Raw genomic sequence first — 72089 nt, 5'->3', positions numbered from 1 at the left:
ATATGGCCAATTGTAAAAGGCTAAGTATGAAACTTGTGAGAATCCCAACAATAATATCATTGTAGTACAATGGTTAAATGCTGTGTCTCGAACACTTGAAGGCAGCGTTCAGCAGAAATGTGTTTTTAAGTTTTATAATGTTGCCCAGAGACGGTTTAATACATGTTCCATTCAGTTTTATAGTGTTGCAGTAAATTAAAGTGTTTCATGTTTAAAACGTGTTCAGTTCTGCAACGACAGTCTAATACAGGTCCCATCCTGTTTTATAATTGTAGAGGAGCAGCTGCATGCCTGTGCAGGAAATCCCACCCCCCTACCTCCTACATGTTGGATCCTGAGATCGTGCCATGTTTGACACCAGCAGTTGTGCCAATACCACAGCGAATATTCGACAGAAGGTACCCACTGAGAAAACCCTATCGAATGTATCCCCGAAGAGACGACAATCTGAGGGAGGAACTCCCTGAAGGAATATGAAAAGGAGCAAAGAGAGAAGCTAGTGACGTCACAAGAAACACATGTGACGTCACGATAATACTGGCTGAAGAGAATGCATGGATCATACAGAAACTGATGATGAAGTTAAAAATCAAGTAAACATTCGTATGCGAAAACAAGATTGCACGTGTGCAAAGTGCTGCAGAAAATCAACCGTTCAATAATTGAACAGACGCTGAAACACAAGTAGACTTGCATCATAGAAGCTGGCTATATGTTATGAAAAGACTGCAGGCGAAGTCACCATTGTATAGGAGCTAGACATCGGTGTCAGGAATTTAGTAAGCCAGGACCCATGGAGAGGAAAGGCCGAGAATTGTGTTTCAGCAAGAATAAGCTAAGATCATGGAAGCACCTGGCGAGGCTGTCTGGCCTGGTATCAAAACTGAAGCAGCCAAGGTCAGTTATCTATTCTTGAAAGCAGTGAATGTGCGAAGGATGAATCATCCCTTGTTAAGGTGCAAACAAAGAACACAAAGAGTGCCAAGTATTATTCATTTAAGACATTTAAATGCTGCAAAATGGACCAAATGGTGGTCTCCTGTCACGTGAGCACAAGGATGGAAATAGAGTTGAGCTTGGAGTCCTAGAACAACTATAGTGAGAGCATGCACTCCCATATAGTCCCACAGACAAGGATATTTTGCAAGGCTAAGTTCAAAGACAATCTTCATGGCAGAAGGCATGGTTGATGAGAGATGAGAGATGTTGGGCTAATTGGGTGGGGAGGTAAAGTCAAGTCCACCTCCTGGGTCTGAGCTCACGTGCTGCTAAATGAACCGATTGTTCCAGACATAGCACGAGCGTACCAACAAATTGTGGAGGGCCGTATGATGAAGGGCCTTATAGTTTCAAGACCAATGATAAACCGTGTACTTAATAGTGTTGAAGATAACATGTTTTAGATGTAGGCATAAGTTGTCCAGATGACAGTGGGCAGCCAAACACAATCCTAGTTCCTATAGAAAGTATACTTAGATGTTCCCCTTGAACCAATTGCAATGGGCCTGATTACGAGGTGGGCGCAAAGGGATACCGGGTACCGTTAAGGACATCGGTGCCGGTAATCCTTTTGCGTCCTATTCCGAGGTCCTTCAGTGGGTCCCTTCCTTAATGCCTGGTTTTACCAGGCGTTATGGATGGGGCCCGTTAAGGGACTTCAGAGCTAATAACGGTACCGCAATTTGCGGTACCGTTATTAGCGCCTTCCCCCTACCCATTGAGCCCTATGGGGGCTGAAATGGGAATGGGGTATGGCTTTTTCAATGGGGACTTATCGGTCCCGCAAAGGTCGGAATAGACCGGTAAGTCCCCATTGAATGAGGGCGGACTCGGTACCGGTATTGGAGGTAGTCATGGCGCTAATAGCGCCATGACTACCTCAAACCTCGTAATGAGGCCCAATATCTTGTACATTTTCCTATTTGCCACATAGTATGATGTAATTTCTGATGTATCGTTTGCAAATAAGGATGTTTTTAAGAGAAAACTGTTGAGAGCTTAGCGAACGTCCGTTGATGTCTGTTGTAAACTCCCTATTTTAGATAATTGTTAATAAAACAGACTCTTTGCCATCTTCCTGAGTTGGTTTAATTATTTGGACTCAGAATTATTCTGCAACCACACCCGTTGCATGCATGTTACTAAAGGGCTGTAAGCTCACGTGGTAGCAGCGTGGATGGTTGAAAGAGATCCAAACTAGTTTGTCTCCAGAGTTTCAGATGATCGGGCATCCTCCGCCATTAGCTGGAAGATTGCGGGGATTCCTGTCGAGAGCGGCCGATAGAAATAAACTTCCAAGAAGAACCGAGACAGTGGGCAGGTCCCACTTTGATGAAACCCCTGCTCTGTTTCCACAGGCGCTCTGCAGATTGAAGGAGAAGTGGTCGGATTGAAGTAGGAGCCAATCCTGAAGGCCTCAAGTTGATTAATGAATGCTGAGTAGACTAAGGGGAATGGAAAATAAAGGGGATGGGATTGTGATAATGTTTTGGGTAACAGGAAATATTGTGAAGAGAAAAGGTAGTGCCTAGGAGTCCTGACTCAAGGGAGCTTCATAAGGAGACGTCTCAAATCCCAGCTGGGGTACAGCACAAACATAAAATGCGTAATCAGGATGACGTGAGGTGGCATTTCAAACCCTGTATATGGTATAAAATAAAGGCGAGAGAGATAAGAGTGATCACAGTGTTTATAAATGTGTAATGTTTGACCAATCTGAATGTTGTTTGTTGAGTAAAAATATTGAAGAGCGATAGATGTTGTGAAAAAAGTGAAAAGGTTGAGCAGCAACAGTGTTCGAGATTGGCGACAATGAAGAAATTAGAGGCTTGATGGTGCGTGCTCATATTTGTTGTCTTAAAACGGTGAAAAGTGGTGATTTAAGAAAAAGTTTAAAGGTTATTTAACAGTCTGGTAAGTATTGACAGTCAAGTGACACTTGTCATTATGGGAGAAACTCCTCTGATGCACTTATGCAAAACATTACCAAAGCACATGCCTAAGCTAAAACAGTATAGTGCGGAATGGGTGCTAGTTAGGAAGAAAGAGGTTATATAATTTAAAGGAGTTGAAAGTGGTGACAGGGTATAGTAATCCGATATATGAACCCCCCGTTTACAGTAGTGACGATAACCCAGAGGAGAATAAGAGAAAAGAAAAGAGCCATAAAATCATCCAAGACAAATAAGAAAGGAGTGAGTGGTCGAATCTGTCGACAGAAATAGACAGGGAGATTAAGAGATAGAAAGTAGAGAAGGATAAAGATGATGAGATAGCGCTCATGTAGAACAAATGCACGGGAGGGCAGCTATTAGACTGAATCTGGATAAGGGTGAAGGGGATGATAGTCACACTAGTTGGGGAATAGACATGTCGGAGAAGGAAAGAGAGTCCAGTCTTGGGGTAGAAGGAGGGAGCGCCTGCACCTCTGAAGGAAGTCTGCAAATGGTAAAAGAAGTGAGATGGCCAGATCTGGAACAGCCTACAGATAGGACGCCAGATCCCATAGCATATTCAGAGCATCCCCGAGGACGATCGTATAGTGAAAAGGGAGAGTCACCGCCATATGTGAGCAGGATAAGGTCATTACGCATGAGGAGAGAGACAGGGACAATCGTCCCTGCCATGGATAGACCAACGATGGGATTTGACTCTGGGAGGGGGTTCACTCAGTTTCCCTTATTGGAAAAAGGGGGAGCAAGACCACAGTATATCACATGGCCACAGATGGGCAAGGATCATTTAAGGTGTAAGCTCCCAAGTTTGACTTGGGGCACTGGGAAATGGATATATGAATTAGAAAAAATGACAGGGGGAAACATGTTGGCCATAGGGGATAAAAAAAGTTCTCCTGGCAGCCATTCTTGGAGAAAGGGCTAATGACATATGGAGAAGAGCAGGATATTCAAGTGTGACAGCACAGAATACAGAGCATAATGGTGCACCATTAAATAATTGCAGAGCAGATGTTTGGAGGGCTCTCAGGGTACAATACCCAGATACATCAGATATGGATGCAATTATGACATGAAAGAAGAAGGAAGATGAAGACCCTACTGCTTACATTCAGGTTATTCCGGAGAGATGGTAGCTTGAAACTCACGAGCTGTGGGAAAAGACAGTGGCATTATTTTACCACATTTTATACCAGGGGTTGCCTGAGCCAGTACAAAGGCAGATGAAGAAACAAGTGCAGATGGAAGCGAAGCCATGGGCTGAGATACAGCTGACAATAGTACATCATTGTCGGTTATTACAAGAGAAAATTAAGAAGAAAGATGAGAATGGAAACATTGAGGAAGTCAAGTTAGTTTAGAGCAAATTGTCAGTTTGCCATAGAAGGGGCGGTATTGACAAGAAGAGAAGGATTGTGAATGCAGGAAGCAATGGGTGCATCTCAGGCGAGTAATCTGCGCCCATTGGATCACGGTGGATATGGTTTTTGCCACGAGGCAGAGGGTATATAGGATTCCAAAATAATCAAAGTGGGTTTCAAGGTACGCAGAATGAGAACCAGAATACTCAAGGAGGATATAACCAAGGAGGGCTTGTCAGACAGGCACCCCCAGTATGTTGGACTTGTTAGATGACAGGGCATATTGCGCGCATATGTGGGAGCCAAGGGAATGTACAGAATGGTCAATTTTCAAGAGGGGGGCAGCTTACCCTCCACCATATAGCACACATACTAGAGAGGACTTTGCCCAGGATCACACATGTTATCAGACACAAGCACTGCGAGTGCAGCAGGTACAACAGCAAGAATGAGTGCAAATGAATCCACCACAAGGGCAGTCGCAACAAGCCCCTATGCAGACACAGCAGTATGCAAACACAGGACAAGTAGTGACACCCAGGATAGGAGGTGTCACTATGGTAGGAAAGAATCCTTTCACAGAGACAGGATGAGCCTGTACCCACAATAGGACAGCTCACAGGGTGACTTGTTGTGTTCAGTACTATCAGTGATACCAGACCCCCCAAGAGGAACCAAGGGTCGATGTGACGCTAGGAGGCAAATCTTTTTCTTTTCTTGTAGACACTGGAGCAACTCGTTCATGTATACGAGAGAAAATATCCAATGTCGGGAATTGTCATGAATGCTCAAGGGTTCTCTGGAGCTGCAAGTCGAGTTCCTTTTACCAATGAATTAACAGTCTTTATAGGACAGTGTGACATGTTTGTTCCTTTGTTATATTCACAACAGACACCGGTTAACATTTTGGGAAGAGATTTAATGACAAAACTAAACAGGACAATTTCATTTACTGATCAAGAAATAGTGTGCTTCACTCCAGGAATACACTATTTAAACGTGGTAGAGTTTATACTAGCACTCACAGGGCAAGTGGCTCTGCGAGACATTCTGGTAGATCCAGATATTTTTGTATATGAAGTGAACATTTTATTGACATGACTACCTGGCTTGGTGGGAAAAATTGTGAGGATACCTGATGAGATTTTCTTTAGACCACAAATACCCATGGACGAAAAAGGGGGACAGACTATCCCTATAGAATTAGAAGCAGCTATAATACAAAGGGAAATGAAGGAGTAGATGATTATTACATTTGACATTACATTACATTATTTGTAATGCACACTATGGACCCTGAGGCATAAATGCGCAATTGACCAGTACAATGAACACACACATATATCTCTCGTTGAGTAAGTGCTCTACAGAGTAGATAACTGGGGGGGACCGAGCTGAAGCTAGGAGAACACAAACGTTTTTTAATTCTTTCTTAAATACCGACGAAGAACTTTGGTGCCTTAGTGCAGTCAGTAACTGATTCCAAGAGCTTTGGGGCAACTAAAGTGGAAGGCACCCTTCTCGGCTTTTGATGTTCTACTCCGAGGGAGGAAGGGGTAGCTCTGTCCACAAAACCTCAAAACCCTGCCTTTGACTTTGTCAGTGATGGAGTCCTGCAAGTAAAATTGCATTAGGAATAGCCTGCATTTAAATGTTATGACTAGTATATTGTGCTTAGTGTGTGCTTCTATTGGTAGCCAATGAAGTGATCGTCTAGCATCTGATACGTAATCTCGTCTGGTTAGACCCATCATTACTCTTACTGCCCTGTTTTGAACTGTCTGGAGCCTGTGAGTTTCCCGTTTGCAAAGTCCAACCAGGAGATTACCACAATAGTCAATCTTGGCCCCTATTATGGCTCTGGCAATATTTTCCGAGCTTTCCTGTGTAATGAGGGGTCTAAGATGATAAAGAAGTTTAAAGTAATATACTGAAGCAGAGACAACGCTGGTTACATGGGAGCTCATAGATAATGACTGATCAAGGATCACCCCCAGAATTTTAAGTTTGGGGACCAGAATAATGTTATTAGCCCCTAGCCTGAAGGAACTATATTTCCTGTCCAGATTAATAAGGGAAACTGAACTACCCACTATCATCAGTTCAGTTTTCCCTTTGTTTAGCACCAGATTGTTATTAAGCATCCAGTTCTCTATGAGATCAAATACTCTGTTTAATTCCAATTCGTCCTGAGAATGACAGCCTGAGAGCGGGATGACACATTGTGTAGCATCCGCATAGTTCGAGAACATGACCCCTCTGCCTCTAAATCAGCAAAGAAAGGGGCTGTGAATATATTGTACAGGCAAGGGGACTTGCTGGCTCCCTGTGGAACCCCAAAGAGAACAGGGATAGGCGAGGCCTCTGCTATTTCCGAACATACTCTACTTTGTCTGTTCTCCAGAAAGGAGGCAATCCAGGAAACCACCAAAGGTGAGAAATTGGCCACCTCAGACAGTCTAGACGTCAATATGGAATGTTCGACCAAATCAAACGCAGCTGACTGGTCATGTGATATTAATAAAGAAAGGGAACCTTTGAGGGTGAGGGTAGACCATGGAGAAAAGTATTAGCTCTCAAGGAAGGGTATAGATTGACTGACATAACTGATGACGACATGTTCAGGGAAGACCAAACAGACGATGAAGTGGTGTTCTTCATGAGCATTACATACTGGATAAGAATAGAGTGAAGGGAAGTCCCATAGCGACTGGTGATAATGCAGCAACGTCCAGTATTTTTTTAGGAAGACTTGAAAAAGGTGCCAAGTGCCATTTGGACCACAGGCCCTTATGACGTAGGTTTATTAAAGGGAATAGGGGAGGTTAAAATAAAGCTTAAGCCAGGAGCGATTGTACCTCAAGCAAAACAGTACCCCATGTTTCGAGATGCTGATGAAGGTATATTTCAGTCCATTTCAGCACTGATGAAACAAGGGATTCTGGTGCCATCAGAATAATTGTGTAATACCGCAGTGTATCCGATCAGAAACTCTAAAGGAGGGTTGTGGAGATTTATACAAGATATGAGACTGATTAACCAGATTGCAGATGCAGAGTTTCCTGTTGTTCTTAATCCGGTGATGATACTGTGCAGTATCCCGGTGGAGGCTCGATATTTTACGGTGATTGATTTGAAGAATGCATTTTTCTCAATCCCGTTGTGCAAGGACTCACAAGACAAACCCGACTGAAACATACTAGTTTGCCTCATGGGTACTCTGAGTCCCCTTCGATCTTTAATAGAGTCCAACATATGGATTCAGGCAATATTGATCTTAAGTGTATGGTAATACAGTACGTAGATGACATCTTAATTTGTAGCACCACAGAAGATGAGTGCAGACAAGATTCTGTTCAGTTGATGACTATTCTAGCAGACAAGGGATATAAGTTAGACAAGGAGAAGTTGCAATACTGTCAAGAAGAGGTGTTATACACAGGTCAATTGATTTCATATGAAGGAAAGAAAGTGACACCTGAAAGATCCAAGGCAATTATGAAAACCTCAAAACCAAATACAGTGAAACAAATGCAATGTTTTTGGGGTTATGCAACTATGTTAGAGCCTGGGTGTTTCATTATAGTACGTGCATAAGACCACTTCTGCAAGCTTTAAAGAAAGCACAAGTGGAAAAAATAAAAATAGAATGGACTGAAGAAATGGAACAAGGGTTTGAGGAGCTGAAAAAAAGCAATTTGCACGGCCACTGTTTTAGGAATTTCCAATTATGCTGAGGAATTTTATTTGTTTTTGCACACACATGGGATCTCTTTGTGGAACATGTTCTATTTACTATTTTAGAGATACCCAAAGGCACACTGACATCCCAAAGAGCTTCAGCTTATGAGGTAATGATTTCTAACCCAACGATTAAGATTATAGAATAGTGAATCCTGCCATGTTTATAGCTGAAGCAATAGAAGAAGGCGATCATGTGCATGACTGTGCTAATTATGTTGAATTTTATGATGATATACCCCGTGTGAAGGAAAATGCTTTAGTGGGAGGGGAGGTTCTCATTATTGATGGTTCTTCGAAAATTGATCAGATTAGTGGGCAAAAGGCATTCAGGCGCCACAGTAGTGAGACATAGATTAAATGGAGTATTTGAAGTTGTAGTGTGTGCAAGACTACCGTTGCACTTTCCAGTACAAGCAGCAGAATTGGTAGCGCTCATTGTCATGCTCAAGAAACACGAAGGACAGGAAGTGATGGTGTACAGTAACTCTGCCTACATGACGTCAACCGTAAACAGAGGGTTAGCACATTGGAAGAGGAAGGGCTACATCCGCGCAGAAGGCACTTTGGTGCAGCACGCATCCTTACTGGATAGGCTTATTAAGGCACTACATCTCCCAGTGGCCATAGCGGTCGTTAAATGCGCAGTGCATACTAAGCAAACAGATTTGATATCTTGTGGGAACGAAGCCGGAGTCGAAGAAGCCAAAAGGGTTGCATATTCCCCCAGATATTTCTAGTTTTGATACTGAGAGAATTAAAGAAAAAGTTGTCACAACCATGTTAGTGCGAGAAGGGTTTAATAAATTGTCAATAACCCAACTAATGGAGATTGAAGGGAGTGCACCACAGGAAGAGCATGAATTGTGGAAATGTAGGGGGTGTTCTTTATTCCCCACAGAAGCATTATGGTGACAAGACAGCACTGGAAAGCTGATGATGCCAGTTGTATTATTAAGGGGCGCTCTTGAACAGCTGCATTACACTGCGCATGCAACTAGAGTGAGTCTTGCAGCTACAATTGCAGAAGACTGGTTTATTCCTAATTTGTTGGAGCACGTTGCACTATTTATGGTGAACTGCATTGTGTGTCAAAGAATGATCAGAGGAGTAATACCTCGACTGAATAATTCATTTCAGTATTTATATATGAACTATGTTGATGTGCTGCCGGTATGTAATGGATTTAGGTATATATTAGTGGTGGTGTGTCCCTTCTCTAGGTGGATCGAGGCAGGTCTGTGTACACACCCTGACGCCACTTGCGCTACACAGTTTTCAGTGTGAAATGTTTTCCCGATGTGGGGTGTGTGTGAAGTGCTGAGATCCAATAATGAGCCCCATTTTGTTAATGAGCTATTCAAACAGATAGGGCTTCTATTGAGTATTAAGCATACGTTTTCTTCTGCTTGTCACCCACAAGTGAACAGGATATGTGAGAGACTTAATGGCCTCCTTAAAGAAAGGATTGCCAAGATAAAATGGACGTTGAAGAAGGGATGGCTGTATTGCCTACCCCTAGTCATATATGCCCTTCAGAATGAGCCAGGATCAGACCACCACCTCACCCCTCATGAACTAGTGACAGGGCATTGTATGGAATTCCCCTTACACCTCCATCTAGATGTAGAAGGGAGGCCCAGAGTGTAGCCAAAGCTTTAGGTGATGAGATGCACGACTATTTGACATGTATGACCTCTAGAATTTCTTTCATTTCAGATGTCAACAACCAACTCAATTGAACTAGTACCAGCACTTAAGTTATATGTTGGAGACCTAGTCCTCATTAAGAACTTTACTAGAAGGTGTCATGAGCCATGTTTCGATGGTCCCTTTTGTATTGAGAATATAACCTCTTCAGCTGTGAAGGTCCAAGGGAGACGAGCTTGGCATCACCTGGGTGATGTGAAGGCCTATAAAGGTGAGTAGCTGATCCAGAAGCAAGACAAGAAGAAGGAAATTAAGCAACCAATGGTTAATACAGATTTTGTATTAGATTGGGATTCAGTGGACACTCCTTATAGATATTGCAGCAGAGAGTGCAAAGACTTGCAGAGAATTACAGGAATTTAGAAATGAGCTTTAGAGATACATTGAAGCATCAGAGTTATGCCTAAACATCAGTTCTTGATTGGAAATCGGGAATGAGATCAGTATCCAGATTCATTTCTTGGCGAATACCTGTTCTGAGCAGTTAAACATATGGCACTTACAGATAGTGACATTCACCGACTTGTGCTTGCTGTCTTTGTGTTTATACTTCAAGCTTACCCTGCTCTTGTGAGAAGAGATGTTGATGTTCATACTATCTTACAGGATCCTAAAAATGTCCCAGTGATAATTGTCATAATGTAGCAGATTTTACAGTTACAAGTTTAAAGAAATTTGATGATTGTATTAACAATGATTAAAGAGGAAAATGACACGGTTCTAAGTGAAGAACAAGTGCAACGAGTAGTAGGATGGCGCGAGAGATGGGTGTCCCTTTGTTCTTATGCATAATGTATGCCTGCATGATTGTTCTCTTTGTCTTTCTGTTCCTCACCTTTCACAGTCTTTATTATGTTAGAAGTCCCACTGTGGAAGAGGGCCCTATGGTTCTCCATACCATGGGAACTTCTTTTGATATACTTCATGGTACATGGCCTCTAAAAGACACAAGAGAGATGCGGAGAAAGATAATGAGGGGATAAATACCTATCTAGATAATGTGGCACACTTGGGGAATAACATGTAGTACCAGCACATGAAAAAAGTGGGGGAAAATACATCTCAGATGAGTTGCTACGTCTGCTTTCTTATCCCCTATGCCATGAATACAGTGCAAACTTTCATCACCAGAGAAATCCCAGAACACAATACAATGTGCCTGAGTCATCTTGCAGCATGTATGACTAGAGGACAATTTAAGGGAATTTGGGCCTCTTTACAATGGAGATGATCAAAAACGGTCATTTCCATATCAGGATGATTGTATCAAGACCACACAGATGGGAAAAGGAGCCTGGATGGAAGAGCAAGACGCTTGGGTATCCTGCAACAAGACAGGATGAGGTGGTAATGGAAGAGATGAATAAAATGAATTGCCCTGAAGTGACAGACATAGCTGGATCACCTGGATGTTGGGAGCAAACTCAATTCTTAGTGTATGGACGAGTGAAGTCCAAAAAGGGATGGGAAGATGCAATGATGTCCTGTGCAGCTTGTCTACTGAAGCCAGAATATGTAAAAGAGGTACAGAGGGTAAATGATGGGTGTTTGAAGTAATGGGCTAAACATTCCAAACTGATGACATGGGTAGAAGATGAATCACGTCCAATGGTTGTAATCCCATTGGCTAATGCAACATTGTGCTTCTGAAGAAACAGAAAGAATCACGTGGGAGATAACAAGGACTGCAGAACTACAGTTGATGTTTCTAGGATGGGAGAAGGGACAGCCATCCTCATGGATCGATATTGGGATTGTGAGTCTTGAGCCTACATGAAGTTGCCCAAGGATTGGGGTAGAGTATGCTCCTTGGTGCTCATCCATGTTCCAGCATTAGTGATTCCACAGAGTGACCTGAACATTGGAGAATTTCCAAAAGCAGATGCCCATTTGAGAAAAAGAAGATCGCTTGAACTTCTGAATTGGACAAGAAGAGGGAATTGCTTCTCAGCTAAATCAATAGAAGCATATGACTTAGTTCTTTATGAACATAGGTTGTGCAGCAAGACTGCCTCAATATTTACGACTATTTTCATGCCTGGAATCCAAACGATGGCCAACATCAAGTGATTGCAGATTATGAGATGGGAGCTTCTGCGGAAAATCAATACCACATTAAAGGGATTCAATGCTATCAAGGAAGATCTGAGGGCCATAGGACTAATGACCCTGCAGAACAGATATGTCCTTGACATGATTACAGTGATGGAAGGAGGAGTTTGCACCAAAATTGGCCTTGATGTTGCACTGCACGTTCATACCTTCTCATGATGATGAGAATGGGCCCTTGACAGAGGTCATAACGTTGTTAACAACCTGCATAACAAGATGGAAGACGATACCGAGGATATTGAGGATGACAGTTTATTTGCCTCCATATTCTCTTGGATTCTGCATTGGTTGGAAAACATATTCAAGATTCTGGGAGCAATATGGTTGATGGTGATGTTTGGATTCTGTGTGATCAGGATAACGATTGCCCAATGCAAGAAAACAGCTAAAAAGGTGGTAGGAATGAAGATCATGATTGATGTTGAATCTAGGTTTGGACCCAAGGAATTGATGGATAATGATGTCAGAAAACATATAGAGGCCTGCACCATAGCACCTGAAGGAACAAAGTTCCTGTATCCAAAGAATCATAAGAAGTACTTGGGATGATGGTCTATTGTAATCTGAATGGACAATGCAAATACATGACCTGGAGTGTAGATGAGCCTGTTAAATCAGCCGGCACCCTGAGGGGGATGATGAAGATCTGGACTCTAAAGATGCACTTCTTCAAGAGAAAATACCAGGCTGTGGAAACTATTGAAGAAGTGGTCGAGGACTCGACCAGAGGGGGGAATGTAGAGGAGCAGCTGCATGCCTCTGCAGGAATTTCCACCCCCCCTACCTCCTATGTGTTGGAGGCCTGAGATTGTGCCATGTTTGACACCAGCAGTTGTGCCAATACTGCAGTGAATATTCGAAAGAAGGTATCCACTGAGAAAACCCTATCGAATGTATCCCAGAAGAGAGGACAATCTGAGGGAGGAACTCTCTGAACGAATATGAAAAGGAGCAAAGAGAGAAGCTAGTGACGTCACAAGAAACATGCGTGACACCCTGAGAATAATGGCTGAAGGGAATGCATGGAACTTACAGAAATTGATAACGAAGTTAAGAATCGAGTAAACTTTCATATGCAAAAAGAAGAATGCATGTGTGCGAAGTGCTGCAGAAAACCAACCGTTTAATAATTGTACAGACGCAGAAACACAAGTAGACAAAGTCATCATAGAAGCTGTCTATATGTAGTGATTAGACTGCAGGCGTAGCCGCCATTGTATGGCAGCTGGTCATCGGTGTCATGAATTTAGTAAAACAGGATCCATGGAGAGGAAAGGCAGAGAACTGTGTCGCAGCAAGTATACACTGAGATTGTGGAAGTGCCTGGCGAGGCTGTCTGACCTGGTATCAAAACTGAAGCAGCGAAGGTCAGTTATCTATTCTTGAAAGCAGTGAATGTGCGAAGGGTGAATCATCCCTTATTAAGGTGCAAATAAAGAACACCAAGAGTGTCAAGTTTTATACGTTTAAGACATTTAAATGCTGCAAAATAGACCAAATCGTGGTCTCGTGTCATGTGAGCCAAGGATGGAAATAGAGTTGAGCTTGGAGTTCTTGAACAACAATAGTGAGTGCCTGCACTCCCATATATTCTCACAGACAAGGATACTTTGTAAGGCCAAGTTCAAAGACAGTCTTCATGACAGAAGGCATGGGTGATGAGAGATGTTGGGCTAATTGTGTGGGGAGGTAAAGTCAAGTCCACCTCCTGGCACCTTTGTCTGATCTTACGTGCTGCTAAGTGAACCGAATGTTCCAGGCATAACACAAGCATGCCAATCAATTGTAGAGGGCCATATAATGAAGGGTCAAATATTGTGAAGACCAATGATAAACTGTGTTCTTAATAGTGTTAAAGAGGACATGTTTTAGATGTAGGGTCTATAGAAAGTATACTAAGATGTTCCCCTTAGCAATCCCAACACTTGATAGGTTTTCTGTTATTTGCCACGTAGTATGATGTCACTTCTGATGTATTTTTTGCATATACGGATTATTTTTATGAGAAAATCATCGGGAGCTGAGCGAACGTCCGTTGATGACCATTGTAAACTCCCTGTTTTAGATCATTGTTAATAAAACAGACTCTTTGCCATCTTCCTGAGTTGGTTTGATTATTTGGCCTCAGAAGTACTCTGCGATCCCATCCATTGCACACACGTTACTAAAGGGCCATAAGCTCATTAGTGATGTCAGCAGTGATGTCATAAGTGAAGTCTTCAGTGTTGGCATCTGTGATGTCATCATTGTGGTCATATGCTGCCCAACAGTGGGCGAATAGTTAAGGTGGACTTTCTTGAAATGCGATTGCTGAATTTCAGGGGTTTTGTTGTATTCAATATGATCACCTTAACACTCACTTGACCAAGGTTTTTGTCACTGAATTTCTAAGGTTTTATTGCTATGTGTTTTTCAGGTTAAATCTTAGGTTTTTTCACTAGGCACCCTGCTATTGGCAGCTCTTTTTTGATTGATAAAAATGATGTGTTACATTTTTTCCATGTCTTTGCCTTCCTTTTTTCTGCCCTTTTATCTGCCCTTCATTTAGTTGTTAACATCATTTTCATTGAGCATCCTTAAACCCTAATGTGCAACACATGCATACCTACTTTTCAAGTTGAAATATGTCAAATACATAGCTATGCATGAGCAATTGCTCTTGGGGTCCTCTTGCAACATACTAGGTAAAGAGTAACCCATTCAAGCATGTCAAGTACTACATTTAATTATAAACCTAATAGTCATTCAACATTCTTAAACAGTTAAGCATGTCAACTAAGGAAAAAATAAAGCACATTTCCCAAGTGCGTAACTTGTTATTTGGTGAATTGCAAGTGCTTCATTGTATAACTTTTTCCAAAAATTAAATAGTTAAAGAAACTTGTGATTGCCAGAAGCTGACGCAGCTTCTGCTTCATTGTAGAACTTTTTTTCAGCAATGAAATAGTTAAAGAAATGTGTGATTGTCAGAAGCTGGCACAACTTCGGCTTCCCTGTATGACTGTTTTTCCAGCAATTAAATAGCTAAAGAAACTTGTGGTTGTCGCTTCTGCTTCATTGTATGACTTTTTGTACCAGCAATTAAATGGTTAAATAAACTTGTGATTGTCACACCTTCATGTGAAGTAAAACAGGAACAATGACAATGAGAAACCAACAGCAAGTAAAACCTCAGCACGTACAAATGTGCGCTAAATAATACTGCTAAGTTCAGGCAAAAAAGTGAAATGCAGGCAATCATCCCATCATCCGCACTACTCGCCCGATTCAGAGGTCCGTGTACAAATAGAAATGTGTTGTTCCACGCAGGAACAACACATTTCTTAAATGCACCACATTCTGACAGGGAAAGAATGTGGTGCAGGAACATGAAAGCCTTGGCTTCCACATGAGTCTGATTTACGGCTTGACAACAGCCATAGCAACCATGAGGAAGGCAGGGCAGCCACATGGAGGGGATTCTCCTCCCAGCAGCACTGATTTAGCACGTCAATAAAAGGAGTTAAAACACGACACCTCTGAGGTGCCGTTCAACTCCATTGCAAACTTTTTCCCTTTACAAACATCATTTCCTAGACTGCAGCACCACTTTACTAGCTTAATGAAAGATTAAGAATACTTTCTTAAATTAAAAAAGGGCAGTCTTTTTTTTTTTTTTTTTTGTATTTGGTTTATTGAAGTAAAAACCTTTACAAATCGATTTAACATAAGAATAAAAAAATACTAAGCACCAATAATTTAAGACATATCATAACACCTTGACAGTTAAAAGAAGAGAAGGCTTACCCTAACAAACAAACTTTGACGTCATTTTGAATAAGCAAGAAAAAGATAATACCGAATTTCCATTTGATTAATAAGACTAAAAAAATTAAGAAATACAATTTGAAAAAGAATAGAGACATAAACCCTATCGAAAGAGTTCTGAAACAACATCCAATTAATTTCCAATTAGCATTCAAGGAATAAGATTACAGTTCAGGACTTTATGTGATTACCTAAAGGTCATAATAATGCCGTTTGATATGATTATATTAAATGTTCATTCTCACCCATCTACCCGATCTAATAATAGGATTTACTCGTTTTTTTGTTTGGCCTACAAATCTTCTGCCAACTTCGATTCTATAAATGCCAGCAAGTTAGTTAGGCGGAGAGTAAGATTCTGACTGAAACCTTCCATACAGCGTTTCCATAAGAGTTCCTTTGTGGTTGCACAATTAGAGTAAAAGTACTCAAAAAATTGAATACGAAGGTCTTCAAAGAATGGACAGCTAATCACTAAGTGTTTAAGGGTTTCTAGTACTATGCAATTTCTACAGAAACGGCAACTAGTATCAGTGTTGCTATTTAAATAACCAGTCCAGTGTTTGAGTCGTTCGCGGGTATGAAATTGGTTGAATCGAAAACGCATATAAATATTTCTTGAGCGAGCTGAAGGGAACTGTATGAGATATTTTATTCGGGTTCCCCATCTACCGCGAACTTCATTGTATTCTTTGAAGGAGGTATATTTACCCATTTCATCCAGCATTATACACCAAAAAAATCTTTGAAATTTTAGTTTTTGGCTTGGTAACCGCATACTCATGGATAACGGCGTTTCATTAATAAGATGTAATATTTTAGTAAGTTTAAGCGAGTAAGTATTGAGTGATTTAATGTAAGATTCACTCATTAATTGATTCAGTTTAACATAAAGAGTATTTTTCGGTGGATTATAGATCTTAGTTAGATTGATAATTTTACGCCATGTATGTTTTACTGACAGTTGTAGTAAGTTTAATTCATGGCAGATCATCACGTTAGGAATCAACATTGATAGTCCCAGAACTGTTTTCCATAATTTCCCCTGTAAGGTATTTAGGTAGGCATCTAAATCATATGTACAGATGTCCAGGGAATATAGAATAATAGGTTCAACCTTCTGCAGATAAAATTGAATTAAAGGTATTAAGGAGAACATACAATATTTCTGATGAATAATTTTCATCTGAGATGTCAGCCCCCTAACTTTTTGGTTAAGATAGTTTTTCCACATTGTAATTGAATATTGATCAGCTAACGGATATCCCAAATAGCGAAGCATCGAAGAACATTCAATTTTGATATTGTTTATATGCCAAGAATAACGATTACATCCTAATTTTTTTTTGGAAAAAATCATTATAAAAGTTTTCGTTGGATTAGGCGTAAGATTATGATTGAATGCAAATTCCAAGAATAAGTCCAACTTTCGTTGGAGACCAAAGGGCGTTCGATCGAAAAATAGTAAATCATCAGCAAAGCCTAACCAATCTAAGTTCAGAGAACCAAACTTTACAGAATAGCATTCCCCCGCAGTCCATTTCTCGTCCAATCCTAACAAATACAAATTGAACAATATCGCTGCCATATTGCAGCCTTGTTTCACCCCGATCTCAGTAGGAATGGGGTCAGTCAGGGCTCCTTCCTTGGTGAGACGCATGCGATAATTTGTATTTTTGTGGAGAATTGCAATCAAAGCAACTAATTTAGTCGGAATACCAAGATGGATCATTTTTTTCCACAAGACTTCACGAATAACACAATCAAATGCTGCGGTCAAATCCAAACTAGCCATGTAAATTGGCCCTGAGTGACTAGCCAAGGAATGAGCCTGAAGATGAGCTAGAATTGTGGCATTTAGCTGACAACCAATGAGTTTTCTAAATCCTCCCTGATAAATAGACAACATATTTTTTTCATCCATGTAAGTTTGTAATTGTTGAATAAGTAAAATAGAAAATATTTTGGAAGAGGAGTCGGTTAAGGCAATCGGCCGATAATTGGAGGGACAATCCGGAGAGCCCTTTTTATAAATTGGAATAACTAACGCAGAAGACCATGTAGTGGGGATATGTCCTGTTTGTAAGATCAGATCAAATTTGATTTTAAGGATATGGGCCCAAAATACTGGGTTCGATTTATACACACAAGATGGAATACCATCGGGACCAGGTGCTTTAGAAGGCTTCAATCGACCGATGGCATCTATGATGTCTTCTATGGACCATAGTGAAGAAAAATCAAATTCCAAGCATGGTTCACTACCCTTTAGGAAGTGAAAACGCTCGGGCATGGTATATTTGAGTTTTACATACGATACCCAATTTTCGGCGGAAATAACAGAATCAAAATTAGTTGTGTTTTCCGAGGTGATAGAACGAAGAGTATTCCAGGTTTTCCTAGAGTCATGCTTTAGTAGATGGTAGAATAATTTTTGATTATCTGCATAGAGAAGATGTCTTTTTAGCCATTTTAATTTATTACGGAATCTTTGTCTGACTGCTTTAATCAATTTATCACGAGCAAAGTCAGAAAGAAAAGTTCTATTAATCTGACGAATTTCGTGATTTTTTTGCGATTTTAAATGAGCAACTTGACTATTAAATTTGTGCGCATGAACCTGGATAGCTTTTTCGTGATTATCCCTTGAGTGAAGCATAGCTTCTAGGTGGATTTGAATTCTAGTAGAATTTAGATGATCTAAATGAATAAGTGAAGGGCTCGATGGTGATTGATGTGAGAAGATACCGGGATCACATTCTAGATTCCGAATAAATATTGCACACACTTTAGGATTCCATCTCACTGTGTGGTGGGGCCGGTCAATTTCTACTAAAGAAAGAAAAGAATTATCTTTGAAACGAGCCAAAGGAATATTCATCTGCATGGAAATGATCATATGGTCTCCTAGAAATGGATCAATATTTTAAGAGCATCTATATTCGAATATAAACTCGAAGAAATGAAAAAATAATCAATGAGAGAATTGAGATTTGCTCTAGTCCATGTATAGGAATAATCGTCGAGAGCAAAGTAAGGAGTTTGAATATCCCATTCAAGGAAAAAAGAATTCCATATAGTACCGAGCTTATGGGAGGTAATTGAGTACTTTTCCCTAATTGCATTTTTATGAACACCTATTTCATAGCAGTAGCAATTGAAGTCACCACCTACGATAATTCTCGCCGTGGGATATGATATCAGTCCCTTTTCTAATACATCATGCATTTCCTCAATAATGGTCTCAATTGGTATGGACAATTTATTCCAATAAATACATACCAATAAAAGAATAATAGAGGGATCCAAATCATCTTTCATAATGATTGCTAAAATGGAATCTGAGCTGCTAATCTTTTCCAAAGAGCATTGAAGGGCAGTATTCACCAGTATGGCCAGGCCGCCAGAAGGACGACCTTCACTGCCTCGCTTTGCAGTCTGAATATATGCTGAGTATCCATCTATAAAGAAGGAGGATTGATTCATGGTCTCTTGAATAAAAATAAGATCAGGTCGATTAAGCTGATTTAAGTGATACCATTTTTTGAAGTTATTTATACCACAAGAATTCCACGAAATAATGTGGAGTCGCAGTGGGCTACGAGTGTTTCATTGCCTTTTGTTGGTTTGCTTGCGTGATGTTAATGGGGTCCCTCCAAGACATCTCCTTTAAAGCAGACATGAATGACATGAATTGTTTCATAGTATTAGCATCGATATTTACAGGAGTACCCTGGGTTAGATTATCAGTGACACTTTCGACGCTCAAGGGAGTAGTTTCTAGATAACTTTGTGCATCGTCAAAAGATGAAAAAAATGATGCAGTTAAACCAATAAATGCCAAGTCATCAGAGTGATCCCATAACATCTTCATAATAAAAGGAGACATAAATTTACAAATCATTCGATTGTTATTAATATCAGCCAATTTCACCCAATCTATGTCGTCAGATCTAATATTTCGTAGGGCAGGGATATCCTGAAAAACAGTCATCATAAAGGTGCGGTTCAAGCGAGCCTTTCCATAGCGGGCTTCATCGCTTTCCCAACCCATAATTATAGCAGATTTTAGGTCGCCATAATTATGGTTAGTCAGGGATTCCTGATTATCCGTAGTGGATTTCAGATTGGTCAATTTGGAGCGCTCATTGGCTTGTGGATGCTGCAAACTCAAGGTTGGTAACTTTGGGCTAGTATTTTGATGAACTAAGCTCTCAGTTTCATGAGTAATTAATTGTTTACGAGGGTCAACATTGTTATCTGAGGTTATTTCTTCCGGCTCGCTTGAACTTACACCCTCCAAATTTTTTTTTTGGGATTCAGTTGGATGATTAGGACAAGTAAGAATTTTATTTTCTCTTTGTCCATTGGCTTTACCCAAAATCACTTTCGCAGTTTTTTTAATTTTCAACATTGGATAATATTTGGAGAGGTCAGTTTGAACGCAGTGTGGGGGCCCAGCTATTGGGTTAGCCACCACCCCGAGGTCAATATGTCCTTTCTCCTCATTATCCTTTCCCTTGTTTACATTAAATCGTGATTTGTTAGATTCTTGCCAAGCTGGTTCATTAGTCAAGTCCTCGTTTTCTTTAATTTTTTTGTTTTTTAGTAGAGATTTGCAGGGGACTTTGGTAGTTACAGTATTCAAGTCTGGCTCTGGAAGATTCAACAGGGCCTTAGATTCCTCGCTCAACTGATTTAAGTCGATGATGTTATCTCCCACTGAAAGATTACAGATATCTTTAATATGTGTATTATGAGTATCATTTTTATCACGTGATTGGTTCTTTGTTTTTTTTTCCTGTTTTCCCTTTTGTAATTTGGCGAGAAGATTTCTCTTTTGAGCTCGTGCCAAAGCCCTTCTTTGTTTTCTAGTAAGGGCAATGGGAGGAGTTTGATCATGCACCTCCTCAATATCATGTATTTCTATTGCTTCCTGAGGGATATGATCTATTCCAGAGAGATCAATAAGATCAGTTAAAGCTGAAGGACTATCTGGAGGAACTCTTTCTTCTACAAAAGGGCAGTCTTTAAAGAAATGCTTGCAAAGTCACTGGAGCACATGTTTCCCGCACAATGTGTGATTTTAGCAGCTTTTGCTGCTGGAAAGCACAGCATCTCCCCTCCAATATTTCCACTGCCATCAGAATGATGGTGCTGGAAACTGGAGGCGAGAATATCGTATTGCCACACATATATTATCACAAGCCCTGAAAAAAGCCCTTAGCTTTTTAGAATGTCCCAAACATGTGAATATGCTTTCACTTTCCTATGGCTAACCAGTTTACTTTTACATGACACCCAATGCATGTACAACCCACTCCAATTTAGTTAAATTCTTAACTTATGAACATAACAATACCAATATAACTACATTCAATTTACTAACTTAGGTTGGCTATTATTCTCACTTTTAAAGTAACGTTTTATTTCACCACCAAAACTCCAGAACATGTATTGTTACTACCACTATGTTCTAATAGCCTTATAGACCTCACAAGGAGTCATCATCATTTGGGATAATGACCTTTCCCCACCTTATGGCCCTCGGCTTCACCTCGGCCATAACTTGGTGGCAGGCCATTATCCCATGATAATACCCATCCCTCAGTCTATACAGTAATATTATACCCCTCTTTCATCTTCTTCCAATCCTCCTGCTGTTATTCAGTCTGCGCTCATTTGCACCATAGACTGCATCATAACAGAATTTCTCTATCTCACGCGCCTCCTCTCTCAGCTTCTCCTCCGTTTTCTCATCGGTAATGACCCCCCCCGAAGCCGCAAACACATTTCCATCAAATGTGTATTTTTAGTTATTAGTACATGATATTTTAATAAGAAGCATTCACAGAGATACATACTGTATCCAGGACAATCCTGGGAGCAGGTGCCTTACAATAGATGTAAATAAATATTGGACCTAGAGCCAGGAGTTGAGAGGTGAATGAAGGATAAAGACAGGCAGATGAACAGAGAGCAATCTTTACAGGGAGAGGTCAGGGCATATACAATGAAGGTGAGAAAGAGTTGTAATTAAGGGGAGGCCATTGCTAGATAGGGATACAGTCCTTTAAGGTGTATGAGAGGGAGCTTGAGGGCTAAATTGAATGCATGAGCGTTGGTAAGATTTTTGATGTCAAGGGCTAGATCATGGCAGGGACCTAGCCAGCACTGCTTCCCCTTAATTCCAACTCTTTCTCACCTGCACTGTATATGCCCTGATCGCTCCCTGTTCTAGTAGTAAGAGGTGAGGAGGCACAATTAGCAGAAGTAAGAGTAAGCACATGTTGAGAGAGGGAGGACGAAGTAGAGGAGGGTGCGGGAACAGAGGGTGCATGTAGGAGGCTGGCAGGGAAATAGAGAGTTCAGATAGGTTGTGGCAAGTCCATGGATATATATAGACAAGCAAAGTAGAAGGAATTGGAAGGGATCCAGTTGTGCACGCAGCATGGCGATGCGAGAGAAGATATGGGGAGATTGTAAGGAGCGGTAGTGGTGAAGTAGAGAACGTATTCAAAGTGGACAAATAAATAAAGTAGAGGCCCAGGAAGTGGTTGATCCAGCTGAGTACCAGAGTGGAGGTAAGTGTTTTCATAGAGTAGTGTGAGGAGAGGGCTGAATGTTTCTTATGTTTAGCGGGTTGATGGTATCAGTGGTGGAAGAGTAGTGACGAAGTGATGAAGTTTGAGATCACTGTCAAAAAGGGCAACAGGGTTGCAAGCTTTGGACAAGGTGATAAGGGGTAGAGGGGAACATATTTGTGAGAATAGTAAGGGAGGGACATTATAGGCTTGAAGATAGATTACTTCTATCTACAAGGGGGTGACCATAAGAAAGCACAGTGCCTTTGAGTGTCAGATGGCAGAAAGACAGGCAGTGATCTTCCACAAGAGTTCAGAGCAGGTGTGTGGGCAAAAAAGAAGACGATGTGAGGGTTATCAGACCAAATGTGAGAGGATAATCTGAAGGTGTAGATGAGTTTGCAGAAGGAAATGTTGAAGAGGGTAAAGAAAAGCAGCACGTACAGTACTGTGCTTTGAGGGAATGCAACATGTAGAGGGGTGCGATCTGAGGTATCCATGTTCCAGGACATGGAGAAGGAAAGTTTTGAGAGTTAGGAAGCAATACAGGCAGGATTAGTCTACTAGAACAAGGGTAGAGATCGTCTGAAGGAGAGAGGGGTGGTCAATATTGTCAATGTCTGCAGTTGGGTCTGGAAGCCACGACTGGAGATGGTCAGCAATTTCAATACTCTCACAGTAGCTGCTGATCCTGTTGAATACTGCCCACTTGAGGATTTTAGAGTGAAAGGGAGAATGGAGACAAGCTGATAGTTGGCAGGGCTGTCAGAATGACAGTCATTCTTGTAGGACAAGGGAAAGGAGTGTGTGCACTTTGCAGCAGGTGGGAAAGAACCTGCTGAAGAAGGAAAGTTTAAAGAGAGATGAGAGATAGGATTAGGTTCGGGTGGATTTATGGAGCAAAGGGGTCCACTGTGCTACAGGAAGGGATGGTTTTCCAGAGAATGGGAGATAAATCAGTGGAAGAGGATTAATTGAAGGAGCAAAGGCAAAGGCAGGATGGAGTGAATGTGAGAGGTGGTGGAGAGAATGGTATATTAGGAGAGAGACAGAAGGAGGTTTGAGTGTGCCAATAATCTTCACAATCATACATGAAAAATAAAGAGCCAGGTCCTTTGCTGAGAGAGCAGAGGAAATTGCTTAAGGGTGAGGGGGCAGAATAGATTGAAGTGTAGAGGAGAGTTTGCAAGTGTGACGCCAGAGAGAGCCAATGAGGTTAGTGAACTAGTGGCTCTTGGTGGTGCTCACGGCTGTTAAGGGTATTTGGAGTAGATCCAAGTACATGTTGAGGAAGGGTGGGGTGTGGGATTCGTCCTATTAATGGAAACAGAGTCGCAGGACAATCTTTAGATGTAATCCAAGGCTGTTGGGCAAAGGTGCAACTAGAATACTGGCTTTCAAACGGGATTTTAAGGGACAAATAAAGCCACTGAAGTCCCCATTCAATAGAGGAGGCTGGAGAAAGGGGCAAAGTTTGGAGGGTAGCCCTGGCCTCAGCTAGGTAGGGAGAGAGAGAGTCTGGTTTGAACTTGTGCTTGGCGGTAGAAAATGTTGTGGGAAGGGATGAAGGAGGAGAGATAGCGAATATGTCATTAGAGTGTGGGTGGATTACCTTAAAGTAAGTTTAGCTGCATTAAGAGAGGAAGCTAGAAAGACTTGTTCAATAGATGTACTTTAATTCTGAGTAGGTTGCTTGTGCAGGGGGTCATTGTGTGGTCTGAAAGGGAAAAAGTTCAGTTTAAAGTTGTATGTGCAAGAGACTTTAGAGAGGTTGAAGTCATCCATTAGATTAATGGGGGCTTCAGTGGGGAACTTTTCTAGTAGGAGATCAAAATCGGAGAAGACGGGAAGAAGGAATTAGAGGGAGCCTGGGCATGTAGGCGGCGAGAATAGTGGGAATAGTTGGTGCAAGGAGATGGGGGGCAATGGGCCCCATTACGAGTTTACGAGATTACGAGCCAAACCCGTGATTTTACCGGCACCCGGGAATGAGGAATTACCGGGTCATGCCGAGTTAGGCGGACCCAGTAATTCCGTAATCCCTGGGTGTCGGTGCCTGTCAGTCCCCATTCCCATTTGAGCCCCATGGGGCTGAATGGGAATGGGGACATCGGATGCACCGCCCCGTTAACAACAGTGCCAGTGCATCCGACTTGCAGAGCTCGCGGGTGCCGCTCTGCCCGCCAGGTCAGACATGGCGGGCTGACAGGCACCCGCGAACACAGCTCAGAGTATGGCGGTACAGTAGCAACGTGCCGGTAGCTTACCGGCACCATTGTTACTGTACCGCCATACTCGTAATGAGGCCCAATGTGTTCAAAAGAGGGAGGAAGTCTGAAAGTTGGAGGGAGGAAAGGGGTTGTCACAGCTGATCATTAGACCTACCCTGCCTCCTTTCATTAACATCCAGCGGTCTTGGTAGGCTAGACAGGTTTCAGTGATCGCCGTGGTCTGAGAGAAAGTCATTTTTCTTGCAGAGGAGCTCAGTGTTTTCTGTACCACTAGTGAGGTTAGTAGAGGAGAAGGGGAGAAAGGCTGTGTTTGAGAGGACAGTCAAGGCAGGGAGATGAGATGAGAGTGTTTTGGATCACCAGGCAGTCATTTGTGTGTGATACAAAGGGCAGAGATGGGATATGATGGGTCAGGGCAGGTCAGGGCAAGGAGTAGTGGATGATGTATGCTATGGTTGGGGATGGGGCAAGATACGCATAGTGAGTAGGAGACCCAAGGAGAGGACACCATGTGGAAGGTGAGGTTAGTTCTGTATTCATGATCACTGGGATCTGCATCTGCTGTATAATTGCCGACCACCAGTGACCAAAACAGTGAACGCAGGCCCTCTAATAAGCAAAGTAGTACACGAACAACCAAAGACAGCATATTACATTAGGGGTCAAAAGGCTTTAATAGTGCTCCTGTGCTTGAACAGAAGTCTAATGTGGTGGTGAGCAGCTATCAGAGGAGCAGAGCGATTGGGGGGGGGCATCATGCCTGCATATCCTGCTTTCCCCAAAATTAATTAATTCAGCATAACATCGGAATTGGATAGCTAAGAAGAGAGAAGATGAGGATCTTCCAAAATATGGTTTGCCAAACACATATCCTCCCTTTCTTTATTTAGCTGCTCTCTCAACCCCAGCAGTAAGCTCACCCACCCCACGCCATCATCCATGTGGCTTCCAGCTTTGCTCAGTGAGGCACCATCTTTGTCTCATCCTGGCTTTTTGAGCATCCGTGCACTCAGGATCCAGAAAGAGCCTTTTTAGGCCCTAACAGGTATTACCGCAATCTTTTGAGATAGTCCAGGAGTCTACACATGTGATGAATTAGAATTTGGGGATACCTTCTTAGGAAGGTTAATTATACCCCTGTGGTCAGTAGGCATGTTATATTCTTAAGGAATTCCTATGTACAGATCCCAAGGTCCACTGATACAATCAGGAGCTCATTGTTTGAATAGATGCACCCAGCAATGGTATTGGAACTGTTGTGGTGCAGTTGAGTGAGCGGTGAAAGTAGCAGCAGTGGTCTTGATCAGCAGGCCACTGCTAGCCAGAGAGGCAGGGCTGCTGTCAATCAAATGGGAGTGTCCTGGTGTTGTCTCCTACATACCTTTATGCCTTTCATCTCAATAGCACAAGCCTACCACATGTTCCTGAGATGGCTAATAGTAATCAAATGTGTGAAACCTAAGTTATTGAGTTGGGTAATATCTCTGCAAGGAAAGCACTTTAATATGGTTCGCAAACCTGGAAGCACTGATGCCACTGCGGGTAGATGCCCCCCCACTTGATGTAGGTAGGGGAGGGTGCATACGGGAAATCCAGATGCCTCAAGTGACACTAGGGTTTAATCACTTTATCTAGGTATGTGTCTTATCTGCTATGTGGGAATGTGCCTGTTTCTCGATGCCTTACCCTCACATGTTCAATGAGGACATAGAATATTCATGCTAGTGGAATGCAGCAATGATAAACTGTACACATCAATTTCCACACGAGTCCACCAACATGAGTGCAGTTCCTTTAGTGCGGCCTCTGGACTCAGGGTTGAACCAGTCGTATGCACGCCCCTCCCCCTTCTAGGCTGGAGCTGCATATGCTTTCTTATCATGAAGGATGCACTGAATTTCTTCCAGTCACTCAATCTGAAATTACCCTACTACTATCCAAAACTCATCCTACTGCTTCCCCCACTGACCCCTTTGCTACCCCCTCATTCCTTAAATCTACCCCTTCCTCATACTCCATCTCAGCTCTTTCTTCAATACCTGCTTAATGTCTTCCACCTTTCCTACTCCTTTCAAGCATGCGACTATCACCCCCATACTCAAAAAACATTCTGCTAACCCCCACCTTGCTTCCAACGATCATCCTATCGCTCTCCTACCCTTTCTCTCTAAACTTCTCGAACGCATTGTGTATTCTCAACTTTCCTCCTTCATCTCCAATCACTCTCTCCTCCCCTCTACCCAATCTGGTTTCCGCCCTCTACACTCCACCGAAACTGCCTTTACCTCTGTTCTCAACTCTCTCCTTTCCTCACGCTACACTAAACATTCCTCTATTCTTATTCTTCTTGACCTCTCTGCTGCTTTTGAGACTGTTGACCATACTCTTCTCCTTAATTCTCTCTCCTCATTTGGCCTCAAAGACTTTGTCCTTCACTGGTTCTCCTCTTATCTCCCTAACCACACCTTTGCCGTCTCCTGGGGTGGCTCCACCTCTCCCACCCTTCCTCTCAACCACGGCATCCCCCAAGGTTCTGTCCTTGGACCCTTTCTCTTCTCGCTCTACACTTCCTTCTTAGCCCCCATCATTCCTCCTTCGGTGTCTCACATCATTTCTACGTGGATGATACCCAGCTCTTCCTCTCCTTCTCCTCCTTCTCTCCTGACATCCACCAGAAGCTTTCTTCTTGCCTCTCTGCTATTAAATCTTGGATGTCCTCTCACTTCCTTACTCTCAATGCCGACAAAACTGAAGACCTTTTCTTCCCTGCATGCACTCTCCCTCTCCTCTTCCTTTTATTCTCTTTCCCCCCTCCACACTCTCCTTCTCTCCTCACGCACGTAACCTTGGTCTTCACATTGACCCTGCTTCTCCCTATCTCACCATATTTCTCTTTCTGCCAGATACTGCCGTTTTCACCTTTACAACATCCGTAAAATTTGATCTTTCCTAACCTTTCATGCGACTAAACTCTTAATCTCCTCACTCATCTTCTCTAGACTTTTCTACTGCTCTACTCTTTTCTTTGGACTTCCCTCCTCTCATCTCTCCCCACTCAAATCTATCTACCACTCTGCCATCCACTCCATCTGCCTTCTCTGTCCTCATGACTCCATCTCCTCTTCGCTCACCTCTCTAGGTTGGCTCCCATTTCACTCCCAGCTTAAATTCAATTTCCTCTGTCTAGTCTTCAAATCCATCCATGGTCTTGACCCCCCTACCTTTCCTCCCTCCTCACATTCTACACTCCTTCTCGTTCTCTCCGCTCTGCCGATCTCTACCTACTCTCTTCTCCACCACCACCTTGCGCCCCTTCTCGCGTCCACTCTTTCCAACTGCTTGCCCCTTACTACATCCGCTCTACTTCCTCCTTCCCTAACTTTCGTACCTCTCTAAAATCTTATCTCTTCCATTCACCTCCTTAAAACCCTGTGCTTCCTCTCTTACTTCTACTAGTACTCCCACCCACACCTCCTACTCCCTCTCTTTCTTCTCTTCCACCTCTCTCTCCCCTTTTACTCTACTCCCTCCTACCCCACTTCCTGCACTTTTCTAATCCTCATCTCTTCCTTCCTTCTCCCTTACTCCCTCTGATTCCTCTCTTACTTCTCCTCTCACCTTTGCTCATACTTCCTACCTCCTCTCACATCTTGGCCCCTCCCTACTCTTCATCCCCTTCCATAATGTAAATTGTTTTTGCACGGTTTTCTGGTTTAATTCAATTGGTATGTAAGGCTTGCTGTATCTTGTTTGTACCTCTTGTAAAGCGTGTTGGATTAAAACGCTATATAAATTCAATAAAATACAAAATACAAATACAGTGCTGTGTGCCCTGCATCTTCCAGGATGAGCATAGACTGTGTTATTTTATACCACACTCTAATACAAACTTCAATGCTAAAAAAAAAAGTTTTATATCAAGATATCCATGCCTCCATTTAGACATCAACATTTCTAAATATTATAAATAACATTGATACAAAACTGAATTTTGCATGAGGTCTATCGACTGGAAATCTGTCCAGGGAATCTGGAAATGTGATACTAAATATTGAGAATCTTGGGAGTGCTCAGATCCTGTTTTTTGTCAAGTGAACCGCCACCCTAGAAAAGTCAGTAGAGACTGTGCTATGTCACGCCTTAAAGGTCACTCAGCTGAATTCTAGGTGCAGACCCACCGATGGGATCCCACAGCTGAGAGGATCTGGCACCTTTTGAAATAATCTGACTGGAAGTACGCAGAGGGATCCAGCCCTCCCACAGCAAAACCCGGCGACTCGATTCGCTGCCAGGCGTAGAGCAGCGCTGTGTCCTAGGTGACCCGGGTGACTGAGTCTTCTGCTATACTCCAGGAATGAGCGCTACTGTCCAGCTATGCCTTTGTTGTGGTTCATTTTTTGTTGCACATTTTTCTGGGTGTACTTCTCACAGGGACAAATGAATGGCAGTTATAAAAGACACACAAATACACAGAGTGAACAAATGGTAGTGGCACTATGAATGGGGAAGACAACAGGTGTTATGAAGGGATTGCCCCATTTTACAAATAACAAAAAAGGTACCTTTGCACTGGTAAATAATGCACTGAGGAAAATAGTGATGAATAGACTTTGAGCCATGGGGGGTCACACTCTTCGAAACCCCTGATTTTGAGCCTTAGCTGCTATGAACCTCAGTCTTTGACCTGCAAGGGAAAGGGGGCTCCTGTACTTTAGGATTCATACGCCTTGGTGGAAAATCAGAGAACTTTCCTGGCAGACATATTACCAAACTCTCTCAAAATATGCTCTTAAGCCTATTAGGAGCTATATTAGCGCAGCACTGATATTGCGAGTCATCGCTGTTGTACTGGATTTGTGGCTTTGCCTGAAGAGGAACCTAAGCGCTTGGGAGCCTCGGCTGAGTAGAGATGCAGGTGTGTAGACACAGCCCTTCCAGCCCTCACTGGGGCGGCCCCAGAACAATGGGCCTTCGTCAGCGGGCACCTGGTTTCCTAAACCACTCAAATTATGCAGTTCAAGTGATGAGGAAGAAGAGTCCAACGATTTGAGAAGCAGGTGTAAGTTCTGCCATGATTGGCTTGGAGAGGAAAGAGAACTTTCTGTGTATGCCCACGCTTGTGAAATGGACGTCGCATGGCTGCTGCGGACATTGCGTAATGCACAGACTTGATAAAAGAGTCCTTTCTGCGGTGCTGGCCCCTTTAAGGGCACACATAAGGCGGAGTTGCATCCCTCCGCGGTGTATGGCTTTAAATAAAGGGGGCGTTCCCGGCCGCGACAGAATGACCGAGGAGCCCGAACTGTTAACACGCGTCATGTGTGTATCTGTGTGTGTCCTGTGTGTGTCTGTGGCAGTGGCCATCACGGGGGTTCCGGATGCAGTGGGGACTCTGCAACATATTCCAGGAATGTGTACTCTGCAATGGCCTCTGTGGGGGTCCTCGTGTATGCTTCAGGATTTAGGACCTTGTTGGTCCCTACCCTCTGGAACAGGCTAGAGGTTCCAAGAAGGGCCTGGCCGACCACAGATTCCTGGAGCCAGGCCTGACGCAGCGGCAAACCTTCCACTGATAAGGACCACGTGACCCATGGCTCTGAGCACACCCCCTTCAAGAAGACCAACCACTGGCACCTGGGCTCCCCTGCAACCGCCTTTTCACGTCTGATGAATCGGAACCTCTGCCTTTCATTTTATGTTCCTTTGATTTAATGAATAAATCCTTATTGATGTATGAAAATAAAATGGCATCCGCATTTCATTTGTTCATTTCCATTTCTGCACTTTTTAGGGTTCCCAACACTAACCTACAGTGATGCAAACTGCCTTTCCAGGGCTCTATTCCACATGCGACTTCCAGTGTAACACCAAGAGGTTCGAACCACCACAAACGTACTTATTAGCCAATAAACACACAACAACTCAGGCTGATGGGAAGTCCAACACAAAAATAATGGACTCACTGAACAAATTGTATGCTTATGCATGTACCAGCATTAGGGTGCTTCACGCGTGTACAGGCATGACTCGCAGGCATGTCAAATGTTTTGAAGTTTAACGTTAGGTACGTTTCGCTCATGAGACACAAATGATTAAATGATTGTTCTGATGTTTTAAGTATATTATGATAACAACCAATTCAATATTTGTTTCTGTCTCTCCTGTGTCTGGTTTGTAATTCTTATCTCCATACTCGCCCTGCCACCGTTATGTATATATATATATATATTTTTTTTTCTTGGTGATCGTATGTTTAACTGTGTCATATTTATATTAAAAAAAAAGATTTTTGGGGCAAAGCGCACGTTACTAGCACAATTCTGTAATACTGTATTTCGCGGTTATGGGTAGAACCTATCTGTCTGTACTAGTTCTGCAGCTTGCCGTCAGATTGACTCTTTGGATTAAGCTCACTGGGGATACATCTTACCCCAAAAACTTTAGGTCTTTCTAATAAGAAGGCATGGCGGCTGGGAGGTTTCTGGCCCCCTGAGCAGTGACATGGGCAGAGCAGAGTCCGGGGGCGGACCTGATAGTGACTAGGGCATGGGTCATCACAAGGTATCATTTCAGGAATTGGGGTCTGGCATGCCACCAGCTGGGTTAGTGGGGGAATTCAGGACAGAGTCTAATTATTTATCAAGGCCTGACTGAGCAGTGTTCTGATGGGTAGTGAATGAGGGACTCTGTTTTCAGCTGAAGAGTAGGCAGGAAACCCTGTCCCCGATGAATGCCTCTGGTGCTCACATTCTCAATAATGGACCCGGCTCTGATCTTTAGCTGCTGGCTGAAGAGATGTCGCGTAACCACCAACCTTTAAGGAGCACATTTCCTGCCCTGGCAACTGAAGTTAGTTCCCAGTGAGATTCAAATGCAAGCAGGTAAAAGACCCCAAGAGCACAAGTGAGCGCATATGACTTTGCTTGAGATCAGCGGAGCACATCTGTCCTGCAAGAGGAGGGATCAATTACTTAACCAGCAACCCAGGAAACACAAAGCAGAAGACTGAGGTTGAATTGATTTGATTGACTTTAAGCTGAGTTTAATATCTTGATTTTACATGATAGAACATAGAGCACCGCCCACAGTTTACTGAGGTCTGTAACTGGACCTTGCTGAGTGGATTTCCTATGATTGAATCCCAGAATCCGAGTCACAGCGCTAAGAGGAACATCTGGAGCCTTCCAGAGAAAAAGAAGCTTGGCAGTGATATTCCCTCAGCCATAACAGTGACAGGAAGGACAGTGATTAAACAATGTGATCAGTGATGAAGAAAGTTCCCATGAATCAGGAGACTGCGTCAGAGTGGTTTTCATGCAGTCGGGTGGCGGAGCTGGGCGCCTGGAAGACACCATTCATGTGCCAGGGATCACGGTTCTTCATCTAGCGCTTGTATTTACAGAGAAAGGGATGCAGCTCATGGCAGCCAGAGTCATTCCATTTGAGGAAGCCTGAAAAAAACAAGGATTTGTTTAAGAATTCAATGAATGTAACCCTTCAGCAAATTTACAAGATCGCCTGCGATGTCTGAGCAGAGGCAGGGAAAATGGATGACGCATATCTACGCACTAGAAGGAAAGGTTGTGTCAGCAATACCGGGCAAAGTCTGGTGAGAGTGTTTATCTGTGGCATTGGGAGAAGGCATACTCCAGATTAGTGTGGATGATTCATTTCTAAAACAAAAAGGGGGGGTGCATTTTCTGGGCACAGTTAGCGAAAAGGAATATAGAGGGGAGATATTTAGGTTAATATTTGGGTTTATCCCTGGGTTTCTACAAAAGGTTCTGCTCGCTGGTATCAGACGTAGTGACAGGAGCAAGATAGACATCTAGTTATCAGTTGCCACAAATTGCCCCGCAAGGAGCCTCATGACACTAGAAAGTGATAATTACAAAGTAAAATTATTACTAAGGCAATATCCTGAAATAACTGGTAAAAAGTAAAATAATAGCAAAGTTCACAAAAGAAACACGAGCAAAAGAATCACAAAGCTCAATGCTAAGATTACTAACAGTCACGGTTCTGAGCTCCAACCTGGAGAACATGGTGGCAGGGGAATTCACTTTGGAGAAAAGAACCTTAAGATTGTGAGAATGCCTCTCCATTCCAGTGTGCATACACTGGATCTGGCCCTGGTTCCAGTTGAAAAGACTCCTCACCAGGAACGAGGGCAGTGAGGGAGTCCAGTGATGGCCAGGAGGCAACAGGACAATAGATGACTGTACCTGGTAGGCGGTGAGGGGTCTATTTGATTCAGTCGACAAAGCATTGTTGAAGTCACTTTATGCGCACACATTTGTGCTGGCTTAGTCTTGCCAACTTTCCCTTTCTCCCTCTCTGCCCCCCAGCATTACTCACTATGCAGAATGACCTCTGTGCCCATGGCTTTTCATGCTTTTTTCAGTAGATCCCTTTACCTTTCTCTTGCTCCCACCACTAAACGTCCTCTACTTTGCCCCCCAACTCCAGTGAAGCCACTTACTATAGGTTAGGTCCCTACTGCCTAGACAGGAAGTGTCCTGCCTCCCTCACACCCCCCAGGATGCATTTCATCAGTAGTTTGGTCATTGTGTTGTGTTCACTGCCCTTATAAACCTTCTGGTGCACTTGAAACTGTTGAATGTTGTCCCGTGATTTCACCGTGAGGGTCAGCAGTAGTAGCCCCAGGACCCATCAAAATGAGGCACCATCTCAGCAAGCCCAAGGGCCCTACTACCGAAAAGTGCCTAAGAAGAAAGTGCTACCACCACAGAGGCATCTGACAGGTTTCAAGATCAGTGTCCAGACAGTTCACAGGAAGAGAGTTTGGCGAGGATGGGGGGAAGAGCCAGGTACAGGTCGTGCTCAACAATTGACCATCAAACAATCACAGCTCAAAGTTACACCTTGCTGCAAATCTCTCCAGTGCCGCTCTGCACGGCCAATATCGGTTGCTTTTTTTGCAAGACAGCTCCCCACAGAGCATGATGCATCCATCTGTGATGTCACGGCTAGCAGAAGTGCCCATGCCACCATCCATGCAGGCCTATGTGAGCCGCCACATTGCTACAGTCAGGAACTCACATCTTTCCTCGGCTGCCAGCCTCAATGTCTAGCAACCTCAGCATCTTCACCTGCCATGCATAAGTGCACCATGCAGCAACTACTCTCAACAGCCCCACACCATGGATTTCAGGGGATACTTGATACTTTGGGGGAGCTCTGAACACCTTATTATGCTAATCCATGCATGGAATATGGTGGTTTTCAAGGTCACTCCAACTTTTTGTATTTATTTATTGCGCCTAATATCATACCTGAGTTTGGTTTCTAAGCGCGGATCTGTGATTCAAACCTCTGTTGCTCTGCGTGGTCTTGCTTATAAGACCAGAGCGTTGCCCCTGTGCTATCCTCCGTTCATGTGAGAGAGACATGATGACCATAGATTTTGGACATACTGCACCAGGGGAAATCAAAAGATATTTGCTCAAGGATCTCGCTAAATCCCATACTTGGAGGGAGAGAGGGAGGGAGGAAGGAAGGAAGGAAGGAAAGGAAGGAAAGGAGGAAGGAAGGAGGGAAGGAAGGAGTAAGGAAGGGAGGGAGGGAGGGAAGGGACAGAGGGAGGGAGGCAGGAAGGAAGGACAGAAGGAAGGAGGGAAGGAAGGAAGGAAGGAGGGAAGGAAGGAATAAGGGAGGGAGGGAGGGAGAGAGGGAAGAAGGATGGAAGGAATGAAGGAAGGAAAGAAAGAATGAAGGAAGGAAAGAAAGAAAGAAAGAAGGAAAGAAAGAAAGAAAGAAAGAAAGAAAGAAAGAAAGAAAGAAAGAAAGAAAGAAAGAAAGAAAGAAAGAAAGAAAGAAAGAAAGAAAGAAAGAAAGGAGGGAAGGGAGGATTGATTTCACTCCTGCTGAACTTGTGTGCCACTTTTCTCTTTTCTCACCTTCACTTTTGACAAGTTGACCACAGTGCTCTGCGCCATTAAAGTTATCTGGCTGACCAGCGTACCAGGCTGTGTAGTCATACTTGGATCCATCAATCCATTTCCAGCGCTGATTCTAAAAGGATAGATCATTAAAAAAACATTGAATTGTCTTGAAAGTAAATTGAGGTTGGCCCACATCTTCCCTCTGGAATATCTTTGCCGCCTCTTCCTCCTCTCCACTAGTCCCTTGGTTGCCCTCCGACTGCACACCTCTCCTCATGCTCCGTTTTCATATCGTTTTTTCTTATTGTGTCATGTACACTGCAGCCTCGTCCTGCTCCTGAGCTACATGTATATGTGTTCTGACTCCCGACCCCCCCCACCCCGTCCCCCGCCCCGTGCCAGGCATCAGGGCTGCCTCCCCCTGGCTCTATCGCTTAAGAACATTATAATGGAATAGGAGGGAGATCAGTAGAATGTACTTTATTTTAGCATCAGCTCTAAAGTCTGGGATATACAAATACAATATTAAACATATAGTCGGTACAATCATAAAATTCACACATAGGTACATGCATGATTCACATGTAGAGGTGGCGTCCTTCGTGACTATATTCAAATCCTTGTAAACATGTCCTTGCTACATCCATACTCTCGAGACCCATATAGAGTACAACTACATTATAATCCTTGTCATACTGTCCTATGCAGTCGACATTGCTCTGCTGTGACTCCCACCTGGGGAGTGAGGGAAGCTTGATACTAACCTTACCTTATGTTATCAGGGTTCATGTTTGCTAATAAGGGGCCACGCCTTGCTATTGTGTATGTGGTATAATGCCCTGTGGTAGAGCAGACATTGCGTGCGGGGTGCACAGCACCCCCCCCCCTCCCCGCCCTCGCTGTTCAGTCCAGTTGCTCTCCTGCCGTTGCATACCCTTTGTGGGTCATGGACCCCAATCCACACAGAAGGGGTTTCCCGTTGGGCTGCAATGTGAGGGGCAATGATGCTGGCCTCCGTGTCATCAAGGATGGACGCCAAGTGCGCTTCAACACCTTGGTCCTGGCACTCAAACTGCAGACAGAGGAGCAAACACACCGTTATAGCTTTGACTGAAAAGCAATAACATCCGTAGCAGAACCTGAATTACATCAATCATTTACCCCCACCCCCATTCCCACTAGGGATGTTGACAATTTGGACATTTGCGAAATTGGGCGTCATATTTTGCCAATTCCATGTGAAATTGAAGGACAAAAAGCAGCATATTTGCAGCAAGTGAAGTTTGCAAAAAGAGGCTTTGCAGTTTTTCAGAACCCATCCAATTCCTGCAAAAAAAGTCTCTTTCTATCCTGCAAAGGGGTCAATTGAAGCACAGACGGGGAGTTGAACGGAGTCCAGTGGGACATTTGGGAAAGTGTGTGGAGTATAAGAGTTGGCGTGAAGGAGGTAGGGTGTTGAATAGTGAGGACGGTGTGCAGGGTATCTAACAATTTTTGTAAAATGTGCAGATCTTCGATGCAAAGTCATGAGCGGAAAGGGAGTGGTTCTTGGGGTGGGAAGAGGCCTGGCGAGTCATGGATAGTTTATGGAGGCGACATAGGACATAAGGTTGGCATAACAAGCAAGTTTTGTAGAGTCAAAAGCACTAACGGGGGCAAACAGAGAGCCTTCGCAGGTGGTAAGAAGAGTACCAGAGTGATTTGTATGCCAGGGACAGAGATGGGTGTACATGGTTGTACTTAACGGTCCAATGGTGGAGGAAATCCATGGTTGAGGGAGGTTTAGACAAAGGGCAGAAGCGAGGAGGGTCGTTGCAGTCAAGGGAGGCATCCAGAGCACTTTGGAATGAAATGAAGGAGAGTTGACTAGAGTAGGCGAAAGGAGGGCAAGAGGGCAAGAAAGAAGGAATTGATATGGTTGGGATAGGGGTCATGGAGTCCTGTTTTTTCCCATCACCATTGCTCGTGCAGGTGAGTGCCTCTTTAGCCCTGTGAATTTGTAAATTGCACCCACAATTAGTGGAAAATGTCCGTGTAGCCCGCTTTACTCGCCATTTAGCCTGATTCTTGATTGCCCTCCTCCCGCCTCCCGACCCACCCACTGCTGTGATTGGCTGACTCATCCATAAAACTGACCCTCCTAGGGCAGCCCTCTGCCTGGCAGCCCCACCGGCTAAGGGCCCTGAGGCAAAGAACGGCTCCTACAGAGACGGCTCCCGGTTGTATCAGCAGGTATCCGCAGGAGAAGCAAGAAGCCAACAATAAGTGAAACAAGGGCAGGGACTGAAGCAATTACTTCACGCCTTGCTACCCTACCTCCCAACTGCCTCATCCTAGAGCACTCCTGCTGTACCAGCACTACCCGCAACAGGCAAATGCAGAATATGATTTTTTTGGGGCGTACTTACCATGGATCGGTCACCCTGCTGCTGAACCCGCACATCACCAGATTGCTTATGGAGTGCACTATAACCATTGATCCGGCCCAACCCCCTCTTGCGGTTTCGACTCCAGTCTACCAACACTACTCTGCCATCATAGGAGACTGTAAGCCCACTCGGTTCAGCTGCTGCTGAAATTGTCCAAGACCAATCCATTTATCAGTGTGTGCTCTGTAAATCACGCATAAGCATCGCTATTTAGGACCCCATTATTTATCCACTGATCGCAGTATGACAACTCCAGGGTTATCATCACAGCGACAGCCATGTGAGATTCATGAGAACTTCATCACTGCCGGCTCTTCCACTGATGTGAGGGCTGTGCCTGATTATCAACCAATCGGAGCTGCGCGAGACCCCCATCATTGTCAGTCCATTACTATCCCAATGGGACCTCCATTGTTATCTGCACCTTGATAAACCGAGGCACCTCCTCATTACTGTAATTCTATTAACAGCAGCATGTGGCCTTTAGCAATGTCCATCAATAGCCCTACTACATGACTCCTCTGTCATCATAAGGAACATAGGCATCCTTATGAGACCTGCCTTAGTCATCATCAACACATTGATGGCCCTTTCAAAAATGCCCCATGACCTTGTGGGACTGCCACCATTACCAGCCCAGCAATATTCCCATGGCTGGGTACTCACTTCGGCCTCAGGCCAGGAGCGGGGAGTCTGGAAGTATCCATAGCAGTTGGCCCTGTAGAAAAACCATCCAGAAGGACAGCTGGATCGAGCAAATCGACCTGCCGGGAAAGAAACTTACAACAGTCATCTCAGACAATCCTTTTAGGAAATGTAACCAAAATCCATGTCTTAGTACAGTTATCTAGAAATATGGCTATGGCCATCCTTAATATCCTTCACCCGGCCTCCTGGATCCTAATCCCAGTTTAAGGACAGGAATTTAATCTAGAGGCAACAATAAATGAGGGGGGAGTTGACTTCTGCGTCATTATTATACATTTGAAAGACATTGGCGGGTGAACATCTTAGGCAAATGAACAGAGCTCATAACCCTGAGGTTGCCCCCTATCTCTGGGAGAGAGAGAAGTAGTATGCAAGTGAGAGTTCAGAAGGATTCACAGCTACTGGGAGACCCCATTTCTGGCACAATATGGCACGTGTTCATGAGCCTTAGGCATTCTGAGGCAATGCGGTCTGTTTTTTTTCTGCAGAGATGAAGAGAAACGCTCTAATCCTGGGTGCAGGAGAGGATGGCTGCAAGTAGCTACACGCCTCTGCCCTCCTTTCATCCCCAGGCCTGTGGTCTGGGCAGCAGAAGCACATTTGGTTTTCAGTGGGCTGAGGACAGGGGCATACATAGCATTTTGTCTGAATGTTGTGCAGCTCTCCAGATCATTCTAGGCAATTTTACAGATGTTTCTCTCTGTTAAATTGTATTGGCATCTTTGATGAGCACGTACCTGAAGTTTCAAGCTGGGATGTACTGAGGCGATATCGCAAGGATCCTTTAACACGTGCAGCAGTGCCGTTACCGGCCTAGTCAAACCGCACCCGAAGGGTCATATTGCCATTAGCACCCGCGAGTAACCACACAAGCGTGATAAAGGCTAAGGAAAATTCTAAAAAAGGAAAAACGGACCTTCCAGCAGTCTTGTGCTGCCCTATCTGTGACAGGAGTCAATTTGCAGTGTTAATCAATGACGTAATCAGCGCTGAAAGCAGACTCCCTGTCATGGAAGTGGTGTCTCAGGACTGAAGGACGGTACGTTTTTTGGTTTTAATTTTATTTTTCCATTAGCCTTTAGCACCCACATGTGCTTTCTTGCGAATGCTAAAGGAGGTATTGGGAGCAAGGGAGACAAAGAGCAAGGGAGACAAAGAGCAAGGGAGACAAAGCGCAAGGGGCGCGCAGCAGTCAGGGAGCTCAGAATGCGCAGGCTTATACCAGAGAATCCAGAATGCTTTCCGAGTTCCCTGATTGGCTAGCACCCTTGCCCAGGGTGCTATTGGGCAGTAGCAGGCAAGGAAAGTGTATATGCTAAAGTAGAGATTTCTTCACAGTCAAGAGAGATGATGGTAATATTGGTTACTGGGTATGGTTTGTGGTCAGGACGTACTCACCACCCATAACTTCTGTGAGAGCCACACAGGCCAGGAAGAGCAGAGCAAACCTTGCTGATGCCATGATACCTCTGAGCTTCTCTCTGAAAAAGCAAAACAAACAAGCCATCGAGCGACATCAGCAACAGTGCAGCAAGAATGCCTTCATGGTCAGCAACAACTCTTATCCACAAGAGTTTGAGGCCTTTGATTGAAATCTGTTCCCTCCTTCGTCAGACTGCACAGAGCTAGAGGTGTGTGTGCTTAAGTTTGAATCTGGGAGGTCTGGTCAGCATCCCAGCATCCCAGCATCCCAGTATCCCAGCATCCCAGTGACATTCTGAGTGACCTTATCATAGAAACATAGAGATTGATATCTGGTAAGGCTTGCCAGGCCTGGCCTATCTGCAAATGTTCATGCACATGAGGACCCTTTAATCCATCCAATTTGCAAATCCCTGCCGCACTAGTAGGCACATCCCGTGTGCAAGTTATGCACGCACATCTCGTTTGCTAATTTCCCAAACACAAAGGAAAGGCCAGACCAATCATGTCCCTCCTATTTACCTATAGACTGGCAATTAAAGACCCAACGTCCATCTAGTCTGTCCTTTTACCTATAGATTGGAATATTCCACTCAGCCTATTCCCTCTGAAGCGGACTGCCGGGGTACCTCAGTTCCTTTCCTTGCAGAAAGGTATACCCTGGCAGGTTCATCTAGTCTGTCTTTTCCCTACACAATCAGGATGCTAGCCCGAGCCAGTCTGGCCATTTTGTGCCGATATGGTCTATGTCCATCTACTGTATGAAAGAGCTGCTAGGTGCATCCATTCTGCTTATCTCTATAATTAGTGTCCATGCGGCCCATTGAGTCTGCCCATGCATGAGTGAACCACTTCTGGTCCCGTGTTCGTGATCACACAACATATAATTCTTGTATTCATGTGTGCTGGCATCTTTGGCATGATGAGCATTGTAAATGGCCTAATACCACTGAACTGTTGACAGGTAACTACCAACAACTGGGATATATTCCAGGAGGAGTTGCAAGGGGCATCTGATGTTCATTGAGGGTGAAACTCGAGTTGTCGATCATGGGAGTTGCTAGGTCTGGAAAAGACCCGGGGCTAAGCTGATGTCGGAACTGTCGGGACTGGGGGCTAGCTAGTCTTTTGGCTGTAGCTCCTGAGATTCTATCCGGGGCTACAACCAAAAGATCAGGGGCTATAGCCCCCTTAGCCCCCCCCTAGCAACGCCCCTGTTGTCGATTATGTTATATGAACCCCAAGATCAAATGAACCTCATTATTGAAAGGTGTTCCTCTATACGTGTATGATGTGTATTGCCCCCTTACGGTCCCTTTTCCACCCCCGGCTCTGTCCCATCTTCCAGACATTACAGATTGTAGCCAAGGAAGGCATGAGGGATGCAGTGAGAACATGGGACAAAAGAAAATGCCTTGGGGACTACCACCTCCTAATCCTCCCACTGCTGTCGGTCCCCTACACCCTCAACACCAGAGGCCCCAGGACATAGATAAAAAGCTGCACCCCCTTGCTGTGAGGTCACGCCAGTGCAATAAGACTTCCATGATCCGCAGGTATGATGGCATAGCAGAACGATTTACAACATTCAGAAACATCTACAAGATTCTAAAGAGCTACACAACTAAAATGGTACCCAGATGTACACACGGGATAGAAGCCTGGGGAGAAAGAAAAAGAAAGAACTATGCCCACCGCAACCTCTTTGTTTTAAATCTATAGAGAACTTTCCCTGTTAGACCTCCTATTGAATTCCTGTTATGTGAATTGAATTTGTGTTCAATTAAGGTACTTTATCAATATCAGTGTGCCATGTCTAATTGGAAGCTAATGAATGCAGAAGATCAGCACCTGCGTGGCCTCCTAAATGTATAAGCTAACACATTTTTAAAGCTGGCAGAAAAGGCAACTTGTATGGAAATGGGGATTGCCTGGCACCATCAGACCAACATTGACACACGCAGAACTACCAGATATAAATATGAAAGGGTGCTGGAAGCTCTTGCTTGATAAAGAGCAGAACTTGGTCAGCCTATCCACCAAAAGCAGCAGTAGAAACTATGGGGCTACAGTGAAGGGAGAAGTCGAAGTGAGAGAGACACTGACGCTGTAGTGTAAAGTGATCCCCCGCTCTGGATTCTGTTGTACCTCATGTTTGAGCCTCACCACGCGAAGTTCGGGTGACTTCTGGTTTCATAAAGATCCTAGACACTCAGCACCCCCGTACCCCCCTGACTTCGTGCTTTATTGTGCTTTGAAACAGCTTCTGACGGAGGGCTCTAGACGCAACAATAAGCGTATACAGACATAAATAAATAAAGATGAGACAGCGGTCCAATGGGCACATCATTCAAACAGACACAGCCAAGGATTGTGCTACAAATTACTGGAGTAAAAAATATCCCCAGTCTGATGTTGAATAAAAAATCAATACAGGAGAAACAAAAAGAGCTTGCTATCAGGACACAGATCCGAGCGCTCTAGCCACATGTATACTATGATGCGCCAGGAGTTGTGATTTGCTATTGAAGATACTCCTGTGTTATGCCCCATTGCAAACGGTCACGGGCTATCCTTTTCCAAGAGGAGATGACGTGAAAGGGGAGCGACGCAATGAGGAGATTTGCTGGCATCCTTTGCCTCACATTGGATCCATTCTTCATTAATATGTTTGGTGACAGCATGCACGCTGTCAGCAATGTGCCTGCCAGCAGAAAGATCAGTGGCAGAGCATTCTACAGCACGTAAATATGTTAATGGTAAAGGAATTTGTATAGCGCAACCGCCATCAAGAGTTGGTCTCCAGGTGCTCGGACGGATCTGTAAACAAAGAGGTGGGGGTTGGGTTACTGGGTGAAGAGGGAGTAGGAAAGTGAGAAGGTGGTGTCCTGTTGGCGGCTTCAGTTCGGTTTTCACCGTGCGCTGAGTTTGGGTGTGAATATTGGATCGAAGCGAGTCCTTGTTTGCTGTTGTTGCGATTAATGTGTTGGTTGTTGTTGCGGTGTGGTGAAGTGCATGCGGTTTACTGTTCTACAGAAAAGAAAGGGGCGCTACTCTTTAAGAAACCCCCCAAGTGTGAACAAACTCCCAGAGTGTGCAAACCAATAAGAGGCTTTTACCCTCCAAACCATTGGTGTAAACTGATTTACATAATCAAGAGTGTTTGTTTGGGCTCACCATGTAAGTTTACACATCTGCTTTGAAATGTATACATGCTTCTTGGTGTCTGCTCGCTACGCTTTTGTGTACAGGTGGCATCCAATCCTTACAAATAAGCCAGGTTAAACGTATTCAGCCAACAACTCAGACTCGCCAACGTTTTGGGCAATTCAATCACACCCAACGTCTTTTGAGGTCCAGACAAAGTGGTGCAGGTGAGTTGGCGGCTGGAGTTCATGATCAGTTAGGTAAGCAGCGTCAGGTAGTAGAAGTAGTTCAGGGGGAAGTAGAACCTTAAAATATCATTTAGTTGGTGGGAGATAGAACATTAAAATATCATTTAGCTGGGGAAGGTAGAACATTAAAATATCATTTAGTTGGGGAGAGGTAGAACATTAAAATATCATTTAGTTGGGGGAAGGTAGAACATTAAAATATCATTTAGTTGGGGAGAGGTAGAACATTAAAATATCATTTAGCTGGGGAAGGTAGAACATTAAAATATCATTTAGTTGGGGAGAGGTAGAACATTAAAATATCATTTAGTTGGTGGGAGATAGAACATTAAAATATCATTTAGCTGGGGAAGGTAGAACATTAAAATATCATTTAGTTGGGGAGAGGTAGAACATTAAAACAGGCTGTATTTGAGAGACAGGGACAACATTCAAATAGGTTTCAGTCGAGTGAATGAATAAAATATGGTAGGCCATCTTTTCGTGACTACTAGCGGAGGAGAGAACCCTAGTGCCCACCTTCCCTGACATCACGTGGCATTTATTGTCAGTGATTAGGGAGTGAGGAGGAGACCATCCCGGAATTGTTTGGAGGCTGGCAGAACATTATTTTCATTGGCTGTAACTGAATTTAGCGATCACCCCAGCATCGGGGGACTTACATGGGTGGTAACAGCCAGCCAGCCTGAGACTAGGCAGGCCGAAAGCAAAGCGAGAGCCTCAGCGAGGGCTGTGGTCAGTTGCTGCCCATGTACGCCCGCAACAAGGGAGTGATCGCTATTCGCACCCCAGTGTTAGACCAGGGTGCACTTATTATTTTTTAAATGTTTGTTTATGGAGACAGGCTCTGTGCAAATTGCGCAAGCCTAATCTCCTGTAAAAAAACAGTTGACCACGGCCATACTTAACATATGCCCCTTTTTTATTTCTATGGTGGCTGTAGGGTGTCCTGACCCACGTTTAAGCTACCCTGCTACAACATTTGGTGCTGTGGGCTTAGGAAATTCAAGATGGCGGAAAACCCACAAGTGCGCCGAAATCCAGGAAAGGTGCGCAGTTGTGCGCACACCAAAATGGTTACCTAACTTGCCACCCACCAGGGTAAAGAAAGGTCTTTGTTAACAAAATCCACTTTTACTGATGTCAAAAAGTTGCTGAAATCGTGACTCATTGGACCACTTTAAAGATTCAACCCTTTTTGTGGGGTTCCACATAACCATCTTACTGTAAGGAGCCCCATCAAAACAATGTTAAGCAAGGATTTACTACCATGTAAGAACCATTCCTGTTTAGAATGCATTAATCCAAGAAAATCCCAAAAATGGGTGCAGTACCAGTACTCACCACTATCCAAAAGCCGGCGTTTTAAAACCCACTGTGTGTTTTTCTGAAGGCAAGCAAAATGCCTATTTCAAACCTTGCAACATGTGCAAAATATTCACTGAACACCAGCAGACATTTGGCAAAATGGAGTTTTGTGTGCCTACAAAATCTGGGAAATGAAGAGCCCAAAAACAATGCTTATAACAAAAATGCTATGGAGTCAGCAGCTTAAGCCTAACTGCAACTGGATTTAAAACCACCAAAATCGAAAATGTTAAATTAAATGAGTGACCTATGTTTGGTGTCACATGCCTTTGTAACTGTTGAAATGTCATAGTTTTGCACTTAGAATCAGCATTCTAGCTGCATGTGTAAAATTACAAGTTATTTTAAAAGCAACAAAAAGTTAGCTGAAGGTCTGGCTTAAGGAACTTGATTTTGCCTAGCAACGGATCCCATCAGGAGTGAAACTTGAGTCACAACTATGTTCCCAGGCCAATGTTCCTTTTGCTGCCCACACAAAGGATATGCCATCTATCTGATAATTGAATTTCCTGTGCTCTGCCAGAGAGTGAACAAAGCCCTCTCCACTCAGGCAAAGGTTTTTATTACAGACGTCGTAAAAAGTGGCTTCCTCCTGGAGAAGCTGGGAGGGGCACTGCCTGTGAGAAGCAAGCTGGCTTGGCAGAAACTGGAAAGACTGGTTTCTGTACCATGTGACCTGAAAAGACACACCCCTGCAGCAAGGATATGGTTTTATAAAAAGGGGGATAATTCATAGTGCGGACATGTGAAAATTTTATAAATGATACCATAATTCTTGTGATTTTTCTGCCCACAGTTTAAGACGTGGTAGGAACCGGTGGTATGTTCAGGGGGGTTTTAGCGGAAAAGTGGATATTACTCTAAATGTGTGCATGTTAAAAATCTGAAACTTCATCAGTTAATGTCCCTACCCCCTGCACACATGTATGTAAAGTTGGGTCCATGTCGGAAATTGAAAAAGCAGTTAAAAAGTCAATTATGTACACTCTTTGAATGCAAGCTCCGAGAATGAGCAGATTTGGACATAGACATGGCTAAATTCAGCCACACCATGTATATGTAATTTCAAACAACTGTGTAACTCTGAAGTATGGATTTTGATCATATATATATTTGGGTGCACAGATGATAAGGGAGGTTGTTTCAAGAGATCATAAAATGACATCAATCTGACTCACAGTTCAGTTTGCCAATCAAGCGGAGGAATGGAAGCCTGACCAATGACGAATGAGAGGGGCAAGTCTAGTGATGCAACACACACACCCATTCTCAAGAAACAGATAAAAGCAGAGAGTCAGGACACATAGAGACATTCAATTTCATCTGCCGCTGGAAGCCCTGCCGGAAAAATCCATACTTACCTCCATCAAACTCCAGAAAGCCAAACTAGAGACTTCAATCTATCCAGAGCAGAGACCAGACCAGAGAGAAAGCAGTGCTGTGCCTAGCAGAGACCAGACCAGAGAGAAAGCAGTGCTGTGCCTAGCCGAGACCAGACCAGGCGCTGTGAGCAGAATCCGGAAAGACCTGACCAGACTGAAGATCGTGACCAAGTCGCTTTCCTGTTCAAAATCTCTTGTGAGTACTTAGCAAAACTCAGAACACATCTCTTAGTTTAAATTCATCTAATTCAATCTATTTAACCTAAGTAGAACTGCCTCCTATCTGTCACCTGTCATTTCTAGTAAAATTTGTCATTTTGAAAAAGTGTGCGTTTAAAATTTACAAAACCAAAAACGACCTTTACTAAATTACTCATATCTCCGCAACCGTTTGGGCTAGAGACTTTTGCTGCCCACACAAAGGATATGCCATCTATCTGATAATTGAATTTCCTGTGCTCTGCCAGAGAGTGAACAAAGCCCTCTCCACTCAGGCAAAGGTTTTTATTACAGACGTCGTAAAAAGTGGCTTCCTCCTGGAGAAGCTGGGAGGGGCACTGCCTGTGAGAAGCAAGCTGGCTTGGCAGAAACTGGAAAGACTGGTTTCTGTACCATGTGACCTGAAAAGACACACCCCTGCAGCAAGGATATGGTTTTATAAAAAGGGGGATAATTCATAGTGCGGACATGTGAAAATTTTATAAATGATACCATAATTCTTGTGATTTTTCTGCCCACAGTTTAAGACGTGGTAGGAACCGGTGGTATGTTCAGGGGGGTTTTAGCGGAAAAGTGGATATTACTCTAAATGTGTGCATGTTAAAAATCTGAAACTTCATCAGTTAATGTCCCTACCCCCTGCACACATGTATGTAAAGTTGGGTCCATGTCGGAAATTGAAAAAGCAGTTAAAAAGTCAATTATGTACACTCTTTGAATGCAAGCTCCGAGAATGAGCAGATTTGGACATAGACATGGCTAAATTCAGCCACACCATGTATATGTAATTTCAAACAACTGTGTAACTCTGAAGTATGGATTTTGATCATATATATATTTGGGTGCACAGATGATAAGGGAGGTTGTTTCAAGAGATCATAAAATGACATCAATCTGACTCACAGTTCAGTTTGCCAATCAAGCGGAGGAATGGAAGCCTGACCAATGACGAATGAGAGGGGCAAGTCTAGTGATGCAACACACACACCCATTCTCAAGAAACAGATAAAAGCAGAGAGTCAGGACACATAGAGACATTCAATTTCATCTGCCGCTGGAAGCCCTGCCGGAAAAATCCATACTTACCTCCATCAAACTCCAGAAAGCCAAACTAGAGACTTCAATCTATCCAGAGCAGAGACCAGACCAGAGAGAAAGCAGTGCTGTGCCTAGCAGAGACCAGACCAGAGAGAAAGCAGTGCTGTGCCTAGCCGAGACCAGACCAGGCGCTGTGAGCAGAATCCGGAAAGACCTGACCAGACTGAAGATCGTGACCAAGTCGCTTTCCTGTTCAAAATCTCTTGTGAGTACTTAGCAAAACTCAGAACACATCTCTTAGTTTAAATTCATCTAATTCAATCTATTTAACCTAAGTAGAACTGCCTCCTATCTGTCACCTGTCATTTCTAGTAAAATTTGTCATTTTGAAAAAGTGTGCGTTTAAAATTTACAAAACCAAAAACGACCTTTACTAAATTACTCATATCTCCGCAACCGTTTGGGCTAGAGACTTGCAATAACTTTCATTTGGAAGCTGAGATCCCAGGCTTTCCTAGGACCCCAAAACGGTAGAGATAGTCCTTGCGGTTCCTTTGTAATAGCGCTCGGCGCATCCGCGAATTTTGCCGCGATTTGCAATTTCTTCACATGTAAAAAAACTGCTGCTGCCTGATTTCATTTGCCAGAAATTCATTTAACCTGCTAACTATCCCTGCATCATTGCTAGTGTGAGCCTGGACTAATATTAACTAGATACCACTCATCCTGAACCTCTAAAAGGGAATTAAGAGCGTTTCCAGCATATTTCTCATTCATTGCTAGCACCTATCAAAGCATTTGCCTGTGTTTTCAAACTTCTGTTTAAGCTTGCTGGATTGAACTGAATTACAGTTGATTGCATTTCTGAGAACTGTGTGTTTTCCTTCCATTTCCTTGCCTTGCATCAAGGGGGGGAGGGGAGTAGCCAGAGAAAAGTGATTACATTGTTTGGTTGAAATCATATTGCGTATTTTCTGTACTGCATTCATTGAATATTGCATCCACCTGAGCCTACATAAAGCATCCTCTACCACATTATACTTTTGTTCCTATTTACCAGTGTGCTACCTTATCCATTTCATGTCAACTCATTAGTGATTAAAGAAGTGTGCTAGTGCCAGATTCTCCGTTGTTAATATTTACCTTATCAGATTAAGTGTGATATTCAATTATTAATTTATTAAAAAGTGTGATATATATTTTAATTTATCAAATAAACCTTTTAAACTTGCAAAACAGAATTACTTCTTGGCTCAGTGGGGTCAGGGGGATTCCAAGAGAGGGGTGTTATACAAGGGTAGTCATCCAGAACGCATGAACTGGACCTAAAGATATATCAATAAGGGTTTTCATTCAGTATTCTAGACTAGGCGTTAACTTGGCTGTAGTGCTGAATTGAATCCTCTTGCATGGCCACGGTCGATAAGGAGCGTCGAAACTGGAGCTTAATGCTCTGGTCCGGAAGATAATTACGGAGGGAAAGAGGGCCTGGGGGAAGGGTGTAGGATGTCTTTGGGGTTTGTGTGGGGAGGAGCATGAGGAGCCAGAAGAAATGAAATACTGTTTAAAGGAGCATGAGGAGTCAGAAGAAATAACACACAGTGTAGAGGATCAGCATATGGGTAGTTCCTGCTCTCCACCAACACCCACTTCCATTGGTAATAATGAGGATGATGATGATGATAATGAGCTTAATACGGATAATGACCCCATTGACTCAAGGTTGCTTCACAGGATTCTAGAAACCACTGACACAGTAGAGGAGGTGCAGGAGAACAAGGCAACAGTGTAAGAGACTGGAGGAATAGACAAAGCTGCTGTCCTGTCTGCATTCAGTGTCTTTCAAGCACAGACTCTCAGATCTGAAAGTTCAAAATATTGGCAAAAAAGAGGGCATCATCTTGAGAGGTGGGCATACAGGTGGCAGTGAGAGATGAAGGTAAGAGGGACATCGAGTGACAGGTAGAGCAGTCCAGAGGAAGGGGCGCAGGTCAAAGGTGCAGCATGGGAGGTAAAGAGACGAGAGGAGGATAGCTAATGAGGAAAGAGGCAATCAGGAGAAGAAGGGGGACAGGAGGATAGGGTTGCCATTGGAGACGGAAGGGACACTGAAGGAGATGAATGTGGGGGGAGAGAAGCAGCGATGGTTCTGAAATGAAAAGAGGTAAATATGGAGAAATGTGAGCAGGAAATCCGGCCATTTAGAGGTGAATGGGGGTCAAGCGTTCGAGAATGGAAAGAGGAATGGGTACTGCTTACAGAAGGCAAGAGGGAGATCAGCGGAAACTGGGAGAGAAAAGAATTAAAGGAGTTGGGGTTGACAAGGAGTGGGAGAGTTGAAAGCAGTGGAGACAGATGGGAGGGTGAGAACAACAGGAGAGGGCGAGGGAAGTGTAGATGAAAGGTTGAAATGGAAGTGAGAGCAGGAGAAAGGGAGAGATGGGGAGGTGTAAATGGGAGAGGTAATCTCTCCAAAAATAAGGGGTAGTAGCCATGGCCCATCTTACCTGCCTGGGAATGGCTGCTTCTAGTCTCACCTCTGAGACTCGCGTCCCTGCATCCTCGGGGAGCCTGCTTATATATGATCTGAAGCTGAGATACCAGTGTTAGCTTTAGGAGGGGGCGAGGTGTGGTAGCCAAGAACTGGCTGTCTTCACACACAACTATGCACAACATTCCCTGCTCGAGGTATGTACACTTGGTCCTCTGTTTACCTTTGGTTTATGTCCCGGTAGCTCGGTGGATTGGGCTGAGTTATTAAAAGGAAAATATGTAATGGAATGTAAAGTCATCTGTCCTGGCCTTTAAATCCGATTGCTGAGTACAGCTGTCTGTAAGGTAAATGCTGGTATACGCAGGGAGCAACATTTTTACATCGACTACAATCCACTGGAAAAGACAGGAAACAGTCAGTTTCAGAATGCATTACAGTTGACAAGTGATGTTCTGCTGTTGTTAAAAATGGCAAATTTAACAACGTGCCCAGAAGAGGCAGAAGCAGTAGGAACTTGCAAACACGTTTCATTGAAACAGGTGGCAAATGAAAGCGCGTCTTATAAGAAGTTTGTGGGACAGTAACACAAGGTGCTGTTATTGACCCTTTCCTGGCCAGAACCTCTCTAGAGCATATAAAAGTGACCAGAAGCAACATGAAATGCATGGCAATTCCAATGATTGCATCAAAATCTATCCGAGCTACATATTTAGATTTTTTCTTTTAAATAATATGTTTGCATGAATCCATTCTTGTCCAGAAAGTTTTTGAACAGGGACAGTGCCCGTAAAAGCACAAACTACTTGGAAAGCCTGCTTGAAGAATTGCTGTCTGGCTGCCACATATGTCCACCCTTCAGAAGAATATTAAGAGGAAACACGTGGAATAGCATGCTGTAATTAACCTGACTCTGCCTAACTCTAATTTAACAGAGCACGTTGAATCCAATTGAATTAATGTAGCACTCACCCCACACTCAGGGGGAGTATACAGGGCCGGTAACACCTAGGTAGGCCTGAGAGAAGCAAGGGCCTCAGCGAGGACTCAGGACCATTACTAGCACTGTATACCCCCCCCCCCTTAGCGGGGGTGCGTATACTTTATTTATTTCACTGAAGATGGGCTCTACATGTATGACAAAAGCACAATTTCCCATAAAAAAATGTAAAAGATGGCTGCCGCCATTGGAAAAGGGACTTAGTCCCCTGTCTATTTCCATGGTGGAGGCAGCGCGGTAGGAGAGAGCGGTTCGGAGCATAAAGCTATGATAGGGCAGGTAAGAAGGGAAGGAGGTGGCAGGGAAAGGGTGCAGGCTGTCTTTGGGGGGGTTGGTAGGGAGGGTGCGTACATGGGGAGGCTACAGCGAAAGGCTCCCTGTTGCCTCCCCACAATCAAGATGGCGCGACCTAGGGAAGGGCCACCGGTGGCTTGAAAATGCAGGCGCTCTTAGCGCCCTTCTCTGGGTGCGAATATGATGTTCTTGGCCTGTTCCTCACAATTCCAATGTTATTCTTCGTATAGTGCCTTGAACAGTTTGGTGTTGCATGCTAGCTCCAATTTAAGCATTCAAATTTCTGTGAGCTTAGTTACCACAATTTAAAAGAATATTTTGTAATAGGAAGTTTGGAATAATATTCCTATCTTAACCCTTTGCTGCCTAAATCAGATTCTTAATAGGAACATAGACATGTAGCAAGCTGGAACAGTACCGCCATATCAATTTCAATTATAAAATATACTTCACATAGGTGGTAGGTAGCTGTGGTTTAGACAAATATTTTCGTTCAATGATATGTGAAATAATTGGCTGTCATAGCTGGCAAGTTTTCCAGTTCCATGTGAGACTCTTCGAGCCTGTCCTGTTTTGTTTTGAGTTTTTCTCACTGCATGCTGGGACTTTTAGGCACATCCTTACAATGGGAAAATTAAAACTCCATGTTCCAGCATGCATTTGGTAGCAAAAACCAGGGCTGGCTCGAGGCATTATGCATGGAAATGGGAAACATAGCCCATGGCCGGGAGGAAGAGGTTTGCAGCAGACGGGGGCTCTTGCCTCACGGCGATAGAGCTTAACCCTCGGGAGAAGTCTGAGGCCCTCCAGGGGCGGCTGCCCCACCTCGGGGGATGGTGACCAAGGGCAAGCATGGCATGCCTGGCCCTGCGGGGCGCTGGCCAGGCAGCATTAGAGGTTTGCCCTCTGGAGAGGGATGGATCCTCTCTCGGGATGCACGATGACTGCCGCTGTGCAGAACAGTGGCCAAGCTGCATTGGGGGCAGACCCCCCCCCCCGCCTGTCTGTGGCTCTAGTTGGAAGCAAGTTAGAGTTTTTCCATCAGAGGAGACGGGGCTACCTCTGTGGTGCATGGGGATCTCCACTGGTGATACTGCACTTTGGAAATGGGATTTGTGGCACTTATACACTATGAAACCTTGGGATGCTAGTAGGTTGCCAAATATGTAACTGGATCATAGCGTGAGAAATATCAGTCAGGGGGATTATTGAGAAACAGGGTAGTCCCAGAAATAACCAATTCAAATGTTAATAGCAACAGGAACTAATGCAATCAAAATTGATAATAATGTTGCAACTTTATATTGGTTCCTAGACAGTCAAGCTCGCTGTTTGCACTGCACCTCAAAAACCAGCCAGTTCTCACCTGCAAACCCATGCCAAGCCAACCTGCTGCATGGAATAGACACTGCTGCTCTCCTCCTGACAAGAAATATCATGAGCTGTTTCAGCAAAAGTGATGCACTTGCAGCTTTGTGAAAACATGCACTTTCTTGCAATGAACACTAATCTGTAAGCATACATGTTCTCTTATGATATATTGCATAGATAAATTCGCTGTAATGTATGGTTGCATTACAACCAGTTCAAGGTAAAGTCGGTAAGTACTCCACTGAGCTTCTTCCTACAGATTGTTGAAAAATGGTTAATTCTAATTAGTCTCAAAACTGTATTGTTTCTAATTTGAAGGTACAGGCTAGCATTGGTCCAGTGAAGTGACACTAACCTTATGTCAATAAACATAACACATACATAATTGAAAAAGAAACTAGACCACTTGCGCCACACCTTATATAATATGAGTGTTCATGCATACGCTGTTTTACTGGTTTGTCACTGGTTTACCAACACATGTTTCGACCTTCTCAACAAGGTCCTCATCAGGGTTTATATCTTTGATTCCGAATGTGAATCTCTTCCTGTCAATGGGATTGGTCAAGTTCCAAACTCTCCTGATTAACGCACGTGAATAGTGCTCTGATCCAGTCTATATTCAATAGCGCTTCAATCAAAGAACACAGCACCAACATATTAGGGATTCCATCATATCAGCCCAACCAACCTCAAAAAACATCTTCTAATATCCAAACAGTCCAGCTTGCCCTAATCAATTATCCTAATCCCATTGACTATAAGAAACATAAAGAGTACTTATTGACATACAGGAGGAGATTTTAGCATTGACATTTCCATTAAGGGCTTTAACCCCAATGGAACGGATTTATGAACCAAGTTGGCAGGTGGACATACCTTAAACAATTTGGGCGAGTAAGAGATTAACATTTGTAATCAAGGATACAAGCCCTGATGAGGACCCTGCTGAGAACGTTGAAACACGTGTTGGCAAACCAGTGGCAAATGAATAAAAGAAAATATGCATAAACAACAGAATTTGTCAGTTTTTGTGAAACAATTATTTAGAACGCTAATATTATATAAGGTGTGGCACACGTGGTCTAGTGTCTTATTTAATTATACATTGCAACCAGAGATCGAAGTAGCCACAAACAATAGACTATCCAGAGAAAATAGAAGAATTACCATGGCGCTGACACATGCATACAAACAATAACATTGGGGGTCATTATAAGTTTGCCGGTCTGGAATAACGTGCCGGTAATAATGTTTACCGGCACGTTTCCGGACCGGCAAACTACAAGTTGCGGGTGCCTGATTTACCTCCAGCTCAGGTAAGTCAGGCACCCCACCAGCAAAAGCAGCCGGAAATACCAGCAATCCCACCATGGAGTTCGATGGAAGTCCAAGAAATGGGGATTTACCGATTAAACTGGCACTTGGAATATTCCGGTAATACCGGCAGATCAAGTAATACCACCAAACTTGTTATGAAACAATTGTCATGCATGAAACACTGTATTGATATTGTATTGTACTGTATTATACACATAATGTTGCATACAATGATTTTCTGCTAGCCCCAAAATAGAACGACCCTTTGAATTAAAAGCACATCTGTAGGATATGTTTCAATAATTTGTGTCTTATAATAGGGACCGGAACACAAGTCAGTAGGTCAAGTACTTTGCGCCAAATCATCCCTTCCAATTTCTGCCGACTCTGATCCTTAGTGTTAAAGAGCATTTCTGTATCATAGAGCAGGGCCAGGATTGGGTTTGCTCTGTAGCACTTAGTGGTGGGCAGAAGGGAATAGCGATAGTGCTTATAATATATCCTTTTCATCTGAGCTATGTAAACCTCACATTTCTTTTTAGGTTTGTTAAAGTGGGTAGTTGTCTGGGAGCAGTTGTATATAGTGAACCCCACGTAGATGTTCTGATCTACAATTTTCCATCATCTGCCCATTGAGCTACCATTTATATTGTGAATTCCTTCTCTTATTAGAGCAGACCATGACTTTGTATTTATTGGTGTTAATCTCCAATTCATGATTGCTCATATAAAATGCTAAGGCGTCCAGACTGCGCTGAACACCTATAGGAGTTTGATCTAAAATGGCTAGGTCATCAGTATAAGCAAGGTAATGAACAGCAAAAGTACATATATGGGCGAGAAATGCCCTTACTTGTTTTAAGTGGTCCCTTAGTTCAGACATATAAAGATTAAAAAGTGGCGGGCAGGACACGGCCCTTTCGAAGCCTACTTTTAGTGTTCACTACCCTAGAAATGCAGCCATCCCAGTCTAATCGGAGCTGGACATTAGTGTCTGAATGAATTGCTATTAATATTTCCAGGATGTGGTTTGGGGATTCCCATTCCTTCATTTTCCTCCACAGGACATCTCGACTCACTCTGTCGAAGGTCAAGGAAAGGTTGATTTTATTTTTAAATTTGTTTATTGGCATTTTCAGTAATATCACTTACAAGTTTTGCAAATGCGTCTTGTGCATACTCTTTTACAATGCTTTTCGGTTTAGCCTTAACAATATAACAAGCAACAAATAACGAATAACAATAACTGTCTCCTTGCCATGTCCATATGTTTCAGCGCCTCTTGTTTTGGGGGCGAGGGGGTGTAGGGAAGTTGGGTAGCATACTCAGGGAGGGTGCAGGGAGGATACCTTCCCAGGGCCAGCGTTGTCTCCAGTCATTTATCTGGGGTTGCCCTTTCCTGTCTTGCAGGTAAGTTCGTTTCGGGTCATGGGCTCATGGGGGCTTGTCGTCCGAGGGGAGAAACATGCATCTAGTAAGTTCCTTCCATGCCTCCAGAGCTCTGCTGGACTCATCCGAAGATCTAGTGACACTTTCTTCCCAGACCTTGGTCTCAGCCGACACCCATCGCTCTGTTTCACTGTGTCATGCTTTGTATTGTGGTCCTGCGGGTCTTTTCCAGGACATGGCTATGGTTCTTTTGGCCAGTATGCACGTTATGTCCATAAGCCTAACTATGTGTTTCAGTTTGGCTAGCCTAGGATAGGTTTCGAGTAGGCATTCCTCAGGTGTCCATTTGTAGTTGATCATGCCTGTTTTCTCGCATGTCTGTTTTACCCTATCCCACAGCGTCCTCGACTTGGGGCATTCCCACATCATGTGGATTAGATCCGCTTCCTCCCTCATGCACCAGATGCAGTGTGACTGCGCTTGTTTGTTAAACTTAGCTATTCGTTTCGGGGTTAGGTAGGTTTGGTGCAACACATTCAACTGTATTTGTCGGAATCTATGATTTCTGGACACCTCTTTGGGGAATGCAAGCGCCCTATTCCACTCCCCCTCTGTCATTTCTCTGCCTACATCCGTTTCCCATTTACCCTTTATTTCCATGCTCCGGGGGTTAGGTATGTCGCTCAGGTGTCTGTATATTTGAGATATTGGTCTGCTGCCCTCCCCCATATTGTATAGCAGCGTAAGTAATGGTTCCGGGTCCGGTTCCGCAGGACATGCTTCCCATTTACGTTGTGCTGTGGAGCGGACCCTCTGGTACCAGAGGAACTGGCCCGTGTGGATGCCCTCTCTGTCCTCTAGTATGGCAAATTCTTTAAAGATGCCCTCTTCGTAAATGTCTCCCCAGGTGTAAACCCCTCCGCTTTCCCATAATCTAATTTGTTTTAGGTCAGTGACCGTTGTGTACAGGTCTGCGAGCAAGGGTATTTCTGGTGCATAAGCGTTTTGCGTGCGGGTAAGTGTCCTTGTTCTACGCCAGATTTCCCTCCCCAAGGTGACTATGAGGGGTGCCGCTCCCAGCAGTTTCATAGGTACCCAGACCAGTTCTTTCAAAGTGAGCGGGAGGCTCATGGTCTGTAGCAGGGGTGTTTCATCTGTGGGCTCATCGGATAACCATTTAATTACAAAGCTAAGCTGAGCTGCTAGATAGTATTTTTCTAGGTTTGGGAGTTGGATGCCGCCTTGTGTGCATGGTAGGATCAGTGTCGACAGCGCTACCTTGTGTCTGTTGTTCCCCCATATGAACTCTCTTATTAGCGTCTCGAGCAGCCGGAAGAAGGGTTTATTGATATAGTAGTGTACATTCTGGAACCCATATAGGAATCGCGGTAAAACAATCATTTTAACTATGGATGCCCTTCCCATCATAGATAAGGGGAGTCTCGACCAAAAGTTCATGGATCTGCGCAGAGCCGGGAGCGCTGCTTTTGTGTTATGTTAATGCATCAGTGCGGGGGTGTGCATTATTTGGATTCTTAGATATCGGAATGTGGTGGTCTGCCATCTTATCCCAACCTCCGGGAGTGTTTCCACGTCCTCATTTTTTAGGGCCGCTAGAGGGAACAAGCAGGATTTTGCCTTGCTTAATTGGATCCCAGAGACTCTGGAGTAATTGTCCAGGACTTCTAGTATAGTTGGCACGTTGAGGTGTGGGCCCTGACGTATATAAGGACGTCATCTGCATAGAGCGAAATTATGTGATCCACCCCTCCTAGTCTTATGCCGGCGTCAAAGAACTGTTTCCGGAAATAAATAGCTATGGGTTCCAGCCCCAATACGTACAGCATTGGGGATAGTGGGCAGCCTTGTCTAGTCCCTCTTTGTATGTCCCAGGCGTCTGACACATGCTTCCCTGACTTTACTCTTGCTCTTGGCCTGGCGTATAGTATCTTAACCCATCTAATGAATCCGGATACGAAGCCAAATTCCTTGAGCACAGCCACAAGCCACTCCCAATAAATGGAGTCGAAAGCTTTTATGGCATCGAGGGATAGTAATGCACTGGGACTCTCATCTTCGCTAGTTTGCGCTATAATGTGTTGCAGTCTGCGCAGGTTCATTGACGTGTTGCGCCCCGGTATAAAGCCGTTCTGATCAGGATGTATTATGTCGCCTATTATTCTAGACAGGCGCTTGGTCAATATGGTGGCTAAAATTTTCACATCATAGTTTAGCATTGCCAGTGGGCGGTAGGAGTCGCACAGGTCTGCCGGTTTGTTTCGCTTCAGGATTGGGACCACAAGTGTTTCTCTCATGCTTTCCGGCAGTATCCCCCTCTCATATGCCTCTTGGTATACTTTGTGTAGCAGGGGTGTGAGGGAGGGTTCGTAAGCTTTATAAAACTCTGAGGGCAGCCCGTCAGTGCCGGTGCCTTACACGTGGCCAGGGACCTAATTGCTTCGGTTATGTCTTCAGGTGTGATTTCTGTATCTAGTGCCATGGCCTGTTGAGTAGGCATTTTGTGGAGCCCAATCTCATCCAGCGTGTCCATGATCAGTTCTTGGGGGACCTCTTCTACGTGTGAATTTAGGCGTGCATAGTATTTTTTGAAGACTTCATTGATGCCCTGCTGTGTGTGGTGTATGTTCCCTGCTTCGTCTCGCAACGAGGTGGTGGGGTGTCTAGGGTGTTCCCTGCGGCATAGCCAGGCCAGCAGCCTGCCGGTCTGTCCGCCGCTATATGTGCTCTGTTTGTTTTGGCCGTGTGGTCAAACTTTTCTAGTCTGCACTATGCTGTTTCATTCTCCCCCCTGAGCCTTCAAAGTTCTGATTCCCTTTCCCGGGTGTCTGTGGGGGCTGCTTCCAGTTCTCCGATCTCCCTTTCCAGCTGGTCTAAGTCCTTCCTGAGCAATTTCCTGATTCCACCGGCCTTTGCAATGGTATCACCGTTTTTAGGGCATCCCATTCTGTGCTACTGTGTTCCACGCTTCCCACGTTAATTTCTACGTAGCTATCTATGGATTCTTGCAGTTCTTCTCCAAAGGCAGGGTCTTTAAGAGCCTCTGCCGGCATTTTCCACATGGGAATTGGGGGCCTGGGGCCATTGTAGTTCCATGTTACTAGGAGAGGGGAGTGATCAGAGATGGTCCTTCCTAGGTACTGCGCTCCTTCCACCTGAGGTAAGTGTTCCCTGCCAATGAGGATATGATCTAACCTCGTGTGTAGGTTGTCCGAGGATGAATAGTATGAATATCCTCTTACAGCTGGGTGCATTTCTCGCCATATGTCTGCCAGGTCCAGTCTGTCTATCATTGCAGTCAGAGCTGTTGTTGCTGCTGACGGACCTTTCAGGAGGGGGATAGATCTATCTAGTTTCGGGTCGCATATGCAATTGAGGTCGCCCCCCCAGATGAACAGACCGTCTCTGTGTTGTGCAATTTTGGGGTATAACGAGTTCAAGTGGGCCGGTATATTGCGATTAGGAAAATAGGTGTTCAAGATGCATATTTCCGTCTGCTCTATATGTCCCCATAGCATTACGAATCTACCTTCCGGGTCTATTTCTGATTTGGTCAAGCGGAAAGGGAGCTGTGGGTCTACCCAAGTATATACTCCTCTAGCATATCTGGAATAAGCAGTACCGAATCCCTGCCCTCCCCAATGTGTTTGGAGTTTGGCCATTGAGTCCGCGGAGCAGTGGGTCTCCTGTAAGAGTGCTATCATCACCCCCTTCCTGTGCAGATAGGTCTTAATTCTGTTTCTGCGGAGATATGTCCCCAGGCCTCTCACATTCCATGTCAATATCTTAATTGTCGTAGTGGTCATGGTGGTTTAAGGTGGGTATGGTATTTATTCTGCTTCTCTCTCTTAAATGTCCGTGGTTGTGGGCCTGATGTCGAAGGTCCCTTCCATGTGTGGGCCAAGGCACTGGTTTCCCTTTCCCTTCGGTCGGCCCCTCCTCCCCCTCTTTTCTTTCCCTTTGGAGACTTACCAACAGTAGTAACGTTCATTCTGGTGAATGAGAACAGCAAACAGTGCAACTTTGAACTGCCCCCAGCAGTTGCTTCCAACTTGCAGCGCTCAGGGGCTCCCGAGCCTTCTGGGCCTTTCCAGGCCTCCCGGTGTGGGTGTTGTGTCGGCGGTATGCCTACACGTGTCTTGAGGGGGTGCGTTGACATCTTGTCGTGTAGGTTGGTGTGTTCCTGCCCATTATTGCTTCCTTGATGCTGTAGTTTGTAATGCCGTGCCTTGGTTTATTTATCAACCTGTTGTGCTGGCATCAGTCCTTTCCGCCCATTTCTTCGGGCTTTCAATGTCCTGTGGTTCCTCTTGCCATTCCTTCCTTACCGTCTGCAAGGTTGTTGTGTTGAAGCCACATATTTGCTGCCGCCGGGGTGTACAGGAAGACCGCTTTACCTTTGTGTATCACTTTAAGGCGCGATGGGTACATCAACATAGACTTCAAGTTGAGCTCACGTAGTCTTGCCTTCACCGCGATGAAGGAGTTTCTCGTGCGTTGTACAGTGGGGGTGTAGTCCGGGTACACCACTACTTTAGCATCTTGTCACCTAACTTCCCCTCCTTCTCTGGAGAATCTTAGTATTGTCTCTCTGTCTCTAAAGTTTAGGACTTTGGCGATCATTGGGCGTGGGTGTGAGCCCGGCGGAGGTCTTTTTTGTAGGGACCTGTGGGCTCGCTCTATAGAGAATCCCTGAGACAAATTGCCGGCCCCGATTTCCTGCTGTAGCATCGTCTCTATGTATTCTGTTGGGTCCGGGCCTTCCATGCCTTCCGGGACCCCAAGGATTCGGATGTTGTTGTGGCGGGCCCTCCCCTCCGCAACCTCTGACCTTGCCTCCAGCCTTGCCACCTTTAGTTCAAGGTCCTGGACCCTGGATTTGAGTTCCGTCATGCTTTCACCATTGTCCTGTAGAGTAGCTTCCACTGAGGTCACTCTTTCAGTGAGGTTGCGGGCATCTTGCCTGATCAATTGTATGTCCGTTTTAACCTCATCGATTTTGGTTTCAAGTGATGTCCGTAGTGCCGTTATTGCCTGTAGTAACTGCATGTTTTTTGGGTCTCCCTCTTGAGTCGTTTGTGCTGCTGTTGCCCCTGTTTCTTGTTGCTGCTTGGGCCTGACTGTTGTAAAGGAGTCCATTGTTGCGGCTTTCAGTTTGCCCTTGGGGGGTGACATCCCCTGCTTCTGGGTACCCGGTTCTTCACTCTGCCTCGGGACTCACTCGCTTGTTCTCAGGCTATAGGGTCAGTGGCTTTCTTTGCTGGAGCCTACACTGGTGCGGCCCCTCCTAGCAGTCTTATTCTCCTGTGCCGGTGGTGCTGGGCCGTTGGTGGCTTCTATTATTTGGTGGTTGTGCAGTCGTGGTGTTGGCCCCCCGCCGGTGTGATCTCAGCCGTATCGGGTGTGGGGCACTGTGTCCGGTGTGCCTTCCCCCCTTCCGGGCCTGTGGCGTCTCTTGGGCGTTCAGTTGTCACTGCACCTTACTTTCCGCAGCGCCTCTTTTCCCTGGAACTCTAATTGTCCGGCATGCAGGGTGTCTTTGCCTATCCTTGGGCCGTGTGGCCCGGTGGCTATTCAGGCCGTTCCCGGTGGCTGCGTGGGCCCGGGGAGTTGGTCCGTTCTGGGGGCCTTCAGCTGTTTTATGTGAAAGGGTGCAGGGCGCTAATTCATTGCGGGTGCCGCCATCTTGCGTGCAGCAGGGACCTCGCGTTACTCACCCCGCTTTCGTGGTGTGCTGATGCGATTCTTTCCAGAGGGCAGTGTCCGAGGTCGGAGACCAGTTCCCCCTCCCAGCGCTGTAGGATTTATGGTGCTGTGCTGCTTTTTGCCTATAGGTAGGAGGTGGAGAAATGTCGTGCCGTATGGCGGTCGCTGTCTGCAAGGCGTTTGGTGGGGTTCAGAGGTGGTCCAGGTCACCCGGGTCGGATCGCTGCGGACCGAATTGTCTGCCGAGGATGGATGTTGCCCGGCGGCAAAATCCTCCAGCCGCCGGGTTCCAGGTAGGGCCCCGATGTCCCCGGAAGGCTCAATGCGCCACTCCGTGCGGCGTTCCCAGCTCTCCTAGGGGCCCACAGCAGCCCAGCCCTCCAGTCCCTGCATGCTCCCTCCCGCCGCTCGGCAGCGGTGCACCCCTGACGGCAGGCGCCGCGCGATAGTCTTGGTGCAGGGGGGGCGCAGATGTCTGAGCGCCGTCGGTGGCGCAGGTGTCTAGTGACTCTGCGCTCTCCGGGGCCGCAGACGCCGCCTCCCTCAGTTCTCGGCCTCTCCTCGTCTCGGGGCTCCAGGCGGAGTCGCGGCCTCCATCTTTGATTCCAGGGGGCCGGAGCGCGGAGGTCGCGTTTGTGTGCTGCCGGTTCCGTTTTATTTGGAATTCACCTTCAGGCGGTGCAGGATCGATTGGGGCAGCTGGGCATATATTTATTTGCGTCGTCAGGTTAGGTTGAGTGTTCTTTTAAAGGATCTGTTTCAGGATCGGGGCAGGAGCTCAAGGCAAGCACGTCCTCAGTCCATGGACCTAGGCCACGCCCCCCTCGAGGAAAGGTTGATAAGTGTTATATATAGCGAGCTCTTCTCGACCTTCCTGATCTTCAACAGTAACAAGAGGAGAAATCAATTGATGTGCTCAGACGAAGTCGGAATCCCAATTGGTTTGCATCCAGTCTGTTTGTCTCCATGGACCATTCATTAAGTGCCCTCAAGATAACTGAGGAAAAGATTTAACTTCCCACATCAAGAAGTGCTATTTGGCGATAGTTCTGTGATAGCATCCTGTCGCCCATCTTGAATATTGGTATCAGAAAATAATTTTTCGAGGATTCTGGCATGTTTTTGTTCTTAGTATATTCTGAAATAAAGCAAGAGTATACCAGCCCATAAATTAGGGTCCCCCTTGAGGACTTATTTTGACAGACCATCGAGCACGTTGCTCTGGACGGGTTAGCCTTTCAGATCAGATATTCAATGTCCTCAAAGACCAATGTTAAGTCCCTGGATGCACATGTAGACTGGAATATCGCCCTCTTTGTGTTGTTCGGCACACCATTAAGGTCCAGTAGATATTTTACCCAAGTGATTTCTGGAATAGGATTTAGTTGTTTCCCATCCTGAAAACCAGGATCCTCATTCATAAATTTCCAAAAGACCTGACAGTCATTATTTATAAGCACCCTTAGCATGGCTTCCCGGTCTGATGAGTATAACCTAAATTTGTAATCCTTCAGCTAATTTGTATAGGCCTGCTTTAGTGCTTTTATTTTATGCCAAATTTCCTGAGTAATCTGTATTTATTTTGAGTGCTTGCTACTGACCACTCAGGTCCCTTTTCTTTTCCTGTACCCTGATGTCAAACCTATGCTTTCTTCTAATGTGCCCTGTGAAGGCACGTGGTAGGTGTTTGTCTGCACACTTAGACATGGCTTCATGACAAGTTTGCTGGTATCCCGCAAGTAATTCTGACGGAATACCGGCAAGCTGACCTACTGTTTCCACTGCCTGATATCCCGGAATTGCTGGGATATTACCGGTGGCGGAAAGGGCAGTAAATCCCCATTCCATGGAGTCCAATCGGACTCCATGGAGGGGATTGTCGGTATTTCTGGCACCAGTGATGTTTTTTGTTGGTGGGGGCCTGATTTTCCTCCAACTCTTGGGTGGAGGTAAATCAGGGAACCCACACTGGCAAACCTGTCATTTGCCAGTCCGGGAAAAGTGCCGGTCACGGTATTACCTCCACTTTTACTGGCATTTTACCGGGACCGGAAAACCTGTACTGAGGAGGGGGGGCAGAGAAAAGATCTACTTTCTAGTCCATGGCAAGTTTACTGCAAGTGTGAGTAAGTACACAGTTAAACCCTTCAACTATCCTGGGTCTCCAAATGAGACAGTTTTCCTGTGTTATTTACTAGTATTTTTTGGGTCTGCACTTTCCCACTGGAATGTATATACCATACAAGGGAACTACCTAAAAGGAGATGATCACATTGCGTTGGTGCAAGAATATTAAACCCTCAACAGGTGTCTAACATAGATTGTGTGGCAACTATATAATCGAGTCTGGAAGTAGTTTAAACAGTAAAAGTCCCATTCTAGCATGAGGTTCACCCATCTACGTGTGTTGTTATTTGTAGTGAGTTTGGGCTCTTTACTATTGCAAGGGCAGGGACTCATGAGTTTGCTACAGGGACAGTTTCAATCACCCAGGATAATTACATTCTCAGATGTATCCCCACTAATCCATTCCACTAGCAACTCTGCAACTCAATCAACCATATCCATTGCATAGGGGGCCTGGTGATTCCAGTATATATTTAAAATAAGGGGGTTCCCCTCTAAACCAAGCTTGTTGGTATTTCTTGATAATACCACAGCGAGGATGCCCGAATGAGTAGAGGCCAATTGCTTACAGTTCACACCGATTTCATTTGTGATGGCTGTGATAAGACCCCCAGTCGGTCTCCCCTTAGGCTTTGCAACGCAGGTGCAATAAATGTAGGGCCTCCATCCATAAACAGAGCCTCCTTTAGCCAGACCGCCTGTAAATTAATAATGTGGAATTGTTTTAAAAGCTCTGAGTCTTCCCCTACTCTCAACAAATGGTTGTGGCCTTGCATATTCCACCAGGCTATAAGAATAATATAATCCTATGCTTGGAACCTAAATCCCCTAATTTCTATTTTGTACTCAGAGCACTGGCACCCTTGACCAATATATATCATGTGGGTAGTTGTGAACTTTTCCCCCATCAAGACAGACCGTTCCTTGTTGACCACCTCCAGTTATAACCCTCCCCTGGGTCTCTCTCCATACTACTCCTCCATGGTATCATCAATCATGCTTATTATTTTTTTATGGAACGGAGGATATCATACTCAAGTTTAGTACCAATGTGGAGTAATGCCAAGTCAAACCTTCTGTGGTCTGGAAACTCTATTAGTGGCAAGTCACTTGAATATGCATTTCTAAGACTCCAAATACTCCATCTTGATTTGTAGCTTCCTGAACGACACCCATGTGCCGATTTCTACTGCCGGGACCCAGGACATACTTTCTGGACCAGGTGCTGGCCAACTGACCTTGAGGAGGTCCAAAGTTGTATGTACTATTAAAGGTTTTCCTAATATGTCATCCATGTCCAAACCTTCTTCAAGTAAATCACAGGATGCAATCCTTACAGGTGAAGATTGTTGGGTAAGGTGCTGGTTAACAGGAACATCGTCCTCATTGGTAGAAAGATCTTCTAACTCCAGCAGAGAGTCCTGTGTGCTGACCTTTTGTAGAAATGTTCCCCTCTATTGTTTTATGTGAATGATTCTAGCCCTGTTTGCATTCAGTCCCCACTTTACGTTTTCTATTTTTCTTAGAGGCTGTAATGACAGCTGTCTGCTCTTTCATGGTAGGATCTTCTATGGCAGGATTCAATATTTGGGTCCTCAAGTTTCTGAAAACATTTCTTGAAGCTCTATTTTATTTAGCATTAATGCTCTTGGATTTTTGGGGGTTTTGTTAGTGCCTTGATAGTAAAGAATCTTGGTAGTTAAGGATCATGACCTCATTGCAGGGTCGGATTGGCCCCTCCGCCGTTCGGCCCGTGGCTGGCCAAAATCGTCGCTGGGGTGTGGGGGCTGGTTTCTGGCCATGCCTAGGGCAGTTTGGAAGAAAGGAAATTAGAAAGAAAAATATTTTTTTGCTTCACATTTGTATTTTGCTTCAAAAAGCCTTTCATCCTTCTTAGGTCGATAAATGAGTACCAACACAGGTTGGGTGATATTGTATGCATATTTGTTCTATAAAAAGAGCTTAAGCGTAAGTGCTACACAATAACATATTATCATTTGGTCTTGGACGTCTGCTTGGATTCACAGTAATTAAGTGTACTTAGGAACAATGCTATTTGATGCCACTTCCTATTTTGTCAAGGGGTGAAAGGTCGTGTTTCATTGCTTCTCGAAATCTCACTTTGGGGTGGGGTGAAATTACATCACATCTGGTGATTTCCTCAGAGGTCAAGGGTTGTGAGGCGAAGGGTGGGCCACTTTTTTGAGGCAAGGGGTGGGCCATTTTATTTTGGGTGACCGGGCCTATTTCTTGTCCCACTGCGACCCTGCCTCATTGTCTGATGGAGATTGAGCGCCATTAGTTGTGTGGGGCTCGTTACACCCTGTATCGCCACGTCTTCACCCAGTTGTAATGTAGTCAGTACAAGATTCTGTGATTGGCAGAAGTCGACTTTCCTTTGTAAGGTCTCCACACAGGCATGATGTCAGATCTATTGTGATCACTTATTAGATTGGTCTCAAGAACCAAAGGTGATACTAGTGGGCAATCGTCAGGCCACAGACCTCTAATCCCCATGTTGAGACTTTGAGCAGTAATATAACCCTTAATAAAGCACATTTTTGCATTCATACTTTTCAGATGGGCTTTTATATCTCTCATATCATAATTGCTATTCTCATAAACCCTAACCAATGAGCTTAGTACAAAGTTTGGAGCGGAGATCAAGGACCCAGCTTAGGTCAGCTGGGGTATTATAATTTGTATTCCTTGGGTTTGAATCCAATTCATTTGGTAAAATATCAGAATGCCCATCGAGGTTGTGTGAGAAAACTGAAGCTCTAAAAAGATCCAGAGATTTGTCCAATGAATTAAGTACGTGTTGATGGTGAGATGGGGGAGTGGCTGGAATTGACTTATTGTTTTCTGAGAGAACGTAAACTCTATTATTAACCTTATCGCGGGAGGGAGTTCATCTTAGCAAAGTCCTCCATGACCGAATCAGAAGGGGCAGATAGGGCAAGCCACAGATATTTTTTGCTTGCTGAAATGCTATTGGTTCTGTGGTGTGAGATAACTCCCCTACTGAAAGACAGCCTGGAATTGTGTCGTGGCCCAGTTGTGAAGTAGTGTTCATATGTATCATCCCCATAGAGCTACAAGTAGTAATAGAAAAATAGTTTGTGATTTTTGGTAGATCATCACCCCTGGATAATGTGGATAGTGATTTACTACGACCCAGTCTAGGAGCTGGCAAGTCGGGAATACTTGTTTCCCTCTGGTTAGTTAGGCCTTCATTTGGGACCATCCCCCTGTTTAGTGCAGCCTTCCTTCTAAAAGCTTAGGTAGGCATAGTGGGGATGGCACCTACCAGGTACTCCTTACTCCTGTTCCCCTGCGCCAGCTACCACAACTGCACTTGGTGTGTACTCCAAAAATTCTAAAATAATCCATCTCCCAATTGATGCTTGACCCTAGCCACTTTATCTGCTAGATGCATAGGAAGTACCTCGACGAAGTTAGCTATCGCGGTCAATGTGCCGGATTTTTGAAATCTGAGAGTTGGGCAATCATTCACAGTCAAGTGTAAACTCTAGTCATGTTAAGAACGAAGCCACTGCTTATTTTTCCCAGCATTTCAAGTACTTCTCTGTTTCTGGAGAAGTGATGGGTGAAAAGCAAACAATGTTTAACAAGGAACAAATAAAGAACAACTGCCCAACCCTTTTAAACAGAATGCGTAGTGTACCTTTGATGATTCATTGCACACTGCTTTTACCCAAACCTCCCAAACCTTCAAAACAAAATACTTGAAATTGCACTATTTCCTGGATAATACATTGACAGTGGAGACTCTCACTTAAACATTGGGTCTGAAAAATTTCCTAAATTGATGTAGAGAGGGCAATGTCTTGCGTTTCCCTTTTCATTCATTTTCGTTTTGTTTTGAAGAGTTTAACTGAAAGATTGAATTATCAAAAATACAGCAAACTATATGTATACTAAATTAAATGTTTTGGGTGCAATTAGTTTTATAATTAATTCTAACTTTACATGTAACATTTGGCCATTTCATTAAACATGTGTCTACTGTTTGCAGTGATTCCTAGTGAAACCAGAGGCAATAGTGAGCAATCTGTGCCTTTCATAAATTAGGGCTTAAATATCCTCCTAATTAAGAAAAGAAGAAGCAAGTGCAGAGGTCCAGGTGGGTGGAAACTAATGGGAATTGAGTGCTGCTGTTTTTCTTTTTTACTGATTATAGTTCCACTGCTTTTAAATCTGTTTCCACAGCTCCATAACTGCTCCTGTTGCAGTTAAAGCATAACTCTTTATTTTGCTTAATATTCTCTTTGAAGCTAATGAAGATTGTTCCAAGTTAATTACAACAGAATGATCAGATCATGTGAATGGCACAGAGGCTGGTATTATGCAAGGCAACTGTTTTCCATTATAATCTGCAGAAATTGTTTTAAACTACAATTCCCATATGTCCCGTTTATTTTCCAATCCACAATAGTCTCTGCCCTCAAATGACCAATCCATAAGTTCCTCCTCTCCTTTTTGGAAGTGCCCATCACATCTGGGCATGCTCGGAAGGAAAATAAGCAGCACAATGATGAACAACATCTGGTAAGAATCAGATGTTCCACTTACCAGAAATTCATCTCAGAAAATGGTGAGTTGTAAAAGACATCCATTGCTGGAGAAAAACAAACAATGTTTAGTCAGGATGTGTGTGAAACGAGGCATAATACTTACAATCATGCCATTAATAGGATCTTAACTGCCTGTCATAAGCTTTGAGGAACAATCAGCAATCTGTCATAGGCACCAGCATTGGACCAATCCTTTGCCCTTAGAATGTCTTCCAGCCCAGACACCCAAATAAACACCCTGGATTCCATTGCCCCATCGCAGAATGTGTCCCAAAGACTGAAACATCTTAATTAGCCTGATCCATGACCCTCAAACCCATCTAACCAGAGGAAGAGCAAACCAGATGGTGAACCCCCCTGAAGGAAACAAATAATAGTTCAGCCCACGTATTCAAGTCTTTGGTAGCTTCTTCATAACCCAAAATACATCAAACCACACACAGCTCATGAGACGGTGCACACTTAATAAACCCAATGAATGTAGTCCCATTCCTAACAAAATGCGAAATGGCACACCATCGAGATTAAGGAGCCCCTATTCAAAACCAGGACTGCAATATCTGGCATCCTCATAAACGACATTTCATCGGCATCACAAGCTTAGCTTAACTAGCCTGCGGAGGAGGATCAACATTTTCAGGCCATTCCCAGAAAAGGACCAGGACGTTGTTCACATAATAAAGACAGGAATATCTAGTAAAAGGAGGGTTCCTAATGCAAAGGCCCTTAAGAAGCCTTCTGAAAAGAGGGCGTTCCCCCAATTATTTTTTTTACTTTGTTTTTATTAAGCATTTCAACAAACAAACAATGAACACCAGTTAACCCATGGTTACATCACTGTGAAATACCAGTACAAGAATACAAGAAAGAATTCCTCACCCCCCCCCCCCACCCTTCACTCCCACCTGCACATGACTATGCCAGGACTAACCAGGCCATGGGTATGTAGAGCAAAGGCACAGAACAGGACACAGAAAAAGACCAGATCACAATGACTGACATAGTGGGGTCAGGGCAACCACCTAGGGCGCCGGGAAAACAAATGAACCGACAATAAGGAACACAAGGGAAATCCAGGGATCCAGCAACACACTGGATTTACAGTCTCATAACAGCACAGTCATCATTTAGGAGAACAACTGACCAATCCTGAATAAACGAGGATATTGCATCATTGGCTATAGCTGATAACTTTTCATACGTGAAGATGGACCACAGCTTAACAAGCCACTCAGTCTTGGAGGGAGTAGAGGAACCTTTCCATTTTTGAGGGAGAGCAAGCCTTCCCGCCCTCAGCATTGCCCCAACTACCCTTGGGAAAGCATACTGCTCAGAGTCCGGTATGAGAGTACTCAAGAGAATCTCCATGGGCAGGAGGGAAGGGGCCATGCCCACTATGTCCCTGATACAACTAAGCAGCTCAGCCCAATACACCTGGATGACCGAACATTCCCACCACAAATGGAACCAGGTACCGCGCGGCGAGCACATTCTGGGGCATAACGGGGATACACCCTTGAACATCTTAGCCAGGGTGGCAGGGGGAGGGTGCCAAGAGTGAAGCACTTTGAAGCCATGCTCCTTGGCCGAAGTATACAGAGACCCTGAGAAAATGGACCTAAAAATCAGTCACCAAGTGGGCTCCTCAAGAGCTAATCCCAGCCTTTCTTCCCATATCCGCTTAAATGCCTGCCTATCCTCCAAATTGGCTGTGATGAGAAATCTGTAAATACTAGAGAGGGAACCCTTCCTAGACGTGGACTCTGCAATGACTCGCTCGAAGGGGGCGAGGGGGCGAGACAGGCTAGCCAGCCACCTGAGGGATTGAGAATCCCTTTAAGGCGCAAGTACTCAAAACCAGAAACCTGATTGCCCCCCATTGCTTCCGCCAGTTGGTCATGCTCAATGAAGACACCCTGGCTGAAGAGCTGACCCACCCGTTCCAACCCCTTGTCCGACCAAACCTGGGAATTACCAAACCCCCTAGAGCCAAGATCGAAAGGAGGACCCCAGAGAGATGTCAGGGGTGAAGGCCTAGAAGATGATGGGGTTGTTAGTGGTCACTTGCGGGGGGCGGTGTATATCTTGACCAAATCTCTGGTAGTCATGCCGGTAGGTGTCCCCCTGTCTCTCTGAGCTTAGATTAGAGGCTGCAGGGGTCGTATTGGGGGTAGACGACAATGGGAGAGACTATGGAAGTGTGTTTGATGCTGTTTTTTCCTGTGGGGGGGGGCCCAGGGGTATGGGCGAAAATGAGCAGGTTCACTCGTTGGGTGAGTTCGGTTTGGGGTGGGGGACTCTTGTTATGAGGGTTGTTGTCTTTGTGAGTCCGGTGGGGGAGGATGCAGGTGGTCTGGCCTGGCGACAATGTCCTCGTCGTTCGGTGTCCAGGTGCTTGGGGTTGAGTGGGGGTGGGAGGGTGATTTTTTGCTCGGGATAGTTCTTTGGGGTTGTTTGTTAAGTACGCCAAGTTTTGAAGGCTGTTACGGATGTATGGGTACTCCAGTGGTCATATTTGGCGAGCTGGTGCAGCATGTGGCACGGGACAATGAAGGATCCCCTGGGGGGATAGTGGGAGAGGTTCCTTTATACGATGGTTGATTCATCTCCCTCACTGACTGTGGGGTCCTTAAATGTATGGGAGTTAAATTCAACCACTAAAAGGTCAATGGTGGTTAGGGAGTTCAACAGGCTCCAGCTCCACTTCTTATTTCTGCAGGAGACCCACTGGACTAAGGGGAAAGAACCGAACTTTAGGGCTTGATCCATGCAGCACATGTTTTCTTCTTCTTATGCTGTAAAGAAGCGGGGCGCTGCAATCCTGGTGTCTCCCAAGGCCCACTTTATTCCCAGAGCTCAGCGCTCCGATCATAAAGGTCAATGTATTATGTTTATGGGAGATGTGAGGGGTAGGAACCGTCCATAGATACGACTTTGGTGTGTATCTATGCCCCGACTGAGGCACAAGACCTATTCTGGGATGGGATGAGGGAGAAGATTATGGGTTTCTCAGAGGGTATTCTCTTGGTGGGGGGAGATTTTAATATGGTCCTCTGTCCTGAGAGGGATAGGAAGTCGTCCAACTTAGTTACTGACCTGCGCTTTCAGAGGAAGCTGGCAGCCACCTTTCAAAGGGTTAATGGGGAGCTGGGGTCATGACCCACTTTTTACATTCTTCTCTAAGCCTCACGCAACGCTTTCCAGGATAGATTATATCCTGATAGACTCATCGCTCTGGGAGCATGTATCAGATTTTGGGGTAGAAATTATTCGGTGGTCTGACCATGATTTAGTTAGGGTCTCTTTGGGAGTCCATTCTCCCCCCTCTTCTGGAAGTCGATGGTCGTGCAATGATTCTCTGCTGCAAGATAAATAATTGAGGCAGTCTCTCTTGGGTGCCTTTAAAGAGTATTTCGCTATCAATGATAGCGGTAAGGTGGGCGTCTCGAAGTCTGGAGGCGTTCAAAGCTACCATCAGGGGCACCCTCATGGAGATGGCAGCGAGGAGGAAGAGGGAAAGGGCCAGTGAAGAGAAAAAACTTAGAGCGAAGATTGCTGCCATTCAACCAGGGGGGAAATTGAGGTTGCAGATGTTCCCAGGTAAATAGGCAGAGCTGCAGCTCTTAAGGTCGAATCACAAAGCCCTCTTGGTGGGCCAAACCGAGAGGAAGCTCGCATTTTGGAAGCAGAAGTATATGGAGAGGGGGGAGAAGGCGGACAGGATATTGGCTTGGAGGTTGAGAGAACACAGAAAGAATAGGAGGGTGGATACCATATGGTGCCATGAGGGAGAGCAGGTTACAAGGGATGGTGGGATAGTGGAGCAATTTCGGCAATACTATGATCGTCTTTATTCCTCGGATTATACAGGGGATGGTACTGATATTGATCGGTTCTTGGAATCTCTCCCCATCCCCCTTATCCCCCGGGAGGTCTGACCCCCTGGAAGCCCCTATTACGCCACAGGAAATAGTAGATACTATCTCTTCGCTTAAAGCGGTCACTACACCTGGAGATGACGGATTCACGGTTCGTTTTTTAAAAACATTCCGCTCAGTCCTGGCCCCGTTTATGGCTAAAATATTTCATTCGGCACTGGTCACGGGAGCTCTCCCACCTTCTATGATGTCCGCTCTAGTCGTGGTTCTTCCGAAGGAAGGGAAAGACCCCACCCATTGTCAATCTTACAGTCCAATTTCTCTTCTCAACATCGATGTTAAAATCCTGGCCAAACTCATTGCTATCAGCCTAGCTAAACATCTTCCAACACTGGTGCATGGGAACCAGGTCGGTTTTATCTCTGGTAGGCAAGGGGAAGACAATGTGAGAAAGACACTGGACCTCATGCACAAAGTCTCGAGGCGGGACATGGAGGCCTATCTCCTTTCATTGGTATCAGGAAATGCCTTCCACCGCGTCGAATGGCCTTACATGGGTAAGGTGCTACAGAAAAAGGGCTTGGGGAGCAGGTTCTGTGGGTGGGTCTCAGCCCTTTACAATGGTCCTGTGCAAGGGTTTTGGTAAATGGTTCCATCATGTTGTCTTTGCTCCTCTACAGAGGCACCCGTCAGGGGTGCCACCTGTCTCCTCTTTTATATGCCTTGGCAATGGAGCCATTGGCTATCGTGATTAGGGCAGACCAGGGGATCTCAGGGGTTCGATGTGGCGAACTTGAATTTAAATTATCCCTTTTCGCTGATGATATCCTGGCCTACTTGACTAATGTCCGTGACTCTCTCCCTCGTCTCTTTGATCTCATCAGTGTCTACAGTTCTTTTTCGGGGCTCAAGGTCAACATATCTAAATCCAGCATAATGCCAATGGGCGTTGGGGATACGGAGATCAGAGGAAAATCTCAGGTGCAGGGAATGAGAATAGAAAGGGTGTCCACCACAGATTTAGGTGCTTCCTGGTAACTTATTTGAATCTAATCTTCCTCCTCTCTTGGTGAAAATCAGTAGGGATCTGGTACACTGGTCCCCCCTCACTCTCTCGTGGTTTGGGCGCATGGTTGCAATTAAAATGAACGTCTTGCCCTGGCTCTTATACCTCTTTTCCGTCCTCCCGATCGTGATCCCGGAAGCCTTCTTCAGGGTGTTGCAAGCCTGGGTTCTTCGTTTCATCTGGAACGGCAAAAGGGCCAGAGTTAAGGTTTGAACCTTAACTCTTCCGTAGCGGTGGGGGGCTTTTGGTCTTCCCGACTTTAGGTTATACCATAAGGCAGCCCAGTTGCGAGTACTGTTAGAACATATGAGAGATGATATGGGGACCTATTGGGCTTACATTCATACTCATCCGAAGAAAGTTAGGGACATCTTGTGGGCCTCCCATAAATCCCTCCCCTCGGATCTCAAGAATCATCCAACCCTTGCCGTTTTATGGGCGTCGTGGAAGCCTGATAAGGAGGAC

At 44.6% G+C, this 72089-nt stretch overlaps 1 protein-coding gene across 1 annotated transcript; it reads right to left on the bottom strand.

The window, feature by feature from the left end:
* Window positions 1-31553: 31553 nt before the first annotated feature.
* On the bottom strand, window positions 31554-56782 carry LOC138567898 (regenerating islet-derived protein 4-like). The gene is made up of 5 exons (XM_069646397.1): window positions 56668-56782; window positions 37501-37598; window positions 35340-35477; window positions 34421-34535; window positions 31554-31951 (listed from the first exon to the last, which is right to left on the bottom strand). Exons 1-5 carry the CDS (start codon window positions 56780-56782, stop codon window positions 31884-31886), a joined length of 534 nt encoding a protein of 177 aa, XP_069502498.1. The 3' UTR covers window positions 31554-31883.
* Between the last annotated feature and the right edge of the window lie 15307 nt (window positions 56783-72089).

This window comes from Ambystoma mexicanum, chromosome 2p (genome assembly GCF_040938575.1).
Source record: "Ambystoma mexicanum isolate Mex_15411 chromosome 2p, UKY_AmexF1_1, whole genome shotgun sequence".
NCBI lineage: Eukaryota > Metazoa > Chordata > Amphibia > Caudata > Ambystomatidae > Ambystoma > Ambystoma mexicanum.
Note: the sequence above shows the minus strand (reverse complement) of the source record. Positions and strands in the feature narration are given on the sequence as shown.

Coding starts and splice junctions, on each gene's coding strand:
- LOC138567898 (XM_069646397.1), bottom strand. CDS start 56,782: ATGGACACGCTGGATGAGATTGGGCTCCACAAAATGCCTACTCAACAG. Junction 37,599..56,667: donor AATTAGGTCCCTGGCCACGT/GTAAGGCACCGG, acceptor CTTTCCCGGCAG/GTCGATTTGCTCGATCCAGC. Junction 31,952..34,420: donor TCAACTTGTCAAAAGTGAAG/GTGAGAAAAGAG, acceptor TGTTTTTTTCAG/GCTTCCTCAAATGGAATGAC.